The sequence below is a fragment of the Ovis canadensis genome, chromosome 9, assembly GCF_042477335.2.
Source record: "Ovis canadensis isolate MfBH-ARS-UI-01 breed Bighorn chromosome 9, ARS-UI_OviCan_v2, whole genome shotgun sequence".
NCBI classification, from domain to species: Eukaryota; Metazoa; Chordata; class Mammalia; order Artiodactyla; family Bovidae; genus Ovis; species Ovis canadensis.
Window position 1 is genome coordinate 84533629 of NC_091253.1, and position 60948 is coordinate 84594576.

Sequence of the window (60948 nt, forward strand, 5' to 3'; positions counted from 1 at the left end):
TCTTGGGTCGGGAAGATCCCCTGGAGAAGGAAACAGAAACCCACTCTCAGTATTCTTACCTGGAGAATTTCTTGCACAGAGAAACCCCCTACAGCCCATGGGGTCACAGAGTCGGACACAACCGAGAAACTAAACAATAATTCTAACAGTTGATGCCTCTGTCTGGGAACAGCAAGAGACGTAGTGAGCCACTGGCTTGTGAGTCTTTTCATGGCTTTAGTGCTCAAGCCCGCCAGCTCTCTGCAGGTCTCTTGAGGTAACCTCAGAAGCAGCCCACTTGACCCAGGCCTCTCTGCTCTGTCCCTTCTACAGAGGTCTGGAGTGACTAGAGTGCTGACATCAGGACACAAGCAGTTACAACACTGTGGGTAGGCCTGAGTACAGTATACAAGGGCCCTGGGCTGGCAGCTCCTTAATGACCAGGCAACACGCAGCTGAGCCCAAGAGACCTGGAAAAGGGACAGTAAAGAGAATCCAGAGTCTCCCCATCCACAAATCCTTAGGCGTGTGAAATGAAATTCATATTTCATGGCAAGACAAAAAAAATCTAAACCTACAAATTCTCCTCTGGGGGAATTCCTTAGCAGTCCAGTGGTGAGGACTCCATGCTTCCACTGCAGGGAACACACGTTCAATCTCTGGTTGGGGAATTAAGGTCCTACAAGCCATGTGGCATGGCAAAAAACAAAACACCTCTGCACATTGTGTATCTGCATTAGGCATCAACCAGACACCCTTCCAGCCCCACCCCCACCCCCACCAATTAGCAGCAATACCTGCTTAGCCATAAAGAGCAACATCCTCCGAGCATCAACAACTCCTTAGAGATAACATTCTTTCTTGATCTTATAAGGGGTAGTAAACCATCAGTAATAAAACATTTGATGTATCATCATTTCTCTGTCTCAGAAAACTTATGTGTCTCGGCTTTCAACTAGTGCAACAGTTCTTGGAGCTTTCTGAGATACTCTTCTCAACTTGTAATCCTCAAATTTGGCTCGAATAGAATTTTCCATTCCTTTCTTAGATTGACTGATTAATTTTTCATCAACATGTACCTTCTTTAAGAGGTGAACTGCAAAGTAGAAACTTCTCCTCATAGAGGGGCTGGGCTGCATCTGAGGGCTCCCTACCCTGAGGGGAGACTCCAGAATCCCCTTGGCCTGCAGGGAAGCAAGATCTAGAATTTCCCTGGGGCTTCTCCTGGGTCACTCAGTGCATCTCAACTTCAGCTTTGGAGGAGAGGCACCAGAATGGTGTGAAACCCCTCCCCTGCCTCCCTATATCTGCTCCCACACAAGAAGGAGAAAGCTTTCCTTCTCTTACCTATGGGACCCCTGGACACAGGTGGCTTTAATTTCTCTCTTCTTTTTCTGTATTAAGAGCCACGACATAATCAAACCGGAAGTTTGTGTTATTGCTATGAAAACTTTTTTTTTTTTTAACCTTTAAACAAACACAAACAAAGGCGACTCATTGGAAAAGACCCTGATGCTGGGAAAGATTGAGGGCAGGAGGAGAAGGGGATGACAGAGAGGATGAGATGACTGGATGGCATCACCAACTCAATGGACAGGAGCTTGAGCAAACTCAGGGAGATAGTGAAGGGCAGGGAAGCCTGGTGTGCTTCAGTCCATGGGTCCCAAAGAGTCAGACATGACTTAGCAACTGAACAACAATAAGGTTATAGAAGAACTTCTCCAAAATTTTTGCTCAGAGGACAAAACTTGAACTTCAATCCTTAAAGGATTCTTGGAATATTGTTCAGGTGGGGACAGAATCCCCACTTATCCCACAGGGTTTTTGAACTTTGCTGCCTGGCCCCTCCACACATGCCAAACAGACAACGTGTCCCAACCCAAGAAACTGAAAGGCTCATGAATCTCAATCAAAAAATTATTTGAAAAAAAAATTCTCTGAGGGGCTTCCCTGGTGGTCCAGTGGTTAAGAATCCACCTTGCAATGCAGGAGACACCAGTCCGATCCCTGGCTTGGGAAGACCGCATATGCTGAGGAGCAATTCAGCTTGTGGGCCACAACTACTGAAGCCACAAGCTCTAGAAACCCTGCTCCACAACAAGAGAAGCCACCGTAATAAGAAGCCTGTGCACTGCAACTAGAGAATAGCCCCCTCTTGCCACAATTAGAGAAGGCAATGGCACCCCACTCCAGTACTCTTGCCTGGAAAATCCCATGGATAGAGGAGCCTGGTAGGCTGCAGTCCATGGGGTCGCTAAGAGTCAGACACGACTGAGCGACTTCACTTTCCCTTTTTACTTTCATGCATTGGAGAAGGAAATGGCAACCCACTCCAGTGTTCTTGCCTGGAGAATGCCAGGGACGGCGGAGCCTGGTGGGCTGCTGTCTATGGGGTCACACAGAGTCGGACACGACTGACGCGACTTAGCACAGCCGCCAGAGCACAGCAATGAAGACCCAGCACAGCCATAAATAAATGACCATTATCTGAGAAGAAACAGAAAGAGTAACAAGACTGCAGAGGGCCGTGATGAATCACACCAACAGCAGCTCACATTGTTTTCCCTGCAGGCACTGTGCCCACGCTACTAACGGATTATCCCAAATTGACTGTCACCACACCCTGTTTAGCCCATTTTACAATTCATGAATCAGAGACAGGGTAAGATAATGGCCCAAGGTGAAGTTCTACAGTCGCTCAGCCAGGTTCAAATCCTGACTCCATCAGTACTTGGCAGTGTGGACCTTAGGCAAACTACCTATCCCCTGCCTCAGTCTCCTCACCTGTTGTTCAGTTGCTCAGTCACGTCCGACTCTTTGTGACCCCATGGACTGCAGCACGCCAGGCTTTCCTGTCTTTCACTCTCTCTTGGAGCTTGCTTAAACTCATGTCCATTGAGTCAGTGATGCCATCCAACCCTCTCGTCCTCTGTCGTCCCCTTCTCCTCCTGCCTTCAATCTTTCCCAGCATCAGGGGCTTTTCCAATGAGTCCATTCTTCACATCAGGTGGCCAAAGTATTGGACCTTCAGCTTCAGCGTCAGTCCTTCCAGCGAATATTCAGGATTGACTTCCTTTAGGATTGACTGGTTTGATCTCCTCATGTAGATGGGGGGTTAATAATATTAGCACCTGGAGTTGCTTTGAAGAGGGAGATAGACATGCCCTAAAATGCTTTAGGGCAGTGTTTGCACACAGTAAATAATGTTTTTATCATTGCCACCTTGTTGGCCTAGCTGACAAGCCAGAATTAGGCCCAAGTTATCAGCCACCAAGGCCTCTGGCTCCGGACTGTGCGGGTAGATTTGAGGAAGCAAGGAGCCGGGGCCTGCTGACAAAGCCCTAACATAGCCTGACTCCTCCAGCTCCAGGCAGCTCAAGCTGGTCCAGGTCTCCCCTCTCACATGGAGGTAGAGCCGAAGTTCAGACACCCTCTGACTTGTCCAGCAGCACTGAACCTCAAACTCGCAAACAAAACCTGCGCGTGTACATCTTTCCCTGCAGCCACCAGCCAGCTTGTGACGCAAAAGCCTGCTCGGAGAACCGATTCTGAGAGGCCATTGCTGTACCTTTCAGCCTGGTGTCCTGCCAAGCCCTGTGCTTAAGGCGGCCTCATTCTCCGGCTCTGGCCTCTCAGGCACCACTCTTTTCCATGAACAATTCAATGAGTTCTTTCTTCAGCCCAGCCATGCATCAGTGAGGCCCGACACGGGCTTGGCTCACCACCTCCAGTCAGTGGGATCGCTGGACTCCAGACACCAGTAGGGGTGGCCCCCTCCCTGCTGGAGGCTGGTCTTTCCTGGGTATTCCCTGGGCTGGTACCCTCACCCTGGTAACTACTCCCCAGGGACTTCTGTGATGGTTGTTAAAGCAACCGCTCCTCCCCCTCCACCATCCCCACACCTCACTGTCAGAATGGGCTTCCTTGATCTCAGGGGAAGTAGACCTAGAATCCGAGCTCATGTTGCTGCTTCATGGAGAGGCTCAAGGGACACCAACGAAAACCTAGCCTTTCAAGGTGGTTGTGAGGTTTGGCAATATTTATGTAGACTGGTTAGCACATGGCCTACAAATTATAGACATGCATTAAATAACCTAGATCGAGGTCCCCAACCCAGGGCCATGGACAAGTCTGGTCCGTCACCTATTAGGAGTCAGGCTGCACAGCAGGAGGTGAGTGGTGGACAAGCTTCTTACATATCATAATGTAATAATAAACTTAAAGTGCACAATAAATGTAATGTGCTTGAATAATCTCGAAACCACCCTGGCCTCCACCCGTGAAAATATTACCTTCCACCAAACTGATCCCTGGTGCCAAAAAGGCTAGGGACCACTGAACTAGGATGCTATATTTGCCATGCAATCAAGCTAAAAGCTGAAAGAGTGATTGGATAACTTCCCTAAGGTTCAAGAGCTGTCAAGAAGCACTGGGCACTGAGATTCACTCCAGGTCAGCCTGAGCCAGAGCTTTCATGCATTTTCCCCAGATTGCTGCCTTTGCCATAGTGGTTCTGGGGTAGGGAAAGCAAGAAAGATCTGGAAATGAGGTAGCCTGATTTCCATCTTGACTTCCCTGGTGGCTCAGATGGTAAAGCGTCTGCCTACAATGAGGGAGACCTGGGTTCAATCCCTGGGTTGAGAAGATCTCCTGGGGAAGGAAATGGCAACCCACTCCAGTATTCTTGCCTGGAAAATCCCATGGATGGAGGAGCCTGGTAGGCTACAGTCCACGGGGTTGCAAACAGTTGGATTTCCATTTTCTGACCCAAGCTACAAGAAGTGGGAAAGCACTTGCCTCACCCCAGCACAGGCTCTGGCTATCATCGGCTCCCAGCAAACACTGAAAGAGGCCAGTGAGAACTGTGATCAGGTAAGTGCCAGCCAGACCCTGGCAGGACAGCAGACAGACACCCACACCAGAAATACTATTGCATCTTTTCTAAATGCTCTTCATTTGCTTCTTCCATAAGGATCTTAAATCGGGAGCCTAGAGGAAATTGTAATTATATAGTTTGTTAGGGCGGAGAAGGCAATGGCAACCCACCCCAGTACTCTTGCCTGGAAAATCCCATGGATGGAGGAGCCTGGTAGGCTGCAGTCCATGGGGTCGCTAAGAGTCAGACATGACTGAGCGACTTCACTTTCACTTTTCACTTGCATGCATTGGAAAAGGAAATGGCAACCTACTCCAGTCTTCTTGCCTGGAGAATCCCAGGGATGGGGGAGCCTGGTGGGCTGCCATCTATGGCGTCGCACAGAGTCAGACACGACTGAAGTGACTTAGCAGCAGTAGCAGTTTGTTAGGGACCCATTACTTTTCATTTATTTATTTAAAGAGACAAAATAAGAGTTCCCATGAGATGCCTATAAAAATAAGGTGGGCATAAATAATGTATAGTCGCTAAGTCATACATAATTTACAATTCATGCTTAATGATTTTTTTTTCATTCTAAGATTTTTAGAATTTATACTTACATTTAGGGGCTAGAAAGGATCTTGACATTTTTATGATCAAGACCCTCATTTTTCAGATGGGTAAGTTAAGACACAATATCATGTGTCTTGTCTAAGGCCAGGATCCATGGTGCAACAGAGCTGGTTAGAAGCCCAGGGCACTTCCTATAGGTCACAATTTTTCAAATTGTGGAGAATAAGCCACTAACAAGTAGTAAAATTAATTTTATGTTACAACCAACTTTTTTTTTAATTTTTAAGATGTTTTTAATACAAATTTAAAATTTCATCTTTTAGAGCAGTTTTAGGTTAACAAAAATTTCACAGAAGTGACATTTGTTAAGTGACGAACAGAGACTGATACACCATTATTAACTAAAGTCCGTTGCTTACGTTAGGGTTCACTGTGTTATCCTATGGGTTTGGACAAGTGCACAAATGTCCTGTGTCCATCATTACCATATCATACAGCATAGCCTCACTGCCCTAAAACTGTCCTGTGCTCCATCTGTTCATCCCTTCCCCATTCCTCTTGGACCTCTAATTCAATTTTTTACACACAAGATTTTTTACACACAAAACATCATAGTGCATACCTCATAGTATGGATATTAGTTCATGAAACTTTTAGCTATTTGTAAATACATATGTATTTGGGTTAAAATATAAAACATATTTCTTATTATGAATTGAAGAGGAAAAAGCTTGACAAACATGGCTCTAAACTATCTTTTACTTAAAATTCTAGGGAATAAATCGAGAAAATGAATACACAGATGGAACATTTCATATACGAAACCAAAACAAGAAAAACATATAACCAAGAGACATTAGGAAAATAAGCATACATAAATGCTCTGAAGAATGAGTACCAAGAGGTCGGCAAGTTGCTGTTTTTCCCCAAATCAGTTTTGATTTTAGTTTTTTCATTGGGACTGCAAATCATTCAGATTTGAAGACTTGAATGATCTCAGACTTTAAGGTTTTCCTGATGGCTCAGACCATTAAGAATCTGCCTGCAATGCAGGAGACCTGGGTTCAATCCCTGGGTCAGGAAGATCCCCTGGAGAAGGGAATGGCTACCCATTCCAGTATTCTTGTCTGGAGAATCCCATGGATGGAGAAGCCTGGCAGGCTACAGTCCACAAGGTCACAAAGAGTCGGACACAACTGAGTGACTATCACTATCACTTTTTAAGGACCTCAGAGGGTAAGATACAGTTCAGTGTGGAGGGGTGGGGGAGGGGGTAGGAGCAAGGGCTGCATCCTTGCAAATTGATCCTGTTCAAAGTTTCCAAAAATGTTAGTTCTGGATGGTGATCAACAGGGAAAAATTTCTTTTCTGGAGGGTTTTTGAGGTTTGTTTGGCTCTGCAGCTTCACAGTTCTTATGTTTTCATTAGAAACATCACGGAACAGGGACTCTCTTGTATTTAACTTCATGTCATGCCAGGTGTCTGAAGAGTTCTAAAAAATTTGAATGTATGCATGAGTTAAGAGTCCTCTATTTTTAAAAGTCTCCTTTCCATATATATCAGTGCTTCATCTGTCCGGGAGACGTGTGGAATCTAGAGACACCAGGGTGTCTCAGAGAAAATCCTGATTTCAAACTTGGAATTGCATGGGCCTGTTACGTGGCCTGCAGGTTTGAATCCCAGGTTCTACTACTGATCTCTGTGTGAGCCTGAAGAGGAGTTCTCTCCTAGTATGCTTAAGTGTGATATATAAAAATTCCACATTAAGTGATGCTAAGATTATATTAAGAGCTGCTCTTTCTATGAGTAATATGCTGGGCTAAGCCTTTTGCATGTGCCTCTAATCCCATCAAGAATCCTATGACATGGAAATTATTGTACTCATTTAACAGTTGAATAAATCTAATCTCAGAAAGCTTAAGGAGCATGCCTAACACCACCCAGAAAGATAATGCTTAAGGAAGATTGGAACCCAAGCCAGAAAGAGCCTGGGCCTATTCTTCTGGGTGTGCTCAGGGCCTAACACACAGCTTGGTAAGTAGTACGTGCTCAGTAGATGTTTCCTGAAGGAGTGACTGATGGATGTGCAGGCGCAACAAAGCTTTGGGGATGGATAAGAAACTACTACGGGTACTGCAATAATAATATAATATACATACAATATAACAACATAATATACTACTACTACTTCTATAGCTGTCATTCATTGAACACATTTGTGACAGACACTATGTTAAAGGCTAATATATGCAGAATGTTCATAAAGGAATTAACATGGTATATGTCAGTGTTACTAACATTGTTACACATCACTTTAAAGGGAGTTATGATTGTAGAAAAAGAGCAGAAAGTTAGGATCTCTTCCAATCCACACACTTGGTGTTTCTTTGGAACCATATTGAACAGATCCCACCGAGGGTCAGCCCTTTCAGCTGTGAACCAACTCCAAACTGGTTTCTCCTTCCCTCTCTTTTTCAGGTGGGTGCAATTACAACATGCTGTGTTGGTTAATCCCTGTATTACATAAGGAGTCCTCGGTGTGCTTTTTGGTGTGAGGGAGGGAGGGGGTTGCATTCTTTGCGCTCGCACCTAGTTTGCATAACGTGCTCTTCTCTTTGGAGCTGAACTGAGAAAGAAGCCATGTGGTCTGGTGGCGGCAGCTAGAAGGAGAGGGTGATGACTCAGCAGGGCTCTGAGTGGAACGGTGCAGGCAGCTCTGGGGAGCATCATGGTTGGCTTCCCCTAAGCCACACGGGGGGTTGAGAGAGCTCTGAGCAGAACCAGCCTGACAGCCAGCCCTGGCGGTGAGTACAGAGAGCAAGAAGCTTGTCTGTGGTGGGAGCTGGTTAGGCTGTATCGGTGGCCTTGGGGATCTCGTGAGGAAGTTCTGGGGAACAGGACCATGTGGCATCATCCTAGTAACGAAAGTTCTTTGTGACCCGTAATAGCATATTTTTAAAGTGGGAAAGTACCAGGTATTGTTCATGGGTCCAGGGAAGGTCTGAAGCCTATAGCCTCGAAATTAAATTTCCAGATGGTAATGAATCCTTCATGAAGCACGTGCCACAGGTAGGAATATTACACGTTTTTAGAAATAGAGCACTTCATCACAGCCATAACCCTTCAATCTAGCAGTCCAACTACTGAGCTCAGTATCAGTATACTTTGAAATGGGACTCATAAAAGTAGAATATGAAGTCACTGTTGCCTCTAATGACTTGGGAGTTTTTTTTCATCAAGTATTCTTACAGAAGAGATTTAAAATGTATTCATTCACTCAATCTTCAATTTATTATCCTTTTAAAAAATATCTGTATTATCTGAGGTAAAGTTGACAGTGACCTGAGTAGATAGAGATCTTGGGAAAGTCTGTAAAACACGAATAAAAATTCCTTGTCCGTATTCTAAGAACTTAAAAAAAATTCACATGAGAGAATGCATGGAAAGTTTTTGGTAAGTGGTAAAACACGATATGAAGTTATTACATTTTACCTATTAAAGAAACTGAGACACAGAGCGAGCAAAAAATTTCCCCAAAGTCCTAATTAGCTAAAAGAAAGGGTCAAAGATAGATATAAATTCAGGTGACTGGACACATTACAGGCTGGAGTTAGTTCAGCAAAACAACTTCCTTTTTGTAGCCAGGATGTGGGTGACTGTAAGAAGCATCTGTCCAACTGAGGTAAAAAGGGGTACTTACTAAGAGTATACAGGCTTTCCTGGTGGCTCAGATGGTAAAGGAATCGCCTGGAGACCCAGGCGACCTGGGTTCAATCCCTAGGTCAGGAAGATCCCCTGGAGAGGGGAATGGCTACCCACTCCAGTGTTCTTGCCTGGAGAATCCCATGGACAGAGGACTCTGGCAGGCTACGGTCCACAGGGTCACAAAGAGTCGGACACGACTGAATGACTAACACCTTCACTTCACCACTTCACTAAGAGTACATAGAGATCTCACGGGCTCCAAGGACAGAAAGCAAACTGTTGCTCGGGTTCACTCAACTTGGCCAGAGAACTGAGGAGCCCTGAGACACAGGGTAGCTCTTCCCTGTGTTTCTTTGCCTCTGCTTCTGCACCAGCTTTCCCCTTGCTCCATTTTGCCTTCACCCCATTTTGCTGTTCACCCTGGACTTCCACCACGGCCACTAAGCTCCAGGACCCAGACTCAACTAAATATACACACTGAAGTTCTGCAGGGAGAAAGGGACTAGCCTGGCTCTTCTGAGAGAGAACCTGGGCCACACAAGTCATTTCTGAGCAAATGACTAGGTTTGTTCCTGCTGGTTCAGGTGTGTGCATGCCAGGTCCAATCAGCTGTGCATTTCCCCACCTCCACCTCCCTAGAAGTCACATTATCTTACGTTATCTGGTGCAGCTCTATCATCCAGAGAGCTGTGGGTGGCAAGGGTGCTAAATTGCCTGGCTGGATGTTATCACATAAAGAGAGGAACTGTTTATAGGTAGACTGTACTTGGGATGATATTATGATATATTTTGGTTATGAAATATATGACCTAAATTTCCTGGTCAAAAAAAAAAAAATCATTTCAAGGGAATTCCCTGGCAGTCTAATGGTTAGGAACCCACACTTTCACTGCTGAGGGCCTGGGTTCAATCCCTGGGCAGAGAACTAACATTCCGCAAGCCACAGGGTGCAGTCAAAAAAAACAACAAAACAATTCATCTTAATATCATTTTCGGCTCCGAAGATAGATGTATATGTCCATAAGATATGGCCACAAATAACTGTAACACAAGACAGTCTATGAAAGCCTCTTTAAAAACTTTTAAGAAACTTACAAAATTTCATGGAAGCATAAAAAAGGATTGTAGGGGTTAATAACAGCCTTTCTTTAAGGTGTGCTACTTTGGCACGAGGATTATTTTGCACTAAAGGCAATGGAGACCTTGTAGGCTCAAGAGAAACTACTGCCCCTCCCTTAACTACCTAGAAGAATTAAAATTGGAGATTTTTTCCCAGAAAAAGAGTTATTACCGAGATGCATTTTATCTAAGTGGCCCTATCTATATGGCAGAGTAGACATCTAATTTCCAACCATCGACTCTTCTTCTTGGAATCTCCCTGGAATCTGGAATCTCCCTCCTCTCCTTGGAAGTTCCTATTCCATTCCTCAGCTCCTTTATGCCTCGTTCTGTGTTTCTGTCTCTACCTTTCCTGGATGTGGGGTTTCCATATGTACAAGTTAAGATATTTTCTCTTGTTCTGTCTTACATCAATCTCATTCTTAGACCAGCCAGAAGAACCTAGAAGCTTTTTCTCCTCCCTGACAGTTTTATAACTGCTCCCCTCCCCACGGCAGTTTTATAAGCCGCCCTCCCTAGCCTGCCCCCTGCCCAGGGACTTCCCAGGTAAAGAATCTTCCCAGTGGTAAGGAATCTACCATCAATGCAGGAGATGCAAGAGATAGGGATTCAATCCTGGGCCCAGGAAGATCCCCTGGAGGAGGAAATGGCAACCCACTCTGGTATTCTGCCTGGGAAATCCCATGGACATAGGAGCCTGGTGAGCTTCACTCCATGGGGTCACAAAGAGTCGGACACGATTGAGCAAGAACACGCACAGGGGAGGCAGAAAACTTTCCTTGAGTAAGTACTGTTTAAAATATGTCTTGAAGTGCTCATTACATTTTTACAGAGTGAGGTGGCGGAGGTCAAGAGCACACACGTGAAGCAGTGGGAAAGGATAATTGGAGGAGTGAAACTATGTGTGTGTTCTGAGAGGGCAAAAGGTTTCATGTGGCTGAAGAGCAGGGTGCAGGAGGGAGAAAAAGAAGCCAGCATGAGTTAACTGTTCTCAAGCATATGCCAGACATTTTCAGATGTCGCCACGTTTAGTCCTTTCAGCAGTCCTTGAGGTGGCGTCTATTGCCACTGTTTTACCAAGGGTTCCGAGGCCGAAGACCTTCTCTCCATCTTCATGCAGTGCTGAGGGCGAGGTGGAGAGGATGGCAGACAGTAGATGAGGGGAGGTTGCCCACCAGGTAACCAGTCCACACTCAACTCTGGAGGCACTGGGATGGAAGTCACGTGAGAATTCTGAGCAAGGAATGACAAGATCGCCTCTGACTTTTAGAAAAACAACACTACTGGTAATGGAAGAATTAAATAGAGTATTTTTTCTCTCCTTCATTCAATTAAAAATAATTAATATATTGAAATTTTCCTGTGGGACAAGACTATACATCAAACCCATGGGAAAAAATGTTTCAGTTCAGTTCAGTTCAGTCGCTCAGTCGTGTCCGACTCTTTGCAACCCCATGAAACACAGCACACCAGGCCTCCCTGTCCATCACCAACTCCTGGAGTTTACCCAAATCATGTCCATTGAGTCAGTGATGCCATTCAGCCATCTTATCCTCTGTCATCCCTTTCTCCTCCTGCCCCCAATCCCTCCCAGCATCAGAGTCTTTTTCCAATAAGTCAACTCTTCACATGAGGTGGCCAAAGTACTGGAGTTTCAGCTTAGGACTAACCAAATCTCATGAAATTTACAGTCTCTCTGTGTGTATATATGGGGTTGCAAAGAGTCGGACACGACTGAGCGACTGAACTGAACTGAACTGATGCCTTTCTCTAATTTAATTAACTGGTTGATTTTTGGTTGTGCCATGATGCTTGCTGGATCTTAGTTCTCCAACCAGGGATTGAACCAGGGACTTGTTCCAACCACTGAACCACCAGAGAATTCCCTCTATATATTTTATAACATACACACACACACACACACACACACACATGTAGAAAAGTACATAAGAAGAGAGTTAAACATTTATATTTTAATCATCTTTTAGCTCACAAAAACAGTATGACAACATTTTTCTTTTAAAATATTATCTGTAAATTCTGGATAGGAATCCTTTATTATATATATAATCTGCATACATTTCCTACCATTTTGTGAGTTAATTTTTATTCTGTTGATAGTATGCACAAAAGTTTTTAATTTTCAATAAGTCCAATTTGTCTGTTTTTGGTTTTTTTTTTGCCTGTTTCTTTGTTGTCATATGCAAGAAACCACTGCCAAATCCATTGCCATGAAGATTTTTCCTAATTTTTCTTTAAGTTTTTCTTTTTTTAGTTTTAAATTTTACATTCAGGTCTTTGATCCATTTGATTAATTTTTGTTTGTTTGTTTTGACTGAATGAGAATTTTTATATCTTCTATATAGCCTTTTCCACCTTGGCAATGGGCTTCCCTGGTGGCTCAGCAGTAAAGAATCCTCCTGCAATACAGGAGAGGCGGGTTCAATCCCTGGGTTGGGAAGATCCCCTGGAGAAAGAAATGGCAACCCACTCTAGTATCTTTGCCTGCAGAATCCCATGAATAGAGAAACCTGGTGGGCTACAGTCCCTGGGGTTGCACAAGAGTTGGATATGACTTAGTGACAAAATAACACAATGTCCACTGACTTTGGACCAAGGAAGTTGCCTCCCCAGTGACAGCAGATCTCATTTCTGTCATAATAATTGGTCCTGATGGCTTCCACCAGCTTAGCCAGAGTGCCCTTGTCTTCTGATTTGACTTGTGTGAAGGCAACTGTGCAGGTCTTCCTGTGGACCATACACCCCACCCAGCCTGTCCTTCCCCTTGATGATACAGTAGGGAACCCCCATCTTACAACACAGGGCAGGCAGGAAACCCACCAGTTCACTGGGATCCACGTCATGGGCAACCACCACCAGCTGAGCCTTCTTGCTCTCCTCCAAGGTGGGGACAGTATCAACGCCTGCTCAAAAGACAGGTGGCTCTTAGTGGGGACGTCCCCTTGGCCTGCAGCTTTTGTCTCAGCTCAGGCCAGCAACTTCTGCTTCCTCTCTTACTTCATCTCTGGTCTGCACGTGTGGACCAGCTTAAGTAGCTGTCTGGCGATCCAAGACCTGGCTGAATTGGTTAATCATGGGAGGCACTGTCAGCCGCTTATGTAAGGTACTACATGTCACTGCAGCAGAATGTAGCGGGGTCACTTTATGAAGCAGGTGAGGTCCCTTTGGGGCTGGATGTCCAGTCTACTTTCTCAGCCTCCTGATTCTTCATGACAGCAGGGACCTGGTCTGTCTTTTGCCCCTCAGCCTTCTTTCCCCTCGGCATCCTAGTGGAGAGCCCTTGAGCTAATTTTTGTCTATGGGATAAAGTAAGGTCCAACTGCATTCTTTTGCATGTAGATATACAGTTTCCTTAGCACCATTTGTTAAAGAGACTATCCTTTTCTCATTGAATGGTCTTGGCACCTTTGTTAAAAATCATTCTTTCTGGGCTCTCTATTCTCTTCCACTGGTCTGTATGTCTGTCCTATGCCAGAAAGACATTGTTTTGATTACTGCAACTTTGTTGTTAAGTTTTGAAATCCAGATTTGTGAGTCCTTCAATTTTGTTCTTTTTCAAGGTGGGTTTTTTTTTTTTTTTTGGCTATTCTTTTGAGATTCCATATGAATTTTAGGATGGATTTTTCTATTTCTGTCACACATACAAAAAAAGTCATTAAGACTGATAGCAATTACATTTGAACCTGCAGATTGCTTTGGGTAGTATTTATACAGCATTTTGAATGTACTAAATGTCACGGAATTTATACTTTAAAATGGTTAATTATATCCTATGTGAATTTGAGCTCAATTAAAAAAAAAAAGATTGGGCAATTATATGTGAAGACCAGGTATGTGTGTGGCATGAGGCAGCTGGAAGATAAAGGAGGTTGTGATCAGAGGGAGGAATGTTGGGATTAAAGGCCCCAATACTGTATAGTTCAGAGCTGGTGAGGGTCCCTGGGGTTGAGCAATAAAAATGGCTAAGGTGATCCAAAGCTTATCTACAAAGACACTGACTTCACCAGGTAATTCAAGACGGCAGCTTCAGGAGCTTTTCTGGTGGCTCAGTGGTAAAGCACCCAGCTGCCAATGAAAGAGACATGGGTGCCATCCCTGATCTGGGAAGATTCCACATGCTGCAGAGCAACTTAAGCCCATGCACCGCAGCTATTGAGCCTGCGCTCTGCTGCTGCTGCTAAGTCACTTCAGTCGTGTCCGACTCTGTGCGACCCCATAGACGGCAGCCCACTAGGCTTCCCCGTCCCTGGGATGCTCCAGGCAAGAACACTGGAGTGGGTCGCCATTTCCTTCTCCAATTCATGAAAGTGAAAAGTGAAAGGGAAGTTGCTCAGTCGTGTCCGATTCTTAGCAACCCCATGGACTGCAGCCCACCAGGCTCCTCCGTCCATGGGGTTTTCCAGGCAAGAGTACTGGACTGGGGTGCCATTGCCTTCTCCACCTGTGCTCTAGAGCCCGCAACTACTGAACCCATGTGCCACAACTACTGACTCCCTGCAGCCTGTGCCCCCGCAGCAAGAGATGCCATTGCAACAAGAAACTAAAGAGTAGCCCCCATTCACCACAACTAGAGGAAGCCCATGCAGCAACAAAGACCCAGCACAGCCGGAAAAACAAAAAAGACTGCAACTTCAGAAGGATACACGCCCAGCTAGGGATGGTGGTCATCACAGGAGTTGGGTGGGGACAGCTGGGATTATAGGGGAATTTTATTATTATGTCAATGGTATCTTTTTAAAGAGAAAGAATACGGAAAGCTTTTTGAAAAGCTATGATACAGGAACTACAGTTCAGGAAAAGAGGACAATGACCTAAGTCCCTTAAAAAAAAAATCATTGTGGGAGTGGCAGGAAGGTGTTACGTGATACATGGGTAGGGGTATGGGTGGGCCAGCTGGCTTCATCTCTTCTTTAGTCTGGCAGTAATATTGGAGAGCCAAGAAATCCCACCTCCCAACCCAGAAGTATGTGAAGCTTGGTAAACACCTCTCCATTCAAGACTAAGGCAAGGGAGGCTATGTTCTTATAAGTTCTTATAAGGGTTCAGTCAAGGCAGGAATGGGAGGCAGACTGGGGATGTGGAAGGATTTGTTCAGCATGAAGTGGAGGTTCCAGAGAAAACAGAAAAGTGTGAGAAGGAAAGGAGAAGCTGGGGAGTGAGTGTGGGAAGGCACCAGGCAGCCTACATAGGATAAAATGGGTGATGAGAGGCATTAACATTTTGGCATTTATGTGATATGGGAATAGCATAGTTCAATGAGGAATAGGCCTTTAAGGCCCAGCAAGACCTGTAATGTTAAGTTTAGTAACAGTGAAACAGGTCTCCTGGGATCCAAACAGGATATTGGACTTCAGCTGGGACAGTAGAATTTGGGTAGACAAGAAAACAACAGGACAAAGTCTCAGAGGCAGACACCAGCGTGGGTAACTCTTGAAGGCCTGTGTGCAAACCAGACAGACTGAAGTTGCTGGTTTGCGTGGGGGATGAGACACTGGCTCTCCAGGGTGGGGCTAGATTCTGAAGAGCTTTATGAGCCAGCTGAGGAGTCAAGACATGATTGGTAAGAAACAAAGTTTTATTATGAGTTTTTACAAGGAAAACAGCATCTAAGGAAGATTAGTACATCAAATGGACTTCCCAGATAGCACAGTGGTAAAGAATCCACCTGCCAATGAAGGGGGTGCAAGAGACGTGGGTTTGATCCTTGGGTCGGAAAGATCCCCTGGCATAAGAAACGGCAACCCACTCTAGTATTCTTGCCTGGAAAATCCCATGAACAGAGGATCCTGGTGGGCTACAGTCCATGGGGTCACAAAGAGTCAGACACGACTGAGCACTCACTCACTCAGTATAAGAAATATCTACACTAAGTGGATTGGGACAGGAAAAATCAGATCTGCCACAGATTTTGCAGCGATCTAAATATGTGGTATAGAACTGGACTAGGGAATAGAAAAACGATGCTTTCAAAATAAAGATGAACAGAACTTATTTTATATATGGGAGAAATAAAGAAGGAATTTAAAGTTTTCAAGCATGGCAGGGGAGACATGAGGGGAGGATCAGTTTAGTGGGATGGAATGGACGGTGATGAATGTAGTTGGGACCTAGATTCATTTCAATCTCACAGCTAAGGGAGACTTTGCAGTTGGCCACGTGGGACAACTAAGTTTCATGCTTTTCAGATAAGGAAATCTTGAGTTTGAGATAACAGAGGACATCCTAGAAAGGGTGTCCTAGAGGCAGCTGACCATTCTTAGCTGCATTTTTAATGACAGATCAAAACTAGTGACAACAATGTTGGAGTCTTAGGCATAGACCTGTCAAATAATTCTGTAGGAATGAATAAATGATCCAAGGCAGAGGACAGAAAGTGGGAAGAGGAGACTAAAGACATAGGGAAGACAGCAGAGAATTGAATCAGGAGGTAGAAGAGAGACAGGAATTTTGGCTTTGCTATTTGTTAGCTACAGGAACTTGACAATTGATTGACCTCTGGGTCTCAGACTGCAGTCATATCAAGGCTTGCCAGAAGGGGCTTGGGAGAGCTGGGAAATTTTCTTCCAAGATCTCTCACGTGGCCTCTGGTCCCTAGCCGGTGGCTGGGACAACGTTATCTTACTATGTACGCTTCTCCATAAAGTCACTTACAACATGGCAACTAACTTGTCTCTGAAAGTAAGTGAATGAGAGATGGTCCCAGTCTCTTACAACCGAATCTCAGAGCTAACATCTCATGACTTTTGCCAAATTCTATTCACAGAAACAAGATAAGGGGGAAGGGTAATATAAGGGTGTGAATATTAGGAGGCAGGGTTTTGGAGGCCATTTTAGTGACTGCCTGCCGTATTATCCAAAACAGTTATATTCTTAGACTGTTTTTTACTATTGTAGCTGGTTCACCTAAGTTGGCCATTCAATAAATATTGAATCCACTGAGGTAGGCACAGGCACAGGTGGTGCACAAAGAAGGCAATTTTGCCTAAAAGGAAAAGTCACAGAAATTTCCACAGGAGAAATTATGCTTGCACTAATTCTTAAAGGATAAGCAGGAGTTCATCTGGTGATAGCTGGACTAAAAAAGAAGGCTGAACGCCAAAGAATTGATGGTTTTGAAGTATGGTCCTAGAGAAGACTCTTGAGAGTTCCTTGGACAGCAAGGAGATCAAACCAGCCAATCCTAAAGGAAATCAACCCTCAATATTCATTGGAAGGACTGTTGCTGAAGCAACACTGATCAACTGAAAAACTTGCCTGCCATAGTTCAGAAATTTTCTTAAGGTTACAATTAATATGCTCTCAGGAAAAGCACAAAGTCTATCCTCCCATTTTCAAAGCTATTACTCTATTACAATAAAACTGAAATTCTAGTTTTGTTTTTCGTTGTTGACTTTACTAATTCTGTGAGCTTTGGAGGCCCTCAAGGTTGACACATTCTAGTACCTTCTTGCTTTCTTCACCTATACATTCTGTATGTGTGACTGAATGTCAAGTAAGCTGGTTTGGCAGTTTCCCAAAGTGGCAAAAATAACAGAACACCAAGGAGCTTTTCCAAGGGCTTCTCTCCTCGTGACTAGAGCTGTCACTGTAGAATACATAGTCCTGGTTCTTCCCTGCAAGTGTGGAGTACTGTTTGGGGCTGTCTGATCACCCAAGCTTTGGTCCAATCCAATCTGACTCCCCAGACCTGAGCAACCAGAGGGCAGAACAAGCAGTGATCAGAGGCCCTAAGTAATTCCAGCTCATCATATTTGAAGAATATTGATTTTACTTTTCGTGACCATTGTTCTCTAACAACTAAAAGGCTTGGTTCATCATTTTACTGTGGTATTAGCCACCAAATATTGGATCCCAGTGTTTGATAGTCATATAACTCTGCTGCCAGTGGGTACAGTGCCTGGGAAGTAAGAGGCATGCCACAACACAGACCCTCTGTGTTAAACAATCTTCCACTCGAGGGTTGGCAGCTGGAAATTTGATTTAGGAATCAATGGTGCTGTTAAGCACCATTGTTTTCATGCACAAAGAACAATGACTGACTTTTTTTTTTTAAGCATTCTTGATGTTATACTATTATAGTAACCCACATTTTCCATTCTTTCACTTTCTTTGAAAAGCAAACACTCTTTTCTTGGTAATTAGGCACACAAGTGAAAAAACACACCCCAGTTTTTCTTGGACAGCTTATCTCTACTTTATGACTACCATTTAAAATTAAAATAAAACAAACAAAAAAACCCACTATTCAGTTCTCTCAAATTAGACAGGCATTTTCTTTTCTTCCTCCTTTATTGCAGACTACTGATTTTCTTGGAAAAGAGAAGGAATCATAATGGCTAATCACAGATAAAATACACCCTAATTTTAGTGTGAGTAAATAAAGCATTATAAAGAAATAGAAATTCTTTATATGTTAATATGTAACCATCATATTTAAAGTAATGCTAAATTTTCCGGTTTTTAAAAAATAATATTTAATGAGTAGTAATGAATATGTCCACTTTTTTTGAGTTTTTTTTTTAATTTTTATTTTTACTTTATTTTACTTTACAATACTGTATTGGTTTTGCCATAATTGACATGAATCCACCACGGGTGTACATGCGTTCCCAAACATGAACCCCCCTCCCACCTCCCTTACTTTGTGATTAAGTAAAGAGAATGTCTAAGCGGTCCCTTTTCTCCAGTATCCTCCCAGGGCAGAATCCCATCTGTATCTCTGAGCCAGTCCAGACAGCCTTTTGCTCCATGAGACAACCCAGAGCACTGCCAGTTACTACGTTGTTATAAAGTAATCAGAGGTCTATGTTCAAGGCACTGTGCTGAGTGTTCCATCAGATTAAAGAAAAAAGAATAAAATGCTTGCCATTAAGAAACTTAATACCCTGTTGGCAAAGTTCAGAAAATAATTACAGTAACATAAGACAAGAATCTAAAGGGGATTCCATGGACTGTATAGTCCCTGGGGTCGCAAAGAATTGGACATGACTGAAAGGGGCCATAGAAACAAACCAAACCTCTTGGAAACTCAAGGCTAGGAATGAGGTAGAACATAGCCAAGGGGACCCACTGGACCTAGTTCTGCTGTCTGGACTGACTCTGTGGTTTCTCTTGTCCATGTGTAGAGGTGACATATTTATAGATGAGTCAAAGAGGCAATGTAGTTGAGCAGCCTGAAGCTGGGTCTAGGGCATTAGACATCTTTGGCTATGAAGCTGGACCTTTTCTTTTTTAGCTGCATCACCTTGAGCAAGTTACATAACCTCACTATGCTTCCAGCGTTTGTTATTTTTTTAATATTTAGTCATTTATTTAGTCTGTGTCGGGTCTCAGTTGCAGCACGTGGGACTTTTGTTGCGGCCGGTTGTTCTCTCTAGTTGCAGCCTGGGGGCTTGGTTGCCCTTTGGAATGTGGGATCCTAGTTCCCTGACCAGGGATGGAACCTGCATTCCCTGCATCGCAAGGTATATGCTTTACCACTGGACCACCAGGGAAGTCCCTGTACTTCCATTTTTTAATTTGTAAAATGGGCATAGTAAGACCTACCTGACAAACTTATTGAAGAATTAAATGATAATATAAGGGACTTTAGAGTAGTGCCTGGCACCCAGTGTATTAAAAAAATCATAGCTGTTTGCTTTTATGTTTTTCCAATTTCCCTCTGATTTTCCCATTTTTTTAAACTATCAGTTCAGTTCAGTCGCTCAGTCATGTCCAACTCTTTGCAACCCCATAAATCGCAGTACCCCAGGCCTCCCTGTCCATCACCAACTCCCAGAGTTCACCCAGACTCACGTCCATCAAGTCAGTGATGCCATCCAGCCATCTCATTCTCTGTCGTCCCCTTCTCCTCCTGCCCCCAATCCCTCCCAGCATCAGAGTCTTTTCCAATGAGTCAACTCTTCGCATGAGGTGGCCAAAGTACTGGAGTTTCAGCATTAGCATCATTCCTTCCAAAGAAATCCCTGTGACTATTAAAGTTAATGCCTATACAATGCCTGGCTCAGAACAGATTTATAGAAAATGTTAGGTTAATTCCACTGGGGACTGTTAATAACAGAATATCATAAAATGGACAAGCAATAGAACTTTATTTTTCACAGTGCTGAAGGTTGGAAGGCTCAGATCAGGGTGCCAACCTGGTTGGCTGATGGCTCTGTTTCAGGGGGCAGACTTCTTGTATCCTCACTTGGCACAAGAGACTTGGGGTCTCTCTGGAGTTCCCCCCAAATTATGTCTAACATTTCTATCACTCCTATTAGTATGCTGTCTTCTAGACCTCCTCATCTTTATGGCTATGCTGTGCTGTGCTGTGTCGCTTCAGTTGTGTCCGACTCTTTGCAACCCTATGGACTGCAGCCCGCCAGGCTCCTCTGTCCATGGGGTTCTCCAAGCAAGAATACTGGAGTGGGTTGCCATGCCCTCCTCCAGGGGATCTTCCCAATGCAGGGTTCATCTGGCATCTCTGATGTCTCCTGCATTGGCAGGTGGGTTTTTTACTAGTGACACGTGGGAAGACTCCATTTTTATGGTTATCCTCCAAACTATCTAGTTTTCATTCTCCTGTATAATGTGCTAATTATAATGTGCTTTACAACAGTAAAACTTTCCCTTCCAAAATTTACTATTTTTTGACCAAAACAGTAAACCAAGCTGTTACCTTCCTTCTGACCTGTAATTTGTCAATGCATTAATTTATTGAATGTCCCAAATTATTGTATTCAAGTGTTTTTGGTTTTTGGTTTGTTTTTAGCAATTCAACACATGCCTTTTTGGTTCATGGCCAGCTGTGGTCAACTATCTTTTCTAGATAGTATTTCTTTTTATTTTTTTAGGTAGTATTTAGATAATCAACAATCAGGTCTCTCCTGTCTTGTACTTATGCAATTGATTTCTGGACTCTAAATGAAGATCTTTTCTTTTCATTATTTTGTGTAGGCCAGGATTCTTGGTTGCAAGTAAGAGAAAACTAGTTGGAACTAACTTAGGTAAGAAAAACAATTTTCTCTGTTGGTATAGCTGAAGAACAAGAAAAATGGGACAACTAGATTGTTGACTATTCCTTTTTCAAGATGAGCGGTGGCTTCATTTTCTCACATTGCTTTCTCCTAGGACTTCTGTGCCAGCAGCTCCTGGTTCATACTGTCATGAGATGACAACAGAAGAAATGATTCCCTCATCCACTCCTTCTTCCAACCAAGGTCTGAATCAAATATGTACCAATCGTTATTGAGCTGCCTCTACAACCAAGATAGGGTGAGAATCTATCAACCTGTAAACCGGTTACTGCGTCCCAGGAAGTCAGAGGGTTGAAAAGATTGTAGTGCCCAGCAGAGTTCAGGGTATGGCAGGGAAGACGTTCTCCCAAAGGAATGAGGAATACATTTTCTATAAGCAATGGAGGTGGTGTAACAGGAGGGAAGAGGGCAGGGCACAACTTTGGAAAGAATGACACAGCCCAAGGACACAACATAAACTGATTAGAATCTAATGGGGCAGACAAGACTCCTCAATCAGCAAGTGAAATGACACACCCAGAGGTGCCAGGACCAAGGAATGGGCGGTGACCAAAATCCTGGAAATCTCCACCCTTTCCCACAAATAGAATAATCCTCTCAGTCATTAGCATATGAAATTACCCAGCCTATAAAAACTAACCACGCCACATTTCACCGCCCTCTGCAACGGCCCACACTGTCTGGAGTGTGCTTCTCTCTGAATCTAAATAAATCCACTTCTTACCTATCTGTGGCTCAGAGGTTAAAACGTCTGCCTCCAATGCGGGAGACCTGGGTTTGATCCCTGGGTCGGGAAGATCCCCTGGAGAAGGAAATGGTAACCCACTCCAGTATTCTCGCCTGGAGAATCCCATGGACAGAGGAGCCTGGCGGGCTACAGTCCACGGGGTCACAAAGAGTCAGATACGACTGAGCGACTTCACTTCACTTCTTACCTATCACTTTGTCTCTCACTAAATTCCTTCTGCGATGAGACATCAAGAACCTGAGCTTCAGTAGGTCCTGAAACCAGGTACTGTGGGTTTTGGCTGGGTTCAAGTCCCAGCCATGTGGGTTCAAATCCCAGTACACGGGTTCAAGTCCCAGTCTGTGGTAAATGGTTTCAGCAGGGCTTCCCTGGTGCGCAGTGGTTAGGACCCGTGGGCACAAGAGCATGGCTTCTAACCCTGACCGGGGAACTAAGATCCTGCAAGCCACTGGCTGCAGCCAAAAGATTAAAAAAATAAAAGCAGTGGCTTAAAATTAAATGACTTAGCTAAGAAACACCGAGACGAAGAAACGTTTTCCAGTTACTACTACCAACAATGAAGGTTGATACAGATGGTTGAATGACACAAAAATATTATTTTTGTGAAATCAAACCATTTATGTTTCTTCTCCCTATTTTAGTAAAGAAGCAACTAATCTTTTTGTTTTTATGGCAAGAGGTTTTTTTTTTTTTTCATTTTCTTTAGTATTAGGTAGAGCAAATTTAAATAGCTATAGATGTTTATCACAGAACTTGCAAAACTTCAAATTAAATGACAAAGGAACAAAACGTAGCCTGCAGTTACCACTATTAACAATCATTTAGGTGCTTATGTGGCAGCAACTAGTCTATTTATTTTAAAAAATAGAGCATATCATAATTCACATTGGACAAAAATAGATTTCAGAGCTCCTATTTTCTATGACCTGAACGAAAAAGTTTAGTATATCTGCCAGGCAGCTGTTTGGAGACAAGCCTATCTTGCTATGTATTACCCAACAAACAAAACACTTATCAGATAACACCTGACAGTAAAGTGAAAATGAGATGAATTTTCCAAGCATTTCCTAACTCCCAAAGATTAGAGGAAGATATGAGGGAGCAAACTCATGTGTCAGCCCACTGATTATTCTAGTCATGTGTGTTACATTTAATTTGTAAAACTGGATTACTGCTTTGCCCTTTAATATGGGTTTCAAAACAGTCCTCTTAAATTAACCGTGAATAGTTTGTTGTTTCTCAAAGTAAAAAAAGATGTTAGTGTACAGCTTATGACTTGCTTATCTTAGAAACCACCCAGAATCACTTACTGAGCTGTATCTAATGACATACATTGCCACTGACATGAAAATGGAAATTCTTTTCCCTTAAACTGGGTTTGTGTCTGGACTCTTATCATCCTTTGCTTGCCATGCTTACCACTGTCCAACTCTTTGCAACTCTCTGAACTGTAACCCTCCAGGCTCCTGTGTCCACAGGATTCTCCAAGCAAGAATACTGGGGTGGGTTGCCATGCCCTCCTCCAGGGGATCCTCCCGACCCAGGGATGGACCCTGTGGCTCCTGCACTGAAGGTAAATTCTTTATTTCTGAGCCGCTGGAGAAAGTCAAAGGACAAAGACATGGGTGATATCAAAGACACCAGCGCTGGAATGCAGGATGCCTGTTTTGGGATGCCACAAATCCCTGCTGACCTGATCCCTAAATTTTGTGAGAAAACAAAAGCATGACAATAAAGTCTCCTTCCAAATTAAGTGAGTCCTCATTTGAGGTGAAAATCAACCTAGGTAAAGGAATTACAACTCTTAAGAGATTATAACAACAGATGCTTAGCAAATAAAGGATAGCATATATCAATTCTATTTGAAGAGAATGGTATATAATCTGAACTGTCTTCCCGAAGTAATTTACAAAGCAAGTACATGATTAACTACTCATTTTTCAGTTCAGTTTAGTCAGTTCAGTCACTCAGTTGTGTCCAACTCTTTGAGACCCCATGGACTGCAGCTCACCAGGCTTCCCTGTCCATCACCAACTCCCGGAGCTTGCTTAAACTCATGTCCATCGAGTTGGTGATGCCATCCAACCATCTCATCCTCTGTCATCTCCTTCTCCTCCATTTTCAATCTTTCCCAGCATCAGGGTCTTTTGCAATGAGTCAGTTCTTCGCATCAGGTAGCCAAAGTATTGGAGTTTCAGCTTCAGCATCAGTCCTTCCAATGAACACTCAGGACTGATCTCCTTTAAGATGGACTGGTTGAATCTCCTTGCAGTCCAAGGGACTCTCAAGAGTCTTCTCCAACACCACAGTTCAAAAGCATCAATTCTTCAGTGCTCAGCTTTCTTCACAGTCCAACTCTCGCATCCATATGTGACTACTGGAAAAACCACAGCTTTGACTATTGGACCTTTGTTGGCAAAGTAATGCCTCTGCTTTTTAATATGCTGTCTAGGTTGGTCATAGCTTTTCTTCCAAGGAGCAAGCGTCTTTTAATTTCATGGCTGCAGTCACCATCTGCAGTGATTTTGGATTTTTACTAGTCTATAAAAGACATAGTGCCAGATTCTTGATACTGCTAAGTCACTTCAGTCGTGTCTGACTCTGTGCGACCCCATAGATGGCAGCCCACCAGGCTTCCCTGTCCCTGGGATTCTCCAGGCAAGAACACTGGAGTGGGTTGCCATTTCCTTTTCCAATGCATGATAGTGAAAAGTGAAAGGGAAGTCGCTCAGTTGTGTCCAACCCTCAGCGACCCCATGGACTGTAGCCTTCCAGGCTCCTCCATCCATGGGATTTTCCAGGCAAGAGTACTGGAGTGGGGTGCCATTGCCTTCTCTGGATTCTTGATAAGCAAGTTGCTTTTATGGAAGATTATCAGTGTACAAAAAGATGTGGTGGACAACTGAAAAAGTGTGAATGTTTTAGCTATTCAAAACCTATATATTTTGGTTTTCTATAAAATAAATAATACTCTAAGAATGTATCTTAGTAGTTGGTGACAAAAGCTCAGCTTCTCTGTACACTGGTGCCGAATCAAACCTCAGAGACAGAGTTTTGGGTGAAGCAGAAAAGTTAGCGTAATTGCTTTGCCAGGCAAATAGGGACACAGTGGGCTCATGCCCTCCAAACTAGGTGTCCCAACTTGGGGAAAATAGTGACAAGTTTTACAGTAATTATTGAAAGAGAGCATGATCAGCTTGTGGACATTCTTCTGATGGGTTGGCAGTGAGCTAACTAGGAGTCGGCATCATCCACCTTCAAGTCCAACAGGTCTGGGGTTTACATGCTTTGGGGCAGCATATCATCACTGATCGGTAACTTCTCCCTCCTGGAAGGGGTTTCAGTATCTACAAAATAGCTCGAAGATATTGCTGTGTATATCCATTAGTGGGTTTCCCTTGTGGCTCAGCTGGTAAAGAATCCACCTGCAATGTGAGAGACCTGGGTTGATCCCTGGGAGATCCCCTGGAGGAGGGAAAGGCTACCCACTCCAGTATTCTGGCCTGGAGAATTCCATGGACTCTATAGTCCATGGGGTTTCGAAGAGTAGGACAGGACAGTGACTTTCACTCACTCACTCTTATCCATTGATGGGAAAACATGACCTTGCCCCAAGGCTACTCTTGATTATTTCTCCCTGGTCTTGCATTCCCCTCCCTTCCTTAATTAACAACAGCTTGAATCTGCCCCCTGCACACTAAGGCAAGGTCATGGAGGCTAAATGAAGGCGGTTTTCCATAATCAAAGAAATGAGGGACACAGAAAGCCTCTGTGCCCAGGTGCTCCACAGGGCCCTGCATGGTATCACAATAAAAATTCTTATTAAGCTCTTTTCAAACATTCCCATTAAATTATGATTTTCATGCTCAATTACCATTGGACTGTCACATTTATATATGTGACTATAAGATATTTCTATTATAGGCTGATAATTTTAGGGTTACCCATTGTTTTTTGAGTGACTTGTCTTTATCAACGATCTAATTCATTCAGTCTTTTACACCTATTGGCACAAAAGCAAACAAGTTTGAATCAATAAACCAGGATGATCTAAGTGTGAATGGTATTATTTTATCTTAAGGCTCTCTATTTAATAATAATACTTTCTCTGGCACCACCTGTGATTTGTGTATGAGTAACCTGACTTGGCAAAAAACCCCAAACCTCAAACCCGAAACACAATTAAACATGCTATTCTCATTAGGCAGCTATCATTCTGTTAAAGTTACCTACTATGCTGTCTAGTTCATTGCAGTACAGTTTTTAAGGCTCTGTTGTATGCAATAAAAGCTAGTATGATTTAGATTTGAATACACAAATACTACTTATGAGAGTCCATAGTTTGAATTATAAATTGTTGAGTTGCTTCACTGTATAAACAATGATGGAGTAGGGTCTAGTCCAGTTGAAAGAGTGGACATTCGCTGACTTCATCTCAGCTTCTCTTGACTCGAATCTCTGCCATGTGTCTGTGCCTCTCACTCCACTGAAATTATTGTTAAAGGTCACACATAATTTCTTCTCAGGCCCTTATCATTCTCCTACTGGATCCTTATGTCACATGAGTGTATGTTCCTCGGTTCTTTGTCTAGTCACAACAAAGATTTGGAGTGACGCTTATAATAGCTTTCCAAGTGTTCTCCCTGCCACAAATATATAGTCCCTTTTCTTCTCACCCTTACACTCTCCCCTTTTCTAAAATTCAATTCACTCTTATGACTGAAACATTTTTGGCTAAGAATCCAAACTTCTTAACATGAATTTGGAGTTTACCGATGACATGCCATTTTCCCAAATCAGAAGAATCCCTTTCAGGAATATGACATTCTGATCATTCATTCCATCTTGAACACCCTCCATGAATGGCTTGACCTCGCACTATTGTGATTCTTCTCCTACTCCTTGGGCTGGTCCTCTTTCTCTCCTCTCTATCATTTCTCTAAGTCCTGTGCTTAGATCCCTGTTCCTTTAGACCTTAACATTTCCTTAATTACCATGTCTATAGGAGAGGGTCCCAAATTTACAGCCAAAAGGGCTCCAGATCTCTGTGTTTTCAGAGGCCTTTGGACCATTTTTACATGAATATCCTATCGACAGCTTGGACTATGCTCAAGGAAGGCTCATAGTCTTCCCCCAAAACTGGGACTTTCTATTTCTCCGTTTGTGATTCCAGAATTCTCCCTGTTGATTAGTTTCATATCCCCAAATAATCTGCTAACTTCTCCTCTCCCTTCCATTCCCTGATAGCTCAGATGGTAAAGAGTCTGCCTGCAGTGCTGGAGACACAGGTTCGATCCCTGGGTCGGGAAGATCCCCCGGAGAAGAAAATGGCAACCCACTGAAAATCCCCTGGAGAAGGAAATGGCAACCCACTCCAGTATTCTTGCCTGGGAAATCCCATGGATGGAGAAATCTGACAGGCTACAGTCCCTGGGGTTGCAAAGAGTCAGACACGACTGAGTGACTTCACTTCACTTCCTCTCCCTTAACATTCAAAATTATCCCTACTCTCTATGCCTTCATCCATGCCTTCCTCTCTATCCCACATTTCCTGCTTCTCTTAACTATGTAACAGCCGCCTTCATGGTTTCCTCTCTTCTAAACTTTCTATTTTCAATCCCATTGATGCTAGAGAAATCTTAAAAACAAACAAACAAACAAACAAAACTTTGAGTATATCATGTCCCCAATTAAATGGTTCCGAAATGAGGTCCAAGCTATGATCCCTACGTTTCACGTCACCCTCCTTTTCAACCTCATTTGCAACCGTACCTATGCTGGAGCCAGAAAGCTAGTTCACAGTTCTTTGAACTGGCCCATTTCTGTGCCTTTTCTTAAGTAGTTCCCTTGCCTGGAATATCTGCTCTCAAAAGTCACTTATTTCCCATGTCTGGAGTGTCTGCTCTCAAAATCTCTCTCCACCTTTCCCCAGTAGCTTTTCTCTCACTGAGCTGCGGTTACTTCCCCCTTTCACTAGATTCCACACAGCATTTTATCTGTTTACAACAATTACTTAGTTATTTGATGCAGTGTTATTTCCCCCTGCTAGACTGTTATCAAGATTTCAAGTGTATTCATTTCTAGCCTTCCTCCCTCCAGCAGGGGGTCTAGTAAAGTGCTGTGCTTGTAAATGTTCTGAAACGAAAAGAATTTTTAAGGAATGAAAGAGAAAATCAAGAGACAGCACAGTGAAATATGGAAATATGAAATCGGGAAGAGTCCACAGCCCCTAGTTTTTACCTAGTACTTTCACCTCAGAGCCTATGTTCAGCATTGCTACCTTCCTACCCAGGAAAGCTCTCTCTTCCTTTCATATCTGATTTGTAGCAACCACAGTGCTACAAAGTAAACAGATGGTCGGGAAATGCCAGGGGAAAAAAGTCTGTCTTTATCTCAAAGATTTTGGAGTGTGTGTCAATATATATTTCATTTGTGCCGTTGCAGCTGAGTTGCAAGGCATTAGCACGGGAGGACTCAGGGTTTCTGATGGGGAGCGCGACGACATTTTAAAAACATGAGAATAAACTAAAAGCCATGTAGGTAGCCCTAGGCTCCCCAGTAAAAATAAGTTTGCTCTGTATGGCAACCCAGTCCAGTGTTCTTGCCTGGAGAATCCTAGGGACAGGGGAGCCTGGTGGGCTGCCGTCTATGGGGTCACAGAGTCGGACACGACTGAATTGATTTAGCAGCAGCAGTAAAATTAAAATGACCGCGCAATGAGACGTAGGGAATTGAAGTACTGTGCCCTTGTAACGTCGGTAATGCCCTCTCCAATACAGGTCCTTCATGAATAAGGACCGGGTCGGCTGGCCTCAACCATTCTAAAAAGAAAGCCATAAAAGCCACACTCCTTAAAACAAAAAAAAACAAAACCCTACTGCACCACACTGCAACGTGCGAACACTGGGGACATGCCCACGCGGTCACGAGCCCCTGCAACCACCCGAACACTGGGCCGAGCCGTTCTGGCCCTTAGGAACTCGCTTCCCAAAAAGAGGAGCGCCGCATCCCGCGGGGGCTGGAGCTTCACCCCGGGAGGGCAGTCCCCAGGCGTAGCCTACAGAGGCCGCAAAAAGCGGAGAGCTCTCGAGGAGGTAGCGGGGCGGGAAGCTCCAGGGGTGGCCCCCCTCTTTCACCCTCTTCCAGGCAGAGCAGGTTCCAGGCAGTGCAGGCGTCGCGCCAGCTTCGGGCCCGGACCGCGCTTGGCGCCGCGGCCGCCGGGCCCAGCTCCCAAAGCGCCCCGGCCCGCCTCGGGCGTGAGCGCAGGCGCCCGGGCGGCGGGGGCGCGGGCGACGCCGCGCTCTGTCCAGGTCACCTCCCTTCTCCCCCGCCCGCCCACGTCCGCGCAGCGGGCCCTCCACCGGCCGGGGAACCGGTGGAGGGCGGGAAGTAGCCGGGGGCGAGGGGCGGGGGGCGGGGGAGACAGGCACCTGCACCGCGGGGTCGCCCCGCCCCACCCGCTTCGGCCCGCCCCGCGCCGGCCCCCTCTCTCTTCCGCCCGCTTCCCTCCTCTCAGCGCCGCGGCCCCGCGCCGTCCGGCTCGCGCGGCTGGCTGTGACGTCACCAAGCCCCGCCCCTCAGTATAAAGCCTGGCGTTGCCGGCGCCGCCTTCCCACACTCGCTGGCTCTTCGTTAGGTTGCTGTGTGTTTCCTTTTTTCCTTTTTTTCCCCCCCCCCTCCGCCTTCTCTGCCTCTTCTCATCCTTTCTCGCTCTCCGGCTCTGCGGTGTGACGAGGCCGAATCCTCTCCGCACCCAGCCCTCTCGCCTTTCTTCTTCCTCTGCCCGCGCCGTTGTTCCATTTCTCTCCCTCGGCCGCCGCCGCCGCTGCTGCACAGCTGGTGTCGGTGCCGCGCTTTCCCCCCCACGTCGTCCCCGCAGCCTATGGCCCAGGCCGCCTTGGGTATTTCTGCTCAAGGTAACCACATCCCTCTTTAAAAATTCCGCCGAAAAAGAGAAGACGCTTTACCCGACTCTTTGGGCCGTTATCTCACGTGAGTAGTGACCCTAGGAGGGCGGGCTGGGCCGGTGCCGGGGTGCGGGGCGCCGGGGGGTGGGTCGGCCTGGGGAAGCTGTCGGCCGCCTCAGGCTGGGCCCCGCCGACCGGCCGGCGTTCCTCCGCAGCGTCCCCGCGGCCGGCCACCTCGAACATGGCGGCTGGCGGCGTGTGTGGCGGCGGCGGCCGGTGGCTCGGCGGCGGCGCGGCGGGCTGGGGCGGCTGGCGCGCCTCGGGTGGCCGCCGAGCCGAGCCCCGAGCGGCTGCGGTTGGGTCGAGGGGGCGTGTGCGTGTGTGTGGACTGGGGGGCGCGCTCGGGGGTCTCGCCGCCGCGGGGCTCGGCGTCGCCTCCCGGCGGCAGGCGGCCCCCACCCCGCTCCCGTGGTGCATTGCTGTTTCCGGGGAGGGGGCCGGGCTGCAGCCCCGAGGGGCCCTGGTGCAGCCGCCCGGCCCTGAGCGGCGCGGCACCGCGCTTTCGTCTCGGGATCCCGGGCTGGCGGCGCGGCCGGCTGCAACCGTCGCGGCCTTAGGTTATGAATGGAGCGGGGCGGGCCCGGCGCCGGCCTCCTGTGACAGCTGCCGGGGGAGGACGGGTGCCTGAGGGTGCGGAGAGCGCGGCCCTCCCCTCTCTGCCGGAGGAAAGTTGACGCCGCCAAGGGGCCCGGCGGCGGGGAAACCCCGGTGTCAGGTAGCGAGCAAGAGGCCTTTGGCCCCTTCTGGAAGCCTCGGGGCTGCCGCCCCGCCCCCTGCGGCGCTGGCGATTGGGCCGAGTCGCCTTCACTCACCCCGGGCCGCCTCCTGGAGCCCAAGGATTAGTCACTATGGCTTCGTTTTCCCGTCCGCGCCACGATTCCTGGGCCGAGAGAGAGAGAGCAGTGGGCTTCGATGGCTTATCAAGTACTATTTTGGCAATTAACGGTGGTGTTTCAGTACTTCCCTGGTTGCTCAGACGGGTAAAGAATCTGCCTTGCAATGCAGGGAACCCAGGTTCGATCCCTGGGTCGGGAAGATCCCCTGGAGAAGGAAATGGCAACTACTCCAGTATTCTTGCCTGGAGAATCCCAATGGACAGAGGAGCCTGGCGGGCTACAGTCCTTGGGGTCACAAAGAGTCGGCCACGATGAGCGGCTAACAATTTCCACCAACGGTGGTGTTTTAACAGCCTTACCAAGTGTATATCCTAAACGTGTGTGTCTTAGGCTAAGCTACTGGTTCGGGCGCACTGTTAACGGCCCCAGGATATTTCAGCAGCTTTAACGGGATTTTGTGGTTGCATCGTGGACACATTAAGATATTTTGTGTCCTGTCGTGTTTCCACCTTTCAGCCTCCTGCTTGGATAGGAACCTGAAGGCTCTAGGGAGAGAGTCGATAGGTGATGAGGAAAGGTTGTTATAGATGAGCCTGGCAGAAATACGGCGAATGACTATAGGGCAGAGCCCTGCCAACCCTTTGATTTCTTTTACAAATATAGGATGCAGATGCTGGTTATGAAGGCAAATAAGCCCTGAAGAGTTAGTGGGAAAGATATAGGCTCCTGATGGTCATAGGTGATAATGGAAGGTACCGTAATCAAGTAATCAGTGCCGTCCCTCTTGCCACTCAGGTTTAACTTAAACATTTTCAAACATATAGAGGGAGTGAAAGAATTGTACCCTCACGTGGATTCAGTAAACGATTAACATTTTGCTTTGCTTGTAATTGCTTTATTCATTCATCAATCTTTATTTTGTGTATTTCAAAGTAAGTTGAAGAAATGAGAACACTTTACCCCTTCAACTTCAGTATGCACATATCATTAATCTAACACTGTTTAAGTATTTCTTTAAAATCGGGTAAATTTTACGTAACAGCAAAAACCACACGTCTTGAATACACCATTTGACGAGTTTTGACAAAAATACAGCTGTGTAATACAAACCTTTATCAAAGATGAGAAAAGTGCCATCAAACCCAGAAACTTCTCTTTTGCCCCTTCAAGCTCCATCCCTCACTACCCACAAAGGCATTCACTGTTCTTTTTATTAACCATAGATTAGTTATTATGGAAGTCTATTCTAGAACTTCCATATAAATGAAACTATATATTGTGTGAAAGGTTTCTTTAACTCAGAATGTTTTTGATATTCATCCACAGTGCGCTCACCAGTAAATTGTTCCTTTTAACTGCCGAATAGTGGTCCATAATAAGAATACCTTGCTTGATTTCTTTTTTCTTTAAACAACTTTATTTTGGAATAATTACAGATTTGCAGAAAAGTTACAAAGATAATACAGAGCTATTCATACTTTTCACTTAGTTTACCTTATAAGAGGTGGTACATTTGTCAAAATTAAGAAACTGACTTTGATACATTCAGTTCAGTTCAGTAGGCCAGTCCTGTCCGACGCTTTGTGACCCCATGGACTGTAGCATGCCAGGCCTCTCTGTCCATCACCAACTCCCGGAGTTTACCCAACTCATGTCCGTTGAGTCGGTGATGCCATCCAACCATCTCATCCTCTGTCGTCCCCTTCTCCCACTATCAATCTTTCCCAGCATCAGGGTCTTTTCAAATGAGTCAGCTCTTCACATCATGTGGCCAAAGTATTGGAGTTTCAGCTTCAGCATCAGTCCTTCCAGTGAACACTCAGGACTGATTTCCTTTAGGATGGAATGGTTGGATCTCCTGCAGTGCAAGCGACTCTCAAGAGTCTTCTCCAACACCACAGTTCAAAAGCATCAATTCTTCTGTGCTTAGCTTTCTTTACAGTCTAACTCTCACATCCATACATGACCACTGGAAAAACCATAGCCTTGACTAGACGGACCTTTGTTGGCAAAGTAATGCCTCTGCTTTTTAATATGCAGTCTAGGTTGATCATAACTTCCAAGGAGTAAGCGTCTTTTGATTTCATGGCTGCAGTCACCATCTGCAGTGATTTTGGAGCCCCCCAAAATAAAGTCAGCTGCTGTTTCCACTCTTTCCCCATCTATTTGCCATGAAGTGATGGGACCAGATGCCTACCACCTAAACTCCAGATTTTCTTTGGATTTCACCAGTTTTTAATTTCCTTTCTGTCTAGAGGCCAATCTAAGGTGCCACATTTCCTTTTAGTTGCCATGTCTTTGACAGTCTAGAGAAGTACCAGCCAAATATCCAATAAAATGTCCCCCATTTGAATTTGTTTGATAATTTTTCTCATGATTAGGCTGGGGTTTTGGAGTTTTGGAAAGAATACCAAAGTCATTGATAAAGGCAGTGTAAGGTGAGACATACTGATAACTTTGGGTTTACTAAGTTTCTGGGTAGTTACTGTCAAAGTGATGGGAGGTTTTTAGTGCTTTTTATTGGTCAGCTGCTGACTCAGTTAACTCTAGTTCTCTCTGTGCTATTTGCCAAGATAGTATAGCAAGGGACATCCTCTTCAATCAACTAAGAGATTTGATTGCAGTGTTGTACATGATCCAACTGATATAAACACCACTCTAAATGAGAAAAATAAAGCATTCCCTGTGTCTTCTCCACACCCCCGCTCATATTTTTATTTAACCTCCTCTTATGGTTGGTTAATCTTAACTGTACAAATGAGCATTCTGTTTATCCTGTAAGTAAATGACCCTGTGCCCCCTTTATTTGTATTAAAACGTGCCTTTCGAAATTCAGAGCCTTCATTTCCTACTAGTATCTTTTCTGTTAGGTGGAAATGTTTTAGAGATACTACTGAAGAACATTCATGAATTTCTAAAGTTTAATGTCATTAGCATTTCACGGCACTGCTCTTAAGTTGCCCTGAGCAACAAAATAGCTACTGATATGTGGGGGGAAGGGGATAGCTCAGCTAGAATAATTATCCTGTTCCAAAGAATAGTTGAGAATAAACTCACTGTCTGTCTCCAGTGGCGATGGCTTTTAGTTTACTGAAATTACGTTGGTTTGGGGAGAATTGGAACCTTTGTTTTGGAGTATTTAGTTGGAATCTAATGTGATGTTAATAGTCACTGTCGCATGTTGATATGGATTCTTTTCTAATTATCCGTGTCATTGAGTATGTGATCAGGATACCCCTAGTAGATTGGAAGAACATTTTACTTCCCCTAAGGGTGTCTCTATCCTGGTTGAGATATGAGATATACTGAAGATGTATCTAGAGTGCTTCTGAAATCTCAGATTCTTATGATTCCTATGTTTCATCATTTTTCTGGTTTCATTCTTACCCCCATCTTCTAGAAATACTGTCAGGTTATATTACTTTAAAATAGCAATCACTGAAGTGCAAATAGAAGTGTAGGTTTAGTTGTTTAGGTTAGAGGTGATAAGTCTGTTCAGTCAAACCTTAATAGGTAAAAACCATTTCTAAAACTTAATTATCATTTTGTAGAGTGCCAAGCATGTTTACATTCATATGTTGTTCTAGTGATAGTAGAGTGACTTAGATGTAGATAGGTTAGGAATGAGAAGGAGGTAGACATCTGTTACTTGTCAGATATGTAAGGCAGGTCACAAAAGTTACTTCACAGATATACATAGTGTACTAGCTAAGTCACAAAAAATGTTTTTCTTTTTAATATGTAGTTGGATTTTATACTTAAGCAAAGAAAAACTTGGAATTTGGAGAGTAAAGGAAAGGTTCTGGTTAGTTTCAGATTATTAGATACACATTTAAAATATTGCATATATGTTAGGTTAGTGAGAGCACTTGTACATTTAAAAATTTTAGGCCACTTACAAATTTGGGTTTAGGAGTAAGTAAAAGCGAAAATGAAATTGAGTGAAGCCTGGAAACTGAGTGAGGTAGAGCCACTTGTAAGGTGACTGACCATGCCCTCAAATTCAGTTTTGTGTTCTTGCAGCTTGGAAATGCTTACTGTATAAAAACAGCATTTGATACTATGAGAAGCCCTTTGAAAACATCATTTTGTGTAATGTGCTTTAATGAAATACTTCAAACTGAAACTTCTTCCTGAACTTAATCTTTACGTCAACTTAGCCTTCTTGAAGCACAACCTAGCATTTTTTAACATATGACTTATATATTTTTATTTTCTTCTTTAGGGCGAACTTTCTGACCAAGTATACAACTACCCAGAGGGCCTAGGAGAAGTGCTGTATAGAGAACAGTTCGACTTCAACGCTGAGCCACCTTGGGAACCTAGCTGATGATAGGGGGGTTCCATCTCCTAACTTGTCCATGTAAGTATTTTCACATCTGTGCAGAGGCTGAGGGAGGGTCTTGTAAAGGATTCTTGTTCAGTCTTTTCAGAACTCTAAATTGTATTTACCACTTACTCCCTCCCCAACTATTTTTGGGCCATACATTGCAGCTTGCGCCATATCAGTTCCCCTGACAAGGGGTTGATCCCAGGCCATGCCAGTGAGAAAGCCTGGAATCATAACCACTAGGCTATCAAGGAACTTCCCTACTTACCCATATAGTTGATTCAGTTGTGCGCATTATTACTATATTTAAGTATATACTGCAGGCTAAATTTCAATTAAATCTTATTAGTCCAGATTTTAATATAAGTTGGAGAGATGGTTTTTTATTTTTTTAATTAAATGTGGGTGGTAACATCACACCATTCAACTATTTAATTTGGTAGATTCAAGTATTTGGGCTTAAGTCAGAAAAGAAAGTTTATTTTTAAATATAGTAAAAGATTCTACTCTCCATTCCACTCAAGAGAGCACTATCCTAAAGCATTGCATTTAAGAGGTGAATCTTAATTCTTGTTTTCTGGTTATGAGCTTCTTGCCAGATACAGTGTGATTTCTAGAGTTTATATTCTTTTTCACAAAATGTGTAATACTCACCTGGTGGGAAAACTGGTTGTTTTCAAAGGTCTTATTGAGAGATGATGATGCATGCCTAGCTCCCAGCATACTGTCTTCCCAAGAGATTTTTAAGGATAGTTTTTGACTTCGCTTACTTGATTTTCTGTGTATGGATTTAACTTTGAATTAAACCTCTGTGCAGAATGCAGTTTCATAGTAAAGTGTTTGAATGTGTGCTGCTAAATTTGTGTGGGTCATTAATTAAAATTGTTTTATTATTTGTAGATTTCTTTAGCTGTTGAAATTTGGGTTTAGGTGTTGAGATTTGGGTGTTTTTAAGTGGGCTAGAGAACCTGGAGGGAGTAACACAAGAAAATTTCAAGAAAGAGATCTAATTGGGTAGAGTATGTTAAAGGAAACCTTTTCAACACATTTACTGTTAATTACTCAAATTACAATTTTACATTTTGTCTTAAACAGAGAAAAATGATTTCTGAAAAGTTCTGCTGACTTAAAATCCAGATTGGGGAGTTTCCCATACTAGTCTTCTAGCTATGTGAATTTGAGCAAATTACTTATTTTTTAAATCACAGCTGAGAAATTCAAACTAGAACAGTTCCTTTAACCCTAAATAGGTTGATTTCTCTTTTTTTGAGTATTTTAATCATGCTTTGTTAATGCAGTGTCAACTTTGGAACATGAGCATAACCTAGAATAGAACTGCAGACACTGGATTCCACCCAGACCTGAACCAGAAATATGCATTTTAACTAAGTGGCTTGTATGCATGTATAGTTGTCACCAATTCAGTGCCAAGCCAGTTAGTTCTTACATTTTATTAGTCATCTATTCTACTTCCAGCATATCTGATATTTTCTCCTAAGTTGGCTTGAAGATTTAAAACTTTTCTGGGTGGGGTATACTTGATACCATAGTCAGAAGTAGGTTCTAAGGTGGAAATTTCATAGCAAGCTTCTTGTTTTAAGCAAGACCGTATTAAAGGATGACTTCTTTTATTTCAAATCTCTCTTAATGAAAACAACTTTGCATTATATGTCATATTTCTAGTAGTATTTCCTCTTAGACTTGAGAAACCAATATCAGTGAGCTCATACATTGATAAATGATTCAGCTTAAGGAAAAGTCTGTAGGGTAGTTACTACTGTAGAATTCAGAAAGTCTATAATTTCTTGCTTTTTTGTGTGTGGAGGTGTTGTGGTTATAGGCACAGATAGAAAATGCTAACAGGATTCATTCTGCAGGTTCTGGCAGCCAGAGTGACTGGCTTATTTATTCTGCCCAGGTACAGTATATATTAAGTGAAACTTTTAATTCATAGTACTTTGCTACAGCCACAATCTCTTAATCATACAATTCTAAAATCAAAAGGTTAAAAAAAAAAATTACAGCTTCCTTGATATGACCTAACCTGATTTGGGAACAAAAAGTTGACCTGAATCTGAGCTGAATTTGAAGCTATTTTTATTTTGACTTATCCCATTTAGTGCTAATATTCCTGAATTTTGCTGCAGAAGTATTCTGATAAGCATGTTGACTCAGCCTCATGGAGACTGTTAAATAATATAAGTATATAGATTAAATTGCTATCCTAAAATCTGAGAAATTTTGAAGTCCGAAATCTATCCCCAAAGATTTCTTGACTAGAATTAGTAAAGATGGCAAGAGAAATTTTACATTCCAGAAATGTCCTTAGATATCAATAGCAGTTTTGCAGTACTAGACATTGAAATCCTGGGATGTTTCCTGTGGAGCAACAATACTATTTGAAAACTTTTAAGTCATTCAAAAGACTTAACATGCTGGCCTTCATGGAAAACAGTTGGCACATAGCACTGCAAAATGTATAGCTAATAAGCTCTATTTGAACTGCATTTTACTCCCAATTGGAGAAGGACATGGCACCCCACTCCAGTACTCTTGCCGGGAAAATCCCATGGATCGAGGAGCCTGGTAGGCTAGAGTCCGGGAGTCTCGAAGAGTCGGACACGACTGAGCGACTTCACTTTCACTTCACTTTCATGCATTGGAGAAGGAAGTGGCAACCCACTCCAGTGCTTTGGCCTGGAGAATCCCAGGGATGGGGGAGCCTGGTGGGCCGCCACCTGTGGGGTCGCAGTGTCGGACACGACTGAAGCAACTTAGCAGAAGCAGCACATAACTCCCAATATTCTAATAGGATTTCTTTGCATGTGGTCTAAGCTCTAGGATTGACTTTTAGAGTTAGGTTTTCAAATCAGGTAGTCATCTGAATTTTTAGATAGTAATTAAGTATCTATCTAGAAACTTTATAAATTGCTTACATAGTAAAGTTTTTTCTTTTGAGTAGTGTGTAGTGTTATGTGTGAGCACTGTAAAGATATCTTAATGCTTAACTGATATCTCTGATTAATGAAGGGCTCAAATTGTAGGAAAACTTTGGACTGCCTGTTAAATTTCTTAGACTCTAAGCTATAGTAGTTTTTCAGTGGGCTAGATTTTTCAAGTTATTTTAACTAGAGCTCCGATTATGATTAATAGATCAGCCCAATGCAAAAATTCTAAAGACTATTTTAGAAAACCAAATTCTCCTAACCAGCAGCTTCTATTAGCAGATCTAATGACGAAGTCAGATTAATTATTAGTATATTCTTTTTAATGTTTTGTTCCTATTGATAAGAATGGAAAAGGAATTCGATTAATTGATTTATCTAGATGGAGCCTTAAAATTTTAAGTATTCATGTTCTCTCTCCTGTTTATTAATATCTACATGCTTTAAAAGGGGCGGCCTTTCCTAAATTGAAATTAATTAGGGACATAAAATGCTCTTTATGAATTTACTGCATGGAGCTATTCCTTTGTGTTTTACTGTTGTCAGTAGGAAGGGCAGGTTTTTGGCTCTTTATGGAGAATAGTTAGGGTAATTTAGAGATTCTGTGATGCAAGTCGATTCAGACTTTTTATTAATGATTATTGATAGTCATCAACAGTCACAGTGATGAATAAAGCTATCATTGAAACATACTAGTTTAGGGACTAGTTTTTAAAGTAAGTGTATACCCTTGGCATGCAAAGAGCAGTATTCAGTGGTACCTTATTGTCTGTGTAAAGTAGTGCCCCCAAAAAAGCATTCTGTATAAGCCCAATGGGAATAGTAGCCTGTTACTGGATAAAACAGGGTTTGGGGGACATGGTACTATTTCTTTAGGCAAATTTAGGCTTTCCTGGGAGGGCCAAATAGAATAGCAGGCAGTGTAGACCATTCTTAAAGGGGAGTAAAATGGTTCTTGCATTTATTACAGAAGATAGTTGAGCTGAGAAAATTAAAGTCACTACCAATCTGTGTATTCCATTACATTCTCTTTAGTCTTAATTTCAGAGTTTTTGAGTTCGGGATTCTTTGCCCTGAAAAAAAAAGCATTTTGAGATACTTAATTCTTTTGATTAGGAGTAAATAAGATATTGTATAAACTGTGTCTTATAAACTATAAAATCTAGGTAAATTGTAGGCTGCTTTTAGGCTGGCCAGTTGTTCAGACCAGCATAAGGAGCTGTTGCAAGTGAAATGCTCTCACCTACTAGAAAACACAGATCCTTTTGTCCTTCACCTCCATTCCAGGGTCATCTGTGCACACTTAATTAAGCAATTTGTCACAAGCTAACTGAAACAGCCATTTGGCCATCCTTTTTTTCTAATCCAGTGAATAATGTGAAGAACATTGCAGCATGAATAGAAAATACTTGTACAGCATGCTGAGTTGCGAAGGATTAGGCTGATGATGTTTAGTCTGCCCAAACCATACCCAGCCACCACGAGGTCTTCAATGCCTGTATCTGAGTGACTTGCAGCAGTACCCAAGATGATAAACTCTTTTGGAATGCTCTGTTCTAAACTTTTCCCACCTTTATTATCTTATGTAAGCATGCATTTCATTTCTCTAGGATTTACTTGGTGTGAAGTTTTGACTTTTTTCCCTTTATTGTCTAGTTTTGTAAACTTGTGAATGAATTCAGTTGTTCAGATGCTCGATGCATTTGAGTGCTTGGGAACTATATATGACTAATGGCTATTCATTGTTTTGGATGGTGACAGATCATCACAGAAAATCCTATTGGACAACATCACTCTAGGATAATTTTGCCATGAATGTGAGTAGTAGTAGTTGTATTCATCTTAAAGTATCTATTAATAAGAATCATAGGAATTACGCACTGTCACCTTTCTTCCTACATTTGTCTAGTGAAAAGCTGTTCCTCAACTGTAGAGGCTTTTCAGTCTCATATTCTTGTTGAAGAATTCTTCCATTGCCTAGCACATTCTTAAAGTCAAGCTGCCTGCCTGTCTTTATGTGCTCATCAGACTGAAATTAATATTAGGTTTGCATTAAATATATGACTATGGGTTATTTTTTGGCTACACTTTTCTTGCAATACCTTCGTTCCCTAACCAAGTATCGAACCCATGGCCTCTGCAGTAGAAACAGAGTCTTAAACACTGGACTGCCAGGAAATTCCCTATCTCTTGTTTTTTATTACAAAGATCCTTCAGTGCCCAGTTTAAGAGCTGCTAAATTAGTGTATCTTAGCTAATCATCAGGGTTCAGTATGATTGCCATGTGATATTTGACATGACCAAAAGCAGGATGGGATGTCCTAGTATGTTCAACATGGCTACTGATAGCAAACTAAAACTCAAAGTGAGATTGGCTATCCTAAGTTCTGGAAGAGCTCCTATAGGTCAGTGAGAAAAAGGGAAGAAAAGAAAAAGACCCCCCCCACCTCCCACCCCCACCCCCCACCACACACAACAGGAAAATGAACAAAAGGCTTAAAAACTGTTTTTCTCTACAGACTAGCAGTTTCACTCCCAGGTATGTGACCCTAGACTGCAGCACCTAGACCGATGGTCCCTAAACTCCCAGTCAGTAAGATGGACTCTTGTGGCAGAATGTCAGGTAGCACACTACTTGGCTGTTAATTTGTGGACCAGCTAGTTTGCAGATCACTTTTTTTTTAATATTTATTTTGTTGTGCCAAGTCTTAATTGTGGCAGGCCGGATCTTTCAGTTACAACATGTGTCTAGTTCCCTGACCAAGGATTGAACTTGGGCGCTCTGCATTGGGAGCACAGAGTCTCAACTACTGGATCACCAGAGAAGTCCTGTGGACCATAATTTGAGTAATGCCCCTCTTGGGTACATAAATAATAGCAAGAGATTATATGTGGTTAGGGCTTCCCTGGTGGCTCAGACGGTAAAGCGTCTGCCTACAATGCGGGAGACCCGGGTTTAATCCCTGGGATGGGAAGATCTCCTGGAGAAGGAAATGGCAACCCACTCCAGTATTCTTGCCTGGAAAATCCCGTGGACAGAGGGGCCTGGGAGGCTACAGTCCATGGAGTTGCAAACAGACACGACTGAGCTACTTCACATGTGGTGTTATAAACAATATAGCGCATAGGTCCTGTTGTGCATCTATAAAGAATAGTGCACAGCAGTGAAAATTAACAGACTCCAGTCCTGTCTGTCTGTGTGAAGGAATTGAAACTTCAAGTTGAGCAAAAGAAGTTATAGTAGGAAAACAACAGTGATTCCATTCATGGTTCAAAACCAATAAAGCCAATGTTTTATGGGCATATAGGGGAAGAAAAAGACTAAATAACAGGGGAATGATGATTAGAAAAGTCTGAACATGTTTATTCTGTAGGGGATGAGGGGATTCAACCACAACTACCCAGTAATGGTGTGCAGGGGCTTCTAAGGTATTCAGTCCTCTTTACCTGGTGTGTAGTGCAGTAATTATAATGTACATGTGATTTGTATAGTAAAAATAAATTTTCCTCTTGGTGAGGTGGCAGTGAGATCTGCCCTTGGGTACTCAAAACAGTAGTTCAGTGCATTTGTTTAAAGGGAATTTCCCTGTGCTGCACCAGGAAAACTAGAAAGCTCGGAACATGATTATGTATTTGGTGTTCATGTTGCATTACAATAGTTATCTGCAGTGTTACTACATTTTAATTACCATAAGGATTTACATAGTTTACTTCCATGCAGGTACACACTTGCTCTAGAAAAAAAACTTAGTCTTCACATCAAATAGTCAAGACACTTTTTTGTTAAGGGAGCCTAATCTTGTCAATCACTTGCAATAGTATATTGCTGTGAAATTCCTTTCTCATTAAGATGTATTATAGAATTTAATGGGAAGCATTTTGCATTGAGCAGCCTTTACCTGAGCATTTCAAACTTAGCCTGTTGGGCTAATTTCCTTTAGGATTTGTGTGTCACCTCCCCCTTTATCTATTTCATGTTCATTTTTGTTCTTGTCTTATGGGTGGTTTTTTTTTTTTTTTAAGTAAGTCTTCAGCAGTCATCTTAGTGTTCTTACTCTAAAGTTTTTTTCAACCTTATCACCTGAAGAAGAAACCAAAGGGTATTTATTGTCATTATTTTAGGCTTTCCTCTTACTGTCAATGAAAGCAACCCCTGTCTTGATATCCTAAGTATTCAAAATAGGCTGTTCCTATCCATCACTTTTTTTTTAATCCATCACTTATTTTTGATCCAGCATGGAAAATTTTTATATGGGCGTATGATCACACAGATTTATTGGCACGTCTTACCTACCAGTTCCGGTATGTGGCTTCCTGGAGGCCTGCTCCAGACCTCATGTTTTTAGTGCCAATGTCATCCTTCTGCTCTTGTGACCAGTTATTTATTTCTAAAGGTACGCTGTGTGGTAAGTAACATTTTTGTGTGAGATGTAGAAGGCAAAGGTGATTTTTGACAGCTTTTTTTTTTTTTTTTGCTTTGCAAGAGAGGTCTTAGTTTCCTGACTAGGGTTGGAACCTACACTCCCTGCAGTGAAAGCGTGGAGTCTCAATCAGTGGACCACCAGGGAAGTCCTGCATTGTGTCTAGTTTTAAAGCTGTGAGCTGAGTGCTGAGTCATCAAATGCCTATGCAAAAATAATCAAAAAGGTAGAAATAGCCTTAGGTTTCTCCAGGGTAATAGTAGTAGTATAAATTTCAAAATATCTTACATTCTCATTTTTAATGAGTAAAACTCCTTTTAGAAAACTGGTGATGTGTTAAGATTGGGTTCCTGCTTAGATGTCTCTGAAACAGTACTCTCAACTTTTCAGCTCTCCCTGTTCTCCTTCCAGGGAGGTCTTCACTTCAGAAATCCGAGACTCATATTCATCCAGCTTGGTGTCAAGTGGGCTGTTGCTGCCAGAATTATCTTGTGATTATTTGAAAGATGTATCAGTTTCTTCTGAAGTACAATCAACTGTAGAAGCCTTTGTAGCAGGTGTGTAACAAAGCAAGTGCCCAGCTGCTGCAGCCACTCCTCTTGGAGCTTCCCTCTTGATGACAGGAGGACTCATGACCTTATGAAGGCTCTAGGGAGCAGTGTGGTTCTTGGGAGCCTTTGCTTTCCTTGGCAGCTCTTCCTAAAAAATGTATTGTCAAAAAACACCAATATGAAGGTGTAAATAAGGACTGTTAAACACTTTTTTCTTCCCAGCTATGATGTCCAAGAGGAAATTACTTATTATAAATGTAGTATTGTGATTGCAGCAATTGTATTAGTGTAAAATAAGCTGAGCTTTCTTTCACCATATATTAAGATGTTTGTGAAAATAGCTTAAAGGCTCTTGTGAATAGAGAGCACGTTCTAGGGTCTGTTGATAATAAATTTGGAAACGTCTATTAAAAATGGATTTGCTCTCAAGTTACAAAGCATTTTAAGGAGAACCTAAGATTTAAATGGAGTAAATTTAGTAAAGTTTAATGTGAAAATAAATCAATGTCCAGCAACACTAGGCTGTAGTATATAGTGGTCTATAACATGCTGAAACGAGTAAATCAGTCCTATTTCTGATTTATACACCATTTTTAAAAATGGCACAGTGTGTTGGGTTGGATCAAGGTTGGGTTTGAGTCTACTGCTGTTTTTTTTTTTTGGACCTTGCACCTAGCTTGCAGGATCAAACCTAGGCATCCTGCAGTGGAAGCACTGAGTCCTAACCACTGGGTCACCAGGAAAAGTCCTTAAGTCTGCATTCTTAACAGAGATTCCTGGAAATTCCCTGTTTTGTGGATTAACTTGGCAGATATGGCATAGAATAAACTCTGCTCCCAACACATACACACTTATTTTCATTCTAACTCCCTAGAACATGCTGTGTCAGATTTTTGGTTTAATGTTATCACCAAGTAACTATATGTCTCTTGAAAATATTTCAGTCAAATATTTCTTTACTTCAGTGTCTTGTAAAGCAGAAATGTAGCACATAAGCCTTTTTGCAGCAGTGAACTTTAAACTATTTTTGCTTACATGTGAAGAAAATTGCAAGCATAGACTTCTTAGGGTATGATTATGAACTGCTTTTTAGGACTGCTTCAGTGAGATTGGGCGTAGGAAAGACTCGAGCAAGATCAGCCTACGCTTATCTACCTACTTAAGCCTTTTCAGTTGTTGGAAATACTGGGCTTCCAAGTGAATGTTTCATTTGAGCACAGGGTTTGTTGGCTTAAAATTTGTTAGAAACCAGCTTTCCTGAAGGTTTTTGTGTTTGGTGGATTCTTTTGAGGAAACAGTTTTTTCTGGACATGGCTTTTAGTTTTTAACTGGCTTTTGCTTTTACATGTGGGTCACTTGTGTATATCAAGGTTTTGGCTCCTTTTAAGATGTGAAAGATGGACCTTTTTTTCCAGCATACTATAGGGCATTCCTTGCTGTTGCCACCACAGACCTTCAGTTTCAAAACTCCCATTCTTAGAATCAGTTGTCCTCGGGCCCTCTGTTTCTCAGCACCTGCCATGCGCCAGGAATCTCAAGACCTTCCTAGGGAGCACCTGAGAAGGTAAACCAAGATGGAGCTCCACATGGACCATCTTCTAAGGATAGATGTTATTAGATTGGTTTTAATCAACTTTTATTGCAGGCTCAGTATAATTAAGGAAGTAAAAAATACTACGTTGACACCTTGTTTTAGTGGTTTCAAGTGTGTTAGTCCCCAAATCCTTTTTGTCAGTCCTGCCAATGTAGCAAATTTTATTTTTTTGTCACAGTCCTTTTGTGAGTCAGATGGGGATTGGTAAGCTAACCCTACTTCAGAAGTGAGAGTTCTGTTTCAGTGATTGGAATACAGCCAATCTGCATGCACTCTTAAGTCTTTCCTTTAGAGCGAGGAGTACTTTAACATATTTTTATTCATATTGATACTACATTTATTTGTCAGCTGGTTTAGTTTGACCTTTACTATTAATATTTAAAATCATTTCACTTCTACAAGAGTCTGTAGTGATAGCAAATGTTTGCCTGAGGTGGACAAAAGGACATGAAGAAATTTATCTTTATGATAGTGGTGGTTATACTGGTATATACATTAGTCAGAATGAGGGTATACATTATTGCATGTAAACTATTGATAAGATTAAAAAAGGAAAAAAGTTTAGGGTTTACCTGAGAATTTAGGCAAGAGATCCAGAAGGAACAAGGTTGTTATGTAGAAACTAGTCTTAAAAAAGGTTTGAAGACTGTAAGAAGGCATGAGAAGATGTTTTGGTACCATATATGAATAAAGTGTAGAGTTGATTAACAACTGTGAGAGTTCATATGTCTGAGAAATGGTTAATTGATTTGGGGATGTCATTGTCTCTATCAAAGAGCCTGAGAGTTGTGTTGGATTTATTACACTTGGCAAAGGTTGGATTTTTTTTATAGATTAAAGGTTTGTGGCAACCTTGTTTTTGGCAATCTGTTGGTGCCATTTTTCCATGAGTATTATTTTTTAGTTACGGTATGTATATTGGGGTTTTGGTGGGGTTTGTTGTTGGTTTTGGTTTTTTTGCACACTTGATAGACTAACCGAACTTGGGGAAACCAAAAAATTTCTGTGACTCGCTTTAATGGGATACTCGCTTTATTATAGTGGTCTGGAACCAAACCTGCAGTTTCTCCGAGATATGCCTGTAATTTTGTCATCAGCATCTCCCAAGCTAGCCTGATTTTTCTGGGCCTCAATAAAATGGAATAATACTGTCATAGTGGTTTTTGAGGGTTAAGAGAATATTGTACAAAGTTTTGGGCACACTGCTTTAAAAAATGTTTGCCTTTAGATTAAGATAGTTTAGCAGGCGTGAGATTTGACTGAATCTGTAGATTATGTAGTTTGAAATAGTTTGAAAAAATCCTTAGGAGAACCCTGGTTCGATCCCTGGGTTGGGAAGATCCCCTGGAGAAGGGAGTGGTACCCACTCCAGTGTTCTGGCCTGGAATCCCATGGACTGTATAGTCAGTCAGTCCCTGGGGCCACAGAGTTGGACACTACTAGGCAACTCTCACTCACGTAACCATAGCCTTACTTAATCTACAAAAATTTGTGAAGAATGTGGGCATTCAGCAGATAAGACTAGGATGAATGGACCTGATGTTTTTGTGACTGTTTAGGATCATGTCAGAGGAAAATTAGCCTTCCTGTAAACCATGTTCAGTCGCTCAGTTGTGTCTGACTCTTTGCAACCCCATGAACTGCAGCACGCCAGGCCTCCCTGTCCATCACCAACTCCCTGAGTTTACTCAAACTCATGTCCATTGAGTCGGTGATGCCATCCAGCCATCTCTAGCTGAAGGAAATTGAGGTTCTTTTTGTCCTGACTTTAAAAACTAGAACTTTACATTTGGTAGCAGTTGCCTGTGATGGTCCATAATTGATAAGGTTCCCAGGTAAATACTGCGTAGAGAGTAGAAACTGCTTAGGAATCTGATGAGCTGAAACACCAGGCTAAAGATCTTGATTAAATATTTTTCATTATTAATAGGATAAATGATCTTTTTTAATGTGTAACCTTTATCGTTGTGTGTGCGTTAGTGCAGTTGAATATCCCCCTAAAATCGATGTTCTGATTGGTCTTACATTGCTTAAAATAAACATGTATCCTCAAGCCTAAACGTCTACTTTATGGGCACAGATTTAAATCATTTCTGGTATAACAATCTTAAGATTTTCTCAGTAAACTGAATGTAGTTGACTCCTTGGAAATACAGCTGTTACTGTTTTTAAATTATTTTGTGTATTTCATGAAATTGACTAATGCTGTGGCTTATTGACGAATTATTTTGGTGCAACCAAAAAGCTGATACTTCTGAGAATCATTGAAATGAAGTACGTTTTTAGGACAAGGGCCTCCACTTGAGCTGAACTCTGGCATAGAGCATGGGGAGGGTAAGAGAAAGGCGGTAATCAAAGAAGACAGGAAAAGCTGTGTATGTTGCCAGGATCTGGTCTCAGTCCATTAAAATTAATGTGGCACCCAGAAATCAGTCCCAGACAAGGAGCAATGACAGCATCTGTCTCGAGAACTTGTTATGTTTATAGACTTTATATTAAAAGAAATCTTTGCCTAAAGTAACCTGGTATGTGTGTATGTGTTAGTCACTCAGTCGTGTCTGGCTCTTTGCGACCCCATGAACTGTAGGCTGCCAGGCTCCTCTGTGCATGAAATTCTCCAGGCAAAAGTACTGGAGTGGATGCCATTTCCTTCTCCAGGGGATAAGGACCAGTAAATTCAGCAAAGAAGATAAACTTAGGTATGGGCTGCTCCAGAGGACAGTGGATGATTTGGAGAAAGAGGAAAATTTTATTTGATTGGGGAAGAGTTGGATTCAGTATGATGCCTTTTTAAAAAGCAGAGTTCTTAGTAAATAAATGTTCATGATGTATATATAGGTCCCTAACTTATACCTAGTTTCAAATTACAGTGACATTCTTGCATTTCTGGCAGTTAGCTCTTTCAAGTCAGCACTTAAACAAGTGATTGTAATTTTTTTTTTTCCAACAGTTTTTTGAAGTAGTTGACCTTGTATTGCACAGCTATTAAATGACAAAGCCAGGACTAGGTTTTCTGACTTATGTTCCTGAAACATTTTCACCAAATAAGCTTACCTCAAAGAGACTTATTGTTAACTTGATTGAACTAGTTCTGTTGTAGCTTGTGGTGTGGGATCCAGATAGTCTCCATCAGAGCTACAGATGTCCTCCTGAAGTCAGCCTCCACTTTCACCCATTCCTGTTGTTTACACATCACCTACTCTAGAATTTTACTTAGAAGACGTTTATCTGCAGTTACCTGGTATCACACTGGTACATGACTGGCAGTGTATTGAAGTTCAGACTATTTGGATTGCTTAGCTGCAGACATTTATTTCGCTAGCTTTCTTTACTTAAAATGAGTAAAGTTGTTATGTGGGAGAACCACAAAACAAGATGCATAAAAAAGACTGGCTTTGCAATTCTATGTAAATAAGATGATGATGTTGATTTGTAACGTATTCTGCGTATGTTTCAGCTACCTTCTCAAGAAATTGTCATATTAAGCTTGTCTTTTTATGTATAAATTCACATTTGCTTTAAAAGGGCACCAAGGAAAGGATATTGGTGATATAGTGTTTCTGAAAATGGTAAGTGATTACGCAGATTCTTCACTAAATTAGGTTCCTCTTATTAGCACACTCCAACTGACAGCTCATATGTTAAGTTTAATGAAAAAATAATACAGACTTTGAAATAACTTCTATTTTGACAGTTTGTTGCATATTCTAAGGACCCAGACGTAAGGCTTGGTGGCCCGTCTCTTGTTTTTCCTGGTTTATGACTTTCGGCTTTGTGGAATACGGCTGAGATGAAAGGATTTATTGACGATGCAAACTACTCCGTTGGCCTGTTGGATGAAGGAACAAACCTTGGAAATGTTATCGATAACTATGTTTATGAGCATACCCTGGTAAGTGTGTCATATCGGATTTCTTAAAACAGTGTTTATAATAATTTCTGAAATATGAAGCATCGTTACTGCTACTTAATATCATTTTTGTTTTGTACTTACTGATACAGTAATTTTTGTTGCCTTATGGAAATAATTTGTTTTTGTTGGAGCTAATTTCCTATATTCCCCAAATTTGAAGAAGTGTTTTCAGGTTAGTGATGTTCAGTAATAGGATACCCAAAAGGCTTCTCTTGACCTCTATAGATACGTTTAAGTCTTCTCTCACACTAGCAAAATCCTGCTGCTCTCTTCTGTCATCGGATTTCTTTATTGGGGGTTGTGGAAGAATGACACTTGTCCTACCATTCAGTCTATTCTCTGGCCAAATCATTCCACAGTTAATTCTCTCATGTCATTAGTCTTAGTTAATTTTACAACATTTCCTGGGTCAGAACATTAAGGTGGCAGCTTGTCTTTGGTCAGTATATTCTAATAATGTATATCTTCAAATAATGTGGATTTTAGAAAACAGTAATATTTTCATGACATTTCAAACAATATCTGAATGTTGTATGTTTTAAATAAAGATTATTTTGTCTGCCATCTAACATTGGGTAATTTATTCTCTGGATGATATGTGTAGTGGTCTCTCTTACCGCCAGGGTAGCTCCAGCTTCAGAATCAATCATGATCTTTTCCCAGATCCGTAATTAAAATCAGTTTACTTTTTCTTTCCTTCTTTCTATGGCTTGTGGGATCTGAGTTCCCTGACCTAGGGATTGGACCCCAGGCCATGGCAGTGAAAACTGAGTCCCAACCACTGGACTTGGATTTATCTGGCATTTAATGTACTTCTGTGTTTTTAAATTTAGTTTTGTCACCTCTACAAATACTACTAACTTACCTCCTTAAAAATGGATTTCTTTTGTTCCCTTTTACTGTCTTTAACTGCAGTTCACATTGGGGTTACGGCTTTTTGTTTAGCATTCCTCATTCTACTCACCTTTTTAGGGAATTAGATCCTGTACTGTTAAAGTAGGTTTAAACAGTTAAGGAATGCATGGAAAGTTATAAGTAATCTCCCTACCTTCCAACTCACCAGAAGTAAAATTGGAACAGTTCTGATGTATAAAGCCAGTCTCATTGACACTGCTTTTTTTTAAATTTTTTAAATCTAAGAGAAAATTTTTTGTGTCAGCATAGCACAGCAAACAGTCAAATTTAAAAAGAAACCAGCCTTAAATGTGGTGGTATGTAAATATTTATCTTGGCTCATTTGTGGAGGAAAAGGGGAGTTCTTTCCTACTTAACAATACTGTTTTCTGTGGTTCTTCTGTTTCTTTTTTCATAACTATAATAGACAGGGAAAAATGCATTTTTTGTGGGAGATCTTGGAAAGATTGTGAAGAAGCACAGTCAATGGCAGAACATAGTGGCTCAGATAAAGCCGTTCTATACGGTGAAGTGCAACTCCACTCCAGCTGTGCTTGAGATTTTGGCAGCTCTTGGAACTGGATTTGCTTGTTCTAGTAAAGTAAGTCATTTTCATTACTTTGTTATTGAACTGCCACATTTTAAAATTGACTAATGTTTTGGTGGGACTTCCCTGTTGGCTCGGTGGCAAAGAAATCCACCTGCCAATGCGGGAGACTCGGGTTCAATCCCTAGGTTGGAAAGATACCCTGGAGAAGGAAATAGCAACCTGTTCCAGTATTCTTGTCAAGGAAATTCCATGGACAGAGGAGCGTGTTGCAAAGAGACATGACTTAGCAACTAAAAACAACATTTGGTGACCAGTAGCAGTAGAACAATTGTGAGGAAATTTGACTTCTGGATGCATTTTTTAAGTTGTTTAAATTTTCCGTTTAATACTGGAAATTTACTAACTTTCAAATATACCAATGAAAGGAACATTATGGTGAGATGAGACTTTAAGCTTTATCTTTAATCAGAAACTTTTATTTGTTCCTCATTCTTAGCCTAGAGCTAGTTTGATCAAGTTACTTCTGAAGACAGCAAGATAATATCCTAAACTGGGAGATTTCTCTGTTGGTAATGATAGGCATACCTCAGAGATGCTATGGATTGAGTTCCAGACCACTGCAGTAGAGCGAGTCACAGTGAATTTTTTTTCATTTCCCAGTTTGTATAAAAGTTATGTTTGTACTATGTTGTGGTCTATTAACTATACAGTAGCATTATGTCTAAAATATAATGTACATACCTCAAAAAAGAATGCTGTTGAAAAAAATGGTGCCTTGCAGACTTGTTCAGCACAAGGTTGCCACAAATCTTCAGTTTTAAAAATGGAATTATCTGCAGACCACAATAAAATGAGATGCCTGTATACCTTTTAGAAGGTTTTTAACAGAGTATAATATAGCAAGCATTACCAGAATAGGAACTGTGATGTATATAATCCTAATTTAACCTTACATAATTTGAATTTAACCAGAAAATAAAGGTATATGGCAGTGATTGAAAAGTAATAGAAAGCTTACCTTTTAGATGACACTGTTTAAAATCTGTTTTTAGACTGAAATGGCTTTAGTGCAAGAATTGGGTGTATCTCCAGAAAACATCATTTGCATAAGTCCTTGCAAGCAAGTGTCTCAGATAAAGTATGCAGCAAAAGTTGGAGTTAATATCATGACATGTGACAATGAAGTTGAATTGAAGAAAATTGCACGTAACCACCCAAATGCCAAGTAAGTGTAAAGTTAGGTGCAAGGGAATATTTTTTTACCTAGGATTTGGGGTTGTCTTTAGTCTGGGAAAGGGAGGGGGGCATTTATATAGAGCAGTGGTTATATATTGTAATTATTGCAACTTACTACACAGAAAATACTAGCATTTTTATTGGTTATTTCTGATCCTTCATGGGCAATTAGGATGAGATAAGGATATTTTGGGATATTATGTATAATCTTTAATTCAAGGAAGAAAATCTGGTTGGTAGAATGATCAGATTAAAGCTATGGCTATATTTTCACAATTATATTAACCATTCTAGTTATTTGTCATATTAGGAACAGAATGTGTTCTGCTCAGATTTTTTCCTTCTGAGGGTTTAATCTGCCCTTAGCCTCGGTTTCTTAGATGGTTGTCCATTGTGTCAGTGTCTTAGGAACCTAGTCCTTAAGTTCCTTCTCTTCAAACAGGAAGTTTAACGTTTTTACTTGTACCCTACATGGGTCCCAAGATTGATTTTCCAACTAAAAACTTTACTGTTTAAAAACAAAACTTTGGGACTTCCCTGGTGGTCCAGTGGTTAAGACTGAGCTCCCAGTGCAGGGGGCATGGATTTGATCCCTGGCTGGGGAGTATCCCACGTACCACACAGTGCAGCCAAAAAATAAATAAATGTAAGTTCGCCATGCTTCAAACAAAAAACAAATTTTAAGGCAAAATAAATATTACCATGAACTGGTATTTCAAGAGGATTCTATATAGCCTATGCTAAAAGTATACTAGTACACAATTTGCTTTTTAATAAGTTACTGTGTGTTATATGTTACCAAAAATGTGTATCATGTCCATATTTTCGTTACATTGATAATTTTCTGACTGACTTTAATGGTATTCTTTGAAAGGTATCCTATAGGTAGAATAACTTTGCTTTTACAAATAGCAGTTTTGTATAATTGTTTTTAAGTGATTTGTGGTCACTCAGAGATGGCCTGACAGTGCTGATCACTTTGTCATGGTTGTCATGGTTGTGAAGGAAACACCAAACAGATTTGGATCAGTAGTTGAAAAGGCTGCTGTTAAGATACATTAAAAAAATTTTTTTTCTTGTTAGATCTATTTGATTAATTGGAAGAATGGTTCCAAATAAGTGGTAGAAAGTTAGCTAGCTAGAACTTTTTAAGGAAATTGAAGCATTTAAAGCCCTGATCGTTTTTACTGAAAGACAGTAATGGCATTGCTATTCAATTTAGTCTTTCTAGGTGGATTTATGGACTGATGGACTTCATTTGAAAGTAATGTCGTCTTTCATTACAGAGCCCAACCGACTCTTGCTGCTACAACAGAGTCTTAACTTCCTGCATTTTCCAAATTCCCATCCTTGTAAGCTTCATGCTTTAGTCCCTAATTGCTAGTTTTTTCTCTATACAGGATTGTTTTTCATTAGGTTCACTTGATTCATCCGACCCTGGATTATGGAGCACTGACAACATTATCAACACACTTCCTACAATCTTCAGGCTTCACATGTGCTGATGATGATGTAAACCAACTCTGCCCCAATCATCTTCCCCTTCTCTTAGGGTCTTACTACATATTGCAACAGAAGATAGTATTGGAGGTGAAGAGGGTAACATGAAGTTTGGCACTACCCTGAAGAACTGTAGGCATCTTTTGGAATGTGCTAAGGAACTTGATGTCCAAATTATTGGAGTTAAGTGAGTAGTTGTTTTAAACTTCATTTTGTGGTGATAATCTTAGTCTTTCTGTTTACCAGTTTAGGTTTTCTTTTGTATAAACGTTAATAGGTTAAATTTCTGGTTTACTATACATAGTTTTCTTAGTTTAGGAAAATAAATGTTTATACTATTTTGTACTTGTATGTTCCTCCCCTTCACTTAGTAAAGGGAGAAAATAGTAAATAACAGTTCGGTTAGTAATTTAAATCACTTCTTTTTAAATTGAGTGGAAGGGTTTACTAGAATTCTGATGAATACCAAAATGGTTGTTGGACATGTCATTTCAATTTTTCTTTTTCCCATCCCAAGACTTTTTGTTTTCCCCTTTTTAATCCCTCAGGGGCACTTCAAAAAATCAGTAGACTACTTTTTCCTCTCAGTTTTTATGTATGAGGAACCTGAGACCCAGAGAGTTAATGGTTTGATCATAGTTTCTGAACCATGATCTGAATCAGATTTGGAGCAGTGACCGACAGATTTTAAAATCATTCATAAAGATGGATAAAGAATCACCACTGTTAAACTTAATTCTCCCTTAGCTGACAATATTGACAGTATTTGAAAGTTTTCATATTTCAGTTTATTGTTAACACACAGGAAAATTGATTGGAGGTGTATTCTGTGAATTTTAACATTTTTGTAACCACTGCCACAATTGATACAGAAAGGACCATATTTTAATTAAATCTTTAAATTTAATTTTATTTAATTTTTGGTCTTGTAGCACAGCTTGTCAAATCTTAGTTTCCTGACAGAGTTTAAACACAGGGTTCCACTGCAGGGTCTGCAGTGGAAGGGCAGAGTCCTAACCACTGGACCACCAGGGAATTCCCTCAAATTTAAAAGTCCAAATCTTTGATAAGTATCACTATTAATGAGCAGTACTAACAATTATCAGTATTGCTCAACTGAATTAATGTTCACTTGCAGTTATTTCTCAGTAGGTAACTTTTTTTAAAAAAAGATTTGTTTGGCTACACTGGGTCTCATTGCTGCAAGCTGGCTTTCTCTAATTCTGGAGAGCAGAGGTTACTCTGGCTTTTCTTGTGGAGTGCAAGAGATGCTTGGGCTTTAGTAGTTGCAGCTCAAGGGGTTAGTTGCTCTGTGGCATGTGGGATCTTCCCAGACCAGGGATCAAGCCTGTGTCCCCTGTGTTGGCAAGTGGATTCTTAACCACTGGACCACCAGGGAAGTCCCACAATAGATTTGTATATTTTCAGGTGAAATTGTGCATTCAAAATTGAAGATTTTGTCGCCCAGTTTTATTGGGTGATTGTTACTTTTGGTAAAGTAACAATTTATTGTTATTTTACCATATAAAAAGTGTGTCCCTATCTGATAGCTGTGAAATATAACTGATAACTTATTATTAAAAAAATTATTACCCAAACACTGCCTTTTCTAAAAGGCTGGTATTGTAACTTGGATAATTAGAGGTTCATGTTTCTAATGCTTTAAATATTGAGTAAAGTTAATGTGAATACTTTTTTGTGTGAATATGGTGAGTTAGAAAGGAACGGCCTCTAAAATTTGCTGTACCTTCAAATTTATTACTCTGTCTTTCAGATTTCATGTTTCAAGTGCTTGCAAAGAATCTCAAGTATATGTACATGCTCTATCTGATGCTCGATGTGTGTTTGACATGGCTGTAAGTTTTTCCCTTAAATTATTTTGCTTTTTAACCCAAGATGTTATTTAAGACAAATATTCAGCTGCTTTTCTACTTCTAAAGTATTCTGGTCGTACTTACTTATGACATGCACATTTTAAAACATGGGTGTAGAGAGATGCAATAGTTACTTACTTGTTATGTGTTTAAAGACAGTACAGACAATAGCAGGAAAATATAATGAAATAATCCACCTCTGTTAGTAGAAAGCAAGAAATTTACTAAAGGTCAGAACAGATTATTTACCTCCCTTAGAGGAGGTAAATAATGTGTGTGTGATGTCCCTGTATGCATTACAATTTGGAACAGCATTTTAAGATTTTTTTCCCCCTCTTGCATCTCTAGGGAGAATTTGGCTTCACGATGAACATGTTAGACATTGGTGGAGGCTTCACAGGAACTGAATTTCAATTGGAGGAGGTAAACATTGTTCAGTGGATGGACACACTGGACTAATGTCTCATTCTTTTCTGCTTACATGGTGGATTTGTAGACTAGAGTTTTTAGAGCAGCAACTAAAGCTGTAATATTGTGTAAAATTTGTAAGAAAATGAATAGGTAATAGAAGACCTTGGAAAAGTTTAAACTCTGCAGCATAATTTTATCATGGAAAGTGTGTTTTCAGTGCTTGATGACAAGGATTAATTCATTCATCACTTACAGAGCTTGAACTGTTTTATCCATATACACTTCAGTTCGCACCTTCCTCCGGTATAGAAACTGATTGGAAATTTTGCTCCTTCATCACTAGTGATTGACTATAGAAACAATGACTTTTCAATCACTAGGAGCCATTTGCCACTGGAATTATAACTTTTTAAATTAATGTCATTCTGATGGTTAGAAAACCAGCTTCAGTGATGTGAAAGCCTGCTTTATTTCTAAGCTTCATAGTCGTAATTCAGCTAGTTAATGTTTCTAAAAAATTTAATTGCTGTTAATCTCTTAATGTTGTGAATTATCTAATCCAATATTGAAACCATAATATGAGTTTTTAAATCCATAGGTTAATCATGTTATCAGCCCTTTGTTGGATGTCTACTTTCCTGAAGGATCTGGCATCAAGATAATTTCTGAACCTGGAAGCTACTTTGTGTCTTCTGCATTTACACTTGCAGTTAATATCGTTGCAAAGAAAGTTGTTGAAAATGATAAGTTTTCCTCTGGAGGTAAGTTAAAAGTTTATAGTTTTCTGTTAGTAAATCCAATTAGTTTGAAGATGAGTTCATCAGATACTATCACATGTAAATATAATTTTGGACATTTGATGGCTTATGACATTATGGGTATTCTTCATCCATCTGTAGGGAGGAGCTAGGGAGCTTTTCAAAATGCCATAACTAACATTCCACTCCATCAGACTCTTCTCAAAGCTGATGTTTAGATAGGCTTATGTTAGATTAACTTCCCCGGGTGATTGATTCCCTTTAAGAACCAGTACAATCTCATCCCTATCAAAATAAAATAATTTTCATATCTTAAAATTTATTTGTTTTGTTCAATTTTGATTATTTTCCCAGCATAGATTAGTTTGGACTGCCCTTGAACTTCTTGTAAGTGGGATCATGTATATTCTTCTGTTTAAGACAGCTCAGTATAATATTTGATAGAGCATTTCGTTTTACATTTATTGCCAATTATATTCCACTGTTGGAATGCATATACTTTGTCTCCAGTCTCCTGCCATGAATATTTGATCGTTTCCAGTTTTTGGCTATTAAGGATAAAACTACTGTTACTACATTATTATACAGTACTACAAGTATTGTGGACAATTTTCTTAGGTGAATGATGTAAGAATAGAATTGCTGGGTCAAAGAAAAAAAAAAAAGAATTGCTGGGTCAGAGAGTAGATGTTCACAACTATTTCAAAATGGTGTTGCTGTTTTACTCCTCTGCTGGCAATGTATATGCAAGTTCTGATTGCTCCCACCTTTGCTAATTTCTTTTTTTGGTCATTGCTAAATTTTATCCACTCAGTAGGTGTGTGTTGTGGTATCACAGTGTAGTTTTAATTTGCATTTACCTGGTGAGTAATGATGTAGAGCAGCTTTTTTTTTTTTTTTTTTTATGTGTTCATTGGTTATCCTCCTTGGTGAAGTGTGTTCAGTATTTTAAGTTAACGGTTTTAAGTTATGTCAGTATATATCACTTTATATTTTGAAGAATGTGAAACCTATGAGTCAATTCTATAAATACTAATTCAGACTTTGATATGCCTTTTAGCTGTTTTACTGTAAGTTCATCTTTGCCTTTCCTGTTTTTGTGTTTTGTTTTTTTTTACAGTAGGAAAGACCGGAAGTGATGAACCAGCCTTCATGTATTATATGAATGATGGTGTTTATGGTTCTTTTGCAAGTAAACTGTCTGAGGACTTAAATACCATTCCAGAGGTTCACAAGGCAAGTTTGATTACGATTATTATAAAACCTGCTTATTTGGCAGTTTCTGAATGGAGCTGTTATTTTTAGGATGCATCCCAGTTTAAAAATTGTATCTATTTTTGGATGTGCTGGGTCTTCTTACTGCACAGGCTTTTCTCTAGCTGTGGCAGCCAGGAGCTCCCAGGCTCTAGAGCACAGGCTCAGTAGTTGTGGTGCATGGACTTAGTTGCTCTGTGCCACATGGGGTCTTCCCAGATCAGGGATCGAACCTATTTCTCCTGCGTTGGCAGGCAGTATTCCTTGCCACTGAGTCACTAGGGAAGCCCTCATCCCAATTTCAAAGAAATATTTTAGAATGGGGGAAGGTTGCCCCTTTTGGGGGGGTTTGTATTTCTCTGAGTCCTGTTAAGTCCTTTGTTCTGTAAATTGCTTCCTTAGATGGAGTTAAGGAGGAGTATCACTGCCCTTGGCTCTAGGCCTTTCTTCAGGGGCACATTTGATTTGAAATGGTGAAAAAACGAACGCTCTTATCCACCTTCAAGTTCATTGCCTGCCTGAGTTAAAAGCTTACCAAAAAGAAAACTTTTTTGTCCTACAGAAATACAAGGCAGATGAGCCTCTGTTTACAAGCAGCCTTTGGGGTCCATCCTGTGATGAGCTTGATCAAATTGTGGAAAACTGTCTTCTTCCTGAGCTGAATGTGGGAGATTGGCTTATCTTCGATAACATGGGAGCAGATTCTCTCCATGAACCATCTGCTTTCAATGATTTTCAGAGGCCAGCTATTTATTACATGATGTCCTACAGTGATTGGTAAGATGGATTGTTTTTTTAAAGCAGATTGGATATCTGAGGTGACAGGGTTTGCTAGTTTTAATTCTACAATGAATGCACAACTTAAAAGTAATAACAGAATGATCTTTTAAGCGTAATTGGAAGACCAGTTATTTTATAGTTCTTTTCATTGTCTGTTTGTTGTGTGGTTGTGTGGTCTTTGTGCTTAAACTCAGATGTCTTAATTTTTCTCTTAGGTATGAGATGCAAGACGCTGGGATCACTTCAGACACGACGATGAAGAGCTGCTTCTTTGTGCCTTCTTGCATTCAGCTGAGCCAAGAAGACAACTTTCCCACTGAAGCTTAAGCAGGCATTAACGCTTCTGTAGATCTGAAGTTGCAGGTTAATAAGCTTGTCTGGTCTACATTCCAGTGTGGAAAAAATTTAAACAATCTTATTCTGTTAATTCTCTTGGAAACAAAAACTACTAGTAATAACTATTTGGGACCAGACAAAATCAGCTCTATAATTCACTGGGGGTAATTGGGAAATTAAGATAATGTATCCAGATTTAAACCTACCAGTTTGCCCTACCCCTTAAGCGTTTAAAATAAAATATGCAACAAAATGGATGACTTAGTGGAGATGGAAGCCCATTAATTGGGTTCCCCATTAAACCGTTTACATACAAGTACACAGTTTTTATACTAAGGATTCGTGTTTAAAAGTCTTGTAAAGTTAATGTCTTTCACCCAGATATATCAACTGTCAGTGGAAGACCAGTGTGACTTCATTAGATACGTTTAGTGTATTTAGAATGTGTAAATTTGTGCTTTGAACTGTAGTTTAATAAATGTAAAATTGCATCATAGTATTTGTTGTATTTGACCTAATGTAACCTTGTATGATTGCAATAAAATTTTGTGTAGATTTTACTGTTTTTTCAGGCTAAAATTTTGGGAAAGGGGCTAGCTAGCAAAGGTAGTTTTGAAATAGATGTGTATCTGGGCTGTTTCGAAGGTTATTTTCCTTTATAGCCCATTTAAGTTTAGTTTGGCTTAGTACATTTTTCAGTTATTTAATTAGTAATTTAAGTAAAATGTTTGGTAAATCATTGTTGTGATGTTCAGATTCATTATGGAGAGTTGATGTGCAGTAAGCATGATGTTTAACAATTTTAACACCAAAAATGTTAATCCTGCATAAACCAATTGTAATAATTAATAGGTGTTTCTGTATAGATAGAATGCATAGAGTACCTTAGTAAATCTTTGAATCGAAAATCTTTTGGCTGAAATGGAAGATTCTATTAAATACTTGGAATAAACTTTGGGGAGGGAAATGCAGAATACTCTGCTGCGCACTAAATCTTAAAGAAGGGCTACATCTATATCCAGAAACCTGACGCTCCTTTGCACGGAATATTATTTAAATTCAGAGCTGTGAGGGGATGGGGTGAAGCACACCTATTTTCAGTTTCTCGATTGCAGTGATTTCAAATTAGGGTTTGTTTTGTTGTTCACTTAGTTTCCTGTTATTTCCCATTTGTTCAGCAGCTTAGTGTAATTAGTTTTCATGCTTTTCATACTAAAATTTTATGGTGATTGGGAAAGTGAGTTAGAGTCACTAACCTGACAGTTGTTGCCAGGAATTTGCGTTGTTCATGGCTAGTATATTAGTAATCCTAGATCTCAGAATCACAATAGTAATAAAGTAAACAACAGGGGTCATTTTTTCCTAACTTATTCTATGTTCAGATGTGGAATTTCTGTCTCCCAAGAGGAAATGTGACTTCACTTTGGTGCCAATGGACAGAAAATTCTGCGTGTGCTACATAGGAGAAGTTTGGGATGCACTTAATAGCTGGTTTTTACACCTTGATTTCAAGGTGAAAAGAAATTGATCATGAATCTAATAAATTTCAATCTCTTAAACCAGTAGGTGCTTAATATTTTTGATTTGATTAATTCCCATTTGAATTTTATGGGTTCTATTAATTGAAAAAGGACTCCAGTCCACTGTCATCTAATTACCCTTGGAATTTTCCAAGGTATAATGTGGGGTTTTATGCAAAATTCCGAGCTACCATGCAACTTTTTTTAACTGTAATGAGGAGGAGGAATTGCTCCTAACCTTCTTTACATGTTGTGCTTTTTGGTTCAGAAATGCCAAATCTTTTAAGAGATGGTACAACTTTGAGTCCTTGGCTTGACTATATAACTTTGAGCTTTGTGGCATGTCAGTTTTGCCGTATTTCAAGGAGAGCTATTCTGTGTATAACAGCTCAGAGTTGCAAGTACCACATGTGAACGATACGGTAACTTTAAAAAATGTTTGTGTTGTATTTGAAGACTGTTTGCCATAAATCTAAAGTTTGATCTTAATGTATTTCAATTTGGTATGCTAAAAAAAGTACTGAATTAATGTAACAGTCTTTTTTAAAAAAAATCAATATTGTAAGTTCAGAATTTAACTGAAAATATAAAACCCAAATGATTTCTATATAGTAAATTGAACTGTAAAGGTAACTTGTGTGTGATTCTGAATACACAGATAAAATGTTTTTAATTCCTCCTTACGTTTTAGTTTTGCTTTGGCTTTTGTTGCGAAAGAGTTGAAATTTTACTTACCAGCTTTGTGTACATTGACTTGCAAGCATTCTTTCAAAATCTTACTTTATTACATAATAACAAATTGAATCTGGTAAAATGATTCTGGGTATTACATATGGAATACTGAAGACTTTGATAAAATCAATATGTGTATATATATATATGGGCACAAAGATTTTTCTAGGGTCACTTTTTTTAGATACATTAATTCACCAGCTTCCTAACAGTTTTTAGACTTAAATAGTTCGGTATAAATTAAGCTAGGGATTCCTTCTGAGTAAGATGGGCACTGATATCAGTGAATGCAAATTTAGATTTAAAAAGTCACACCAGTTCTCTTTTTGTCCCTTTCTGGGGAGTTACTCTCAATTTCCTTGTGGTAATTAACAGGTAGGTAACTTGATCAGTAATATAGTGAAGAATGCTTGCTTAATTGGTTTGGAAGAGTGAAAGAAAAAGTTTCTTAGTAATTTTCTATATTCAAGTTGTGAATAAATCCTGCAAATACTTTACTTTAATCCCTGCCTCACCCATCCTGAA

At 41.2% G+C, this 60948-nt stretch overlaps 1 protein-coding gene, 1 long non-coding RNA gene and 1 pseudogene across 7 annotated transcripts; 2 read left to right on the forward strand and 1 right to left on the reverse strand.

Annotated features, from left to right (window-relative positions):
* The first annotated feature begins 8031 nt into the window (after positions 1–8031).
* LOC138445919 (uncharacterized) lies at positions 8032–23774 on the forward strand. 2 transcript variants are annotated; one of them, XR_011259048.1, is made up of 4 exons: positions 8032–8214; positions 21194–21243; positions 21368–21456; positions 23484–23774. It is a non-coding gene; the product is annotated as an uncharacterized lncRNA (long non-coding RNA). The 2 variants fall into 2 exon arrangements; XR_011259049.1 differs by having other exon boundaries at positions 8050–8214; positions 21368–21511.
* Positions 12811–13520, reverse strand: LOC138446254 (large ribosomal subunit protein eL8-like; annotated as a pseudogene).
* Positions 23775–29600: 5826 nt separating the features above from the next.
* On the forward strand, positions 29601–60374 carry AZIN1 (antizyme inhibitor 1). 5 transcript variants are annotated; one of them, XM_069600421.1, is made up of 13 exons: positions 29608–30013; positions 35050–35187; positions 42932–43077; positions 48360–48557; positions 49900–50073; positions 51075–51247; positions 52811–52945; positions 54533–54614; positions 54981–55055; positions 55642–55804; positions 56922–57037; positions 57618–57832; positions 58051–60374. In XM_069600421.1, the coding sequence occupies exons 4-13, from the start codon at positions 48456–48458 to the stop codon at positions 58160–58162; spliced, it is 1347 nt and encodes a 448-aa protein (XP_069456522.1). In that variant the 5' UTR covers positions 29608–30013; positions 35050–35187; positions 42932–43077; positions 48360–48455; the 3' UTR covers positions 58163–60374. The 5 variants fall into 5 exon arrangements, with proteins under 5 accessions (XP_069456521.1, XP_069456524.1, XP_069456522.1 ...); XM_069600425.1 differs by having other exon boundaries at positions 56925–57037; XM_069600420.1 differs by lacking the exon at positions 42932–43077 and having other exon boundaries at positions 29601–30013.
* The last annotated feature ends 574 nt before the right edge of the window (positions 60375–60948 follow it).

Bases quoted from the DNA above. Each gene is read 5' to 3' on its own strand.
- AZIN1 (XM_069600420.1), top strand. From the start codon at position 48,456: ATGAAAGGATTTATTGACGATGCAAACTACTCCGTTGGCCTGTTGGAT. The intron at 54,615-54,980 runs GTAAGTTTTTCC...TTGCATCTCTAG, and splicing joins GATGTGTGTTTGACATGGCT to GGAGAATTTGGCTTCACGAT. The intron at 57,833-58,050 runs GTAAGATGGATT...TTTTTCTCTTAG, and splicing joins ATGATGTCCTACAGTGATTG to GTATGAGATGCAAGACGCTG.